Source organism: Cavia porcellus, unplaced genomic scaffold, assembly GCF_034190915.1.
Source record: "Cavia porcellus strain 051 isolate PalLab524CR breed Dunkin Hartley unplaced genomic scaffold, mCavPor4.1 scaffold_4, whole genome shotgun sequence".
NCBI lineage: Eukaryota > Metazoa > Chordata > Mammalia > Rodentia > Caviidae > Cavia > Cavia porcellus.
The window spans coordinates 58868730-58940818 of record NW_026947487.1 but is presented as its reverse complement, the minus strand read 5'-3'; the positions used below and the strand labels follow the sequence as shown (position 1 = coordinate 58940818).

Sequence of the window (72089 nt, the reverse complement as noted above, 5' to 3'; positions counted from 1 at the left end):
CACAATCTAAAATATTCACTTTGTAAACACAGACTGTATACACATTGCTGAGAAAGAACAGTAATATCAGTATTAGCCAGTATAAACATCTTTGTTTTGAATTTTAGACATTAATGAGCAACTTGCTAAATTATTTTACAATGCTTTGGACTAACTTGATTGACTTGAATAAAGAGTGGATTTTGCAGGTCTTTTCTTGTGTCAAAAGCATTAAGCATTTATCCATTAAGTATTTAAAATGAATTTAAAATGAATTTCTTGTAGACACTACGTATCTTTTAAATTAGCCTTTTTTTGTTGTTGTTGTTACTAAGAATCAAACTCACAACCTCACGCTTGCCAGGCAGGTGCTGTGCTGCTGAGCTATAGCCTCAGCCCCTGGATAGTATTTTTAATCAATTATGTCCACTCCTATTTTTAATTAGTACATTTAATTAGTACATCATTTGCATGTAAGGTAATTATTGATATATGGCTTAAGTATATTCCAAATATGTTTATAAGAGTCCTTTCAAGATATTAATGGGAAAGGAGTTGGAAGAAATGATTTTTTTGACTGATCAAATAACAACTTCAGGTTCAGTTACAAGTCACACTGTAACATCTACCAACAGAACAACCTTCACCTAGCCACGATCATGACATTGCATTCTGACATTACACGTAATATTATGTTCATGCATACATTACATGACATTACATTATATAATTAGGTGCTTCAAGAAATTTAAATGTGGGGATTCCAAGCAAAGATGGTGGATAGATAACAGCTGGCTACAGAGGCTCCCTGAGACAGTCAACTTAGAATTCAACATAATACAGCATGGGAAGCCCCAAACAGAGGGAGATGAATTCTCTCATCCCAAGAAGAAATTACAGTGAGAAGAACCACCCAAACATATAATCCCTGTGCTATTATTAGAACAGTTAAAGGTTCAGTGTTCCTGCAGCAGCAGGCAACTTGCCAATCATCTGAGGTCCAACCGTGACTTGCTGAGGTCCCACCACACCTTACCAAGCCATCTGAGGTCCCACCGCTTTGACTCACTAGAGGTGCAGTTACATTGAGTTCAGAGTCAGTGAGCCAAACAGCTGAGTTGGCAGGGTGCCTACGTCGACCTGTGGTGAGTGACAGGAGTGGAACCATTCCACAGAAAGGGGGGGCTCCAGTGAACGACATTCTGGGACCCGGGCAGGACTGGCAAGTACAAGGGGCAGCAGTGACTTTAGTCAGTTGTTCCCTTCCTCCACAGGATTGGTGGAGTGCGGTAGGCCTGGGTCACATGACCTGGCTGAGACCCAATAGGTTATCCGAAATTAAGTCCCTACAGCAGTGGTGCACACTAACCACACTTACCAGTGAAGCCTCAGAAGTTTGACTGACTCGGAGGGAGGTGGCACAAAGTAATTCAGTGCAGGCCACAGCAGCTTGACTGACCCAGAGGGGAGGTGGCATAAAGTAATACAGGGCAGGCCACAGCAGCTTGACTGATCTGGAGGGGAGGGGCCAGCATATGCTGTCCCTGTCTGCAACTCATTAGCACACGGCAGTGGGAAAGGACATCTAGCCAACATGCTTCAGAAGAATTGTAACCAACAAAGAAAGAAACTGGGGCCTCCTGGAAGAAGCAAAAAAGATGGGAAGAGGAAGCAATAACAAAAAGTCCCCAGGTCACAACTCTGAGAACACTGACCCAGGACAGGCAAGTACAAAGAGAATGAGAACAGCAAACATGCAATACCAGACACGGCGCCAGTGGACATAAAGAGATAGATTCGGGACCTCATAGATGAGTTCAAAAGTGAAATATTTAGCCAAGTAAAGCAAGATATAAGAAGATTAATAAAAGAGATACTAAGCACCCCTCAAGCAGACACAGAAGAAAGGAGGAACTCAAAGGAGAGAACCGTTTGATGAAAAATATAAAAAAAAATAGAATACATGAAGTAGATTCAAAGAGATTACCAGGAAATTAAAAACTCTATGGAAAGATGGCATATCAGCTTGAAAGAAACTAAGGACAGATTATCCAAATTAGAGGACAATTTTGCAAAGTGGGATTATGAAATGGAAAACTTTTTTAAAATAACAAGGAAACAAGCAGTAACAAAAAGGCTAGAAACGACATGAGGATCTATAACTTGAGAATAAAGAATGTGAATGAAGAAGCAGGGGTACAAACAAAGGAACTACAAAGACTATTCGCAGAAATAATTATGGAAAACTTCCAAAACATAGGAAAAGGAAATGATATTCTGATATATGAGGCATACAGAACTCCAGCCACCTACAACCAAAACAGAACCACACACAGGCATATAATAATCAAGATCCTAGAAACTCAATATAAGAACAGAATATTAAAAGCTGTTAGAGACAAGAAACAGATCACCTATAAAGGAAGGCCCATCAGAATAACAGCCAACTTCTCAACACAAACCATCAAGTCAAGAAGAGCCTAGAGCGAAATATTCCAAGCCTTGAAAGAAAATAACCTTGAGTCCAGATTAGAAATTAATGGAGAAACAAAATGCTTCCAAGACAAAGAGGAACTTGGGAAACTGATGACCATCAATCCAACTCTACAGAGAATACTGCAGGGCATTCTAGAGAGAGAGAGAAAAGTACTAGGATTCCAGGAACAATGGCAGAGAGGCCTCAATGAATGGAGCAAAAAACCGAATGAAAAAGATAAGCAGACAACTGATGGCAAAAAAAGAGCATACAGACATGAGGCAGAGAAGATTTTATTCCAAACTGATATAATTGATAGTATCAAGTCTGAGAGTATAGGCAACTACAATGAAGATGACAAGACTCTACGACACAAATTCTGGTTTGATAACTGCTGGATTTTGAAGTTCTATACTATATACAAATTTGTGTTTTTATTAATACTGTTATGTACTGATATATTCAATTATACTATGTCTGATGATATAGCCAATTCTTTTGGAGATACCAAGAGACAACACAGAAACCATGGTAGAACTCTTTGTACAACGGTCTTATATGTTTTTTTTCATTTCATGTGTTTATAGGAATGTTTTGTTTTGTCTTGCTTTGTTTTGTTTCTCCCTCTAATATAGAAAGGATAGAAATACATGTTAAGATTCATACATGTGTAGAATCTATAAACAGTTTATGAGAACTGATCTTATGACACATGATGAAATGAGCAGATACTCTGAAGAAAAAGACACTAAAATACCCAGTACTGATCTTGGAGTGTCATAATGTGAAACCCAGCAATAGTATGATTTTTTGTTCAGAGTGATATTAGCCTGCTTAGGTTTATTCAGTGTCAACATAATTGAAGATATGGATAACTGCATGTATGTTTAAGTGTATAGGATTGATAACCATATTTCTAAGTTTTTTTGGACAGTTGAACAAAACTGGTTGCAATCTCACTGTTTGAATCCCCACTTTATATGCTCCACTTTAGTATCTTGAATAACTATTTGTAAGAAAACAATCTGTAATCAACTAGTGATTTCTTACTGTTTATTTTTTCTTTGAAATTATGTATTATTTCTACCCAGTTTTGTTTTGTTTAGTGTTTCTTTAAATTTACAAAAAAAGATACTACAGTACCCAGTGCTGATCCTGGACTGTCATGATATGAAATCCAGAGATACTATTATTCTTTGTTCAGAATGATTTTAACCTGCTTTAGTTTGTTTAATCTAAACATAATGAAGATATGAATAACAACCATAGGAATTGACAACCATGCTAAGTTTTTGTTGAACAGAACTGTTTGCAGTCTCACTGTTTGAATTCCCACTTTACATGTTCCATTTTTGTATCTTGAACAACTATTTGTAAAACAACAGTATGTAAACATAAACTAGTGATTTCTTACTGTTTTTTTTCTCTGAATGTATATATTATTTCTACCTTTTTCCTGTTTTGTTTAGTCTTTCTTTAAATAAAATTTTAATAAAAGAAATTTAAATGTGGAGTGCAGGTGTATCTCATTGGTAGCCCTTCTGGCTAGCATGCTCAAGGTCTTGGGTTTGATTTCCAGCAATGAAAAACAAACAAATTTAAAGTATACTAAAGAGGCATACCACTTTTTTATAGGAAAGATTTTTAAATATATTGTTTACTTTTATGAATATTGCCTTTATAAATTGTAAACTAAAATTTTATGTTAGCCTTCCTAAGAAAGTTTCATATTTCCAGAGAAATATAGATATTTTTTAATGCACAAAATGATTTAAGAAGTAGTACTGTTTCACTTTCTATTTTGGCCTCCAGGAAGTGTAACATCAATTTATTAACCTTAAAATTATAACCTTATAATTGATTTTCCATCCTTACCCTTTATGTTACTGTGGTTTTTTTACTTCACTTCCTGTGTTATAAATGTCATAAAACCGTTATTGTCATTTACAGCAATCAATAATATTTTACATATACTCAAATATGTACCATCTTGAGAATATTTGTTCTTTCTTACAATTCCACTTTTTTAATGGGAAACATTTCCATTCAGTCTAAGTAATTTGTTTCTTCTTTCACCTGCTGATAAACATATGAATTGTGTCTAGATTCTGGGTATTATAAATAAATCTGCCATGAATATTTGTGATCTCTCTTAAAACATGTATTGTTTTTCCTTTGGGTAAAGACATGACAGTGGAATTGCTGGATTTTATAATCAGTAACTCCATTCAATATATAAGAAACTATTAACATGTTTTCTATGTTGTTAAACAATTTTACATTCTCTTTGGCATATGAGAATTTCACTTGTACTGCATCTACACCACAAGCACTTTAGAGTGCTTGTCTTTTAAATTTTAGGCATTCTAATTAGTAGTGGTTTTGATTTTCTTTTTTATTACCTTAAAATGAAAAAAGAACAAAAACAATACAGAATTTCAGAACAATATAATAGGAAATTAACAATGGTTAATATATTGTGCATCTTCAAGGTAGTTGCTTAGATTACAAGATATAAGCATAAAACTGATAAAAAACTAAAAGCACAAACCATTCTTTTTGTTGAATAGAGATTAGTAGTATAATTATCTTGTATATGTGTGTGTGTATATATATATATATTCTTTCTCTTCTGCTTTCCTTCATCTAATTCATTTTTCCTTTTCAGCAGTTTCTTCCTCTTTCACTTTCACAATATCTATTGCACATTTTGGATCCTATTTACCCTTCCAGCTTTTTACACTAGAGAGAAAATACATTTAGTATTTTCTTAATAAATAAAAAATAGCTTAGTAAACAAATAAAACAGCTTCTCACTGTCTACTGGTCATGTGCATGTATAACTTTCTGATACGTATGTTAAAATACTTTTGCCCACTTTTTTGGTTTGTGAATTAGAAGAACTTTTTATGCATTCTGGACCCAAGTTCTTTCTCAGATATATCATGACTACTTTTTATCAGTTTATGGATTTTCATTTCACTTTTATAATAGAATCTTTTGGGGATAGGGATGTAGCTCAGTTGTGCAGCATCTGCCTGGCAAGCTCAGGGCCTTGAGTTTGATTCCCAGTACCAAAAAAGAAAAGAAAATAGTAAAAAAAAAATAATAATAATAGTATCTTTTGGAAGGAAGTTTCCATTCAATTCTGAATGATATAAAGTGATAAGGTGGCAAGTATTATTTTCCTGTCCACATGTTAAAAATATCATTCTAGAGAAGCCAACTAGCCAGCCTTTCTAGTGAGCTGTGTAAGCTGTAGGGGTTCCAGGAAGAGAAAAGTCAGATGGCAGCTCCCGCGAGCCTACCAGCATGTGGGCTGAGAATCAAACTTCCCTCCCCCATTAAGCAACCAGCGGGTTCACAAGACAGGCTGAATTGATATAAACTAAGGTACACAAAGCAACTAAATGTTTGTATTGTTTAGCTGATTTTACAGGCCTGGGGCCAGAAGTCTGATCATCTCTTGGGAGGATGATAGTATGCCATATAGCAAATATGTCTCTTGTTTTTGAAATTCAATATTGTTCTCACTGGTTTTTTGTTGTTGTTGTTCTGATTAATTTTTTTGCTTTATTCAATATTCTGTTTTGATTGGTTTTATTCTGTTTTAGTTTTGGTTTGATTTTGCTATACCTGATGGAATGGACAACTATTATGAAGATAACAAGATATACTATGCTAATTACTGTTTTTTTTCCCGATATCCTGCTTTGAAGTCTATACCAATTCTGCTGCTTTGATTTGATTGGCTTTGTTCTGTTTTGGTTTGTTGAATTTTACTATCTTTAAATTAAAAAAAAATTTAAACGTCATTCTATTGTCTTTTGACTTCCATAGCTTTGGTGGACATGTCAGTCATAATTCAAGTTGCCCCAGCAGGATATATGTTCTTTTATTCTGCCTACCTGTAAGAGTTTTCTTTGGACCATTGTTTAGTTTCAGTGGATTGACTACAATGTCTTAAGGAGCTATTTTCATTGTAGCTATCCTTTTGAGGGTTTGTGAGCTTTTGTGGGTTGATTTTTTTTTTACAGAAATGTTTATTGATACATTGCAAGAGAGCAGTGAGTGCACTCCAAGAGCAGAATGCACCATAGAGGAGGAAAGAGGGACCTTTATATGTGATTTTAACATGAAGAGGGAGTATCAGTTCATGGTTGTCTGGCCATTTCAGTTTAGGGGCAACCAAGTGTTTGAAAACTGAGTAGTATATTTTGTTTGGCAGAGATTAGTGTCATTGGTATTGCTAGAAGCAAATAAATTAAATAAAATTAACAAATATGTATAGATTAATGTTAGTAATCAAGGGGATAAAAATAAAATATATATGTTTTTACCTGAAAGGGACTTTGATGTTACTGTAGAATGGGGAAGAAAATCATATTTTATTATAGGACAAACAGTTGGTTCATTGACAAGAAGTTGCATCATAGTTCTTGTATGTGGTTTATAAGAAAAAAAGTTAATGTCCTAGTACAGACTTATTGCTCAGCTGTAATGTGACCTTTAAAGAAACAATAGTAAAATAATGATGATTTTCCCCCCTGATAATTCAACAAAATAAATTCATTGACCTGGGACCCTGTGGTCAATCTCTAACTGCTTTCAGCTGAGAAGGGATAAAGTGGAGCCTGGGTTCTCAGGGACCAGAAACCAGTGGGAAATTCAGGACACAGTAAAACCCCTGCTAGAGCACAGTAAAACCCCTGCTAGATGGACAAGGGAAACTAGTGACATAGAAATGTCCAAAGCAACAATAACAACATGAGCCAGCAGGTGGTAAGTTAGGTGAACCAGATTTATGTTTGGAGACAAAAACAATATGGAATAGAAGTAGGGTTGTAGTGACTCCTTTTCTTTTCTCTTTTTCTTTTCTTTTTTCCCTATTTTTTGTTTTTTCTTTCTTTTGTTCCTTCTTTATTTTTTTTCTTTTTTAAATGGCTGAGAACTCCAGCCACAGAAAATTAATTCATTTCCCAAATCCAGAGACAAAGACCAGACCCAAACTCAGCATAAATTTATCTGCAATCTTAGCTAGCATGCATATTTTGGGATCTCATCTGGAGCTACCACAAAACTGTAGACACTAGAGGAATCTAATTACTTTTACTTTTCTCTGTCTGATGAGTTTTCCTCTTGTTAGTCTGCTGGGTTAATGCATTTTGCTCTGCTGTTTATTTTTTGTTGTTGTTGTTGTTGTTATTTGCTTGTTTTTGTTTTATTTTCTCTTTTTCTCTCTATTCTCTTTTTGCCCCATTTGTTTTTATTTCAATATGTATGTGGCTTTTTCCATGGGTGTGATATTTTTGTTTCCTGAGTTTTCTATTCTCTTTTTTCCTCTTTTTTTCTTCTTCTCATTCTGTTTCACAATTTAGATATCTAAATTTTCCCTTTGTATTATTCAACTTATCTTCTTCCTCTGTTCCATCAACTGTCTTATTTGATTTTAATGGGACTTGCATGTGAGTAAACACTCTCTCTCCCTTTCTGGTTCACTTCAATACTCCTAGGCTTTCTCTTCCAACCCCTCCCTCTTGCATCCTACAATTATGCAAAACTTGGATGTTCATCCTTTGCCCACCAAATTTGCTTCTACTACATATAAGGCCATCCACCACTCCATTCTACCTCCTACCCCTCTGAAGCCCCTGAAAAAGTATAAACTCTACTAAATGGATAAACATTTTATACAACTTCCTGGCATGATTTGGGTTATATTATATTACTATAGAACTTACTCCTGTGTTTAAATGTATCAGGCTAATAATTACCGCAGTTTGTCCGTAGCCAAGCTGTGCCTGAGTCTATTGTTATTGCTAACTGTACTATTTTAACCAGGATGCCATACTGTTGTAATCAGTTTTTTCTCCCATGTACGACAACACTGAGATTAAAACGGGCCATAACTACACCACCATACTCTAGTATGGGCCTTCAGTCAAAAAGATAGCATCTCTGCATTCTTAATATATAGGAAAAGTAGAGAGTTGGGATAGACAGACAGACCAAGAACCACCTATATCTAGAAGACAGCCTTGAGGAACAAACATCACCTAGGAAAGCAGACAACACCAGGAAAAAATCTATCTAGCATAACTAATCTACCAGCATCAAGGCAGAAAACAAAATAAAATAAAATAGAAAATGGCAAAAAGAAGAAACAAAATGCAACCCCAAACATCCAACTCACCCAGATCTAGTCCACAGCACAGAGACAAGAAATCAGAAGTCAACCACTGGAACTCTTGAAAATGATAGCAGCAGAAATGAAAAGACAAGTGGAAGAGGCCAGAAAAAAAATATCAAAGGTACAATAATAAATGACAATCAAAATGAAAGAAATTAAAACAGACACAGATTTTTTTTAAAAATAGAGGATGTTAGGAAAATGGTGGAAACCATGAGTGCTCAACATAAAACAAGAAATGGAATCAATGAAACAGATCAAAACAGAAATCCAGGACATTTTAAAACCCCATTGAAATTATTTATAAATGACAGATTAAATGAAGGTGAAAATAGAATATCAGCCCTAGGTGACAGGAATGTGCTGGGACCCAGGAAAAAAGCGTCTTAAAAATAGTAAGGGACCATGAAAAATAAATCCAGCAGTTACAAGATGAAGTCAAAAAGAACAACATAAAATTAATTAGAGTCAGGGAGAAAGCTGGAGATAGCACAAATGCAACTTTTAAAAAACTCTTCACAGAAATAATGGCAGAAAACTTCCAAACATGCATAAAAAATTTGACATAAATGAAGCATATAGAACTCCAATTAGCCATGATCAAAATAAATCTGCACCAAAGCATGTAACAATCAAGCTTCCAAAAAATCAACACAACAAAATATTAAGAGCAGCTAGAGAAAAGAAACATCACCTATAAAGGAAAGCCCTTCAGGATCACAGCAGACTTCTCAACACAAAACCTCAAATCAAGAAGAGCCTGCTGTGAGGTATTTCAAGTTCTAAAGCAAACAGTCTTCAACCTAGATTGATGTACCCTGAAAAACTATCTTTCAAATTCAACAGAGAATTAAGAAACTTTCACGACAAAGAACAACTGAAGAAATTTATAACCAACAAACCAGCACTACAGAATGCTCAGAAGGACATATTAGAAAGAGACAATGAACACCACAAACACACAAGCACCAACAGAAGGAAACTGTCAAGCAAAACAATCAATTAGAGGAGAAAGACAGGGAATCAACAATAGGAAAATGACATGAAAAATATAAGCCAATACACATCAGTTATACCTATTGCTGTAAATTATCTCAACTCACCAATCAAAAGAAATAGGTTAACAGAATGCCTCATTTTCTCTCATTACTGGGACAAAGGACCTGACACTCAAAATGAAGGAAAGAAAGGTTTATTTAGCTTACAGTTTCTGGAGATTTCAATCTATAATCAACTAGATATAAGGCACTAGGGCAAAACTTGAAGGTAGCAGCCAGAGCATAAAAGGAGGAAGAATAAGCCTATTTTTGTGCCTTATACTGTACACAGGCTACATACATCCCTGCCTTCAGGGCAGGTGTGGCAATCAGAAAATCTTCTTGCCCTCCTTTGCGCAAGATGAGGATGTTTACAAAATAAGAACCCTAGATCCCTGATGAATCTCTCCATTAAATTTCTAAAATACTCAAATTGGCACAATGTATCAACCATAATACAGGATGAACCATGAAACAAGATTTATCAGTATACTGCATTCCAGAAATATATTTAACCCAAAAAGAGATTCAAAAACTTAAAAGAGTGGAAAAAAATTCTCTATACCACAGGAACACAATAAAACGCAAAAGTCTATTCTATTTGCAGGTAGTATAAACTTAAAACCAAAACTCATCAAAAGAGAAAGGTCATTATATGTTAGTTAAGGGAAAACTCCACACTAATGACCCATTATCTCAAATAGATAGGTTGAGTAGACAAAAAAATCAACAGAGAAATATCAGAATTAAACCAAGCCTGTGAACAAATGGACTTGGTAGAAGTCTACAGAGTGTTCCACCCCAAAACATCAGAACACATTCTTCTCAGCTGCACGCAGGATATTCTCCAAAAGAGACCATGTACTAGTCAACGAAACATGTTTAAAGTAAATATAGAGGAACTAATATCATTCCTTACACACTACCTGATCATAGTGCAATGAAACTGGAAAAGAACAACAGAAGAGATCAAAAATCTAAGCAACATATGAAAATTAAACAACACACTTTTGAGCAACTAATAAGTCACAGAGGAAATTGAACATGAAATTACATAGTATATATAATTAAGCGACAATGCCAATACAATATACCAAAATGTATGGCACTCAATCAAAGTAGTCCTAAAGGTGAAATTTAAAGCAATGAACTCTCACATTAGGAAAACAGAAAGCTTAAATAAACAAGCTAATGATGAACCTCAAATTTCTAGAAAAAGAAGAACATATAAAAACCCAAAGCTCATATGAGAGAGGAAATTATAAATATGACAAGAAATTAATGCAATTGAGACTAAAGAAATATTACAAAGTGTCAACAAATCAAAAAGTTCTTTAAAAGAATTAATTAAATTGATAAACCATTAGCCAACCCCATCAAAAAGAGAAAAGCAAGAATACAAATTTGAGCAATTAGAAATGAAAAAACAAATCAGACCAGAAATGCAGGTCAATACCTACTATGAGAACCTATATTCTTGTAAAACGGAAAACACAGAAGAAATGGACAGATTCCTAGACACAAGCCAACTTCCAAAACTAAATCAAGAAGATATACAAATTCTAAATAACTCAATATCAGCAAATGAAATTGAAAATGCAGTTAAAAATTTACCACCAAAGAAAAGCCCAGGCCCTGATGGATTCATGGTTGAAGTCTACAAGAAATTTAGAGAAGAACTAATTCCACTAATGCTGAAAATCTTCAATGAAATTGAAAAGGAAGAAACACTTGCAAAATCGTTTCTGGAAACAAGAATTATCCTAATTCCAAAACCAGAGTAAAACCCAACCAAAAAACAAAACTACAGGCCAATCCCCCTAATTCTCAAAAAGATACTGGCAAAAATTCTCAATAAGATACTGGCAAACAGAATGCAGCAAATCATCTAGATTATATACCATGAGCAGGCTGGATTCATACCAGGGATGCAGGGATGGTTCAACATATGCAAATCGATATATGTAATACACCATATTAACAGAACCAAAGACAAAAATCACATGATCATTTCAATAGATGCAGAGAAAAGCATTTGACAAAGTTCAACAGCCATTCATGATAAATATGTGTGTGTGTGTGTGTGTGTATACAGAAAATTGTGATAGATGGTCTCTATCTCAATTTGATAAAACTCATCTATGACAAACCAACAGCTAACATCATACTAAATGGTCAAAAGCTGAATGCTTTCATTCTAAAATCAGAAACAGGACAAGGATATCCACTGTCTCCTGTCCTATTAATTATAATTCTGCAAACATTAGCCAGAACAATTAGATAAAAGAAAGAAATAAAAGGAATAAGGATAGAAAAGTAAGAGGTTACACTCTACATAGAAGACCCCAAAAGCTCCAAAAAAAACTTCAAGATGTAATAACCAAATTCAATAATGTATCTGGATACAACATCACTCAAAACTCAGTATCATTCCTGTGCATAAGGAACAAGCTCACAGACAGAGAAATTAGGGAAAAAACACCCATTATAATAGCTTCCAAAAATATGAAATATTTGAGAATCAATCTAACAAAAGAAGTAAAAGATTCTTACACTGAGATCTATAGTACTGTGAAAAAGGAGATCAAAGAAGATATCAGAAAATACAAAGATGTATCTTATTCATGGATAGGAAGAACTAACATACTGAAAATGGCCCTACCCCCCCCCCCAGCTGTATACAGCTTTAATGCAATTCCAATCAAAATACCTCACAGAACTAGAGAATCATTTCTAAAATTCATCTGGAACCAGAAGAGACCTAGAATAGCAAACCATTTTGGACAACAAAGTCAAGGCAGGGGGCATCACAATCCCTGACCTGAAATTATACTACAAAGTTACTACAATAAGATCATCATGGTATTGGCATAAAATAAACAGTCATGAGGCTCAGTGGAACTGAATAGAAGATGTAGAAACAGCTACATACCCATTAAACCACCTTATCTTTAACAAAGGAGCCAAACATTTTCATTGCAATAAAGGTAGCCTCTTTAAGGCACCCAGGATGGGCAGAGAGAACCAGCAGAAGACCCACCTCTGCCTACGGGGCACTGCTGCCAGAAGGCCTTTTCCTCTGCATGGCCAGCACAGGCAGAGCAAACCAGGAGAAGACCCACCTCTGTCTGCTGGGAGCCACACTAGAAGGCCCTTTCCTCCACATGACCAGCATGGGCTGAAGGAGACAGATTCACCTCTGCCCACTGTGCACCATCACCACCACCTACAGGTACCTATTGTGGGCAGAGAGAACCAGTAGATCCACCTTCACCTTTAGGGAGCTGCCACCAGAAGGCTTCTTCTTGCAGGCACCAACAGGAGCAGGGACACACACCCACATAAGCCCTGTGCATCTGTAGGCCACCATTTGAGGCCTTTGGTTCCCTCAGAAGCCATTATCCACTAGACAAATACACCCTTGTGTGTCCACCATCATTGTGGGAGTCCCAGTGTAGACACACAGACTGAGAGAAGCAGCCCCACCTACATGCACACCTGATCATCAGTGAAGCCACAGTGTAGCTGCATAGTTCTAGAGAAGCCTGTGCCACATCCAATAACTCCCTATAAATCTGGAATTAGAGGAACCCAGGTGCCTGTCCCAGCCTCCTACACTGCCTAAGGGTAGCCAACATGGGAAGTGCCTGGGACCCCACAGCTAGCTTGTTGGGAGGAACCAGGAGATTGTCAAGATGAAAGAACAAAAGGCAAACTCAGACCTCTAACCCACACACAGTAAGTCTGGGAGACATGGTCATGGAAGAAAACAAAAGTCACACACCTGAAATCTCTAAAAGGATAGCAACTGAAGTAAAGAAACAACTTTGTGAGATTGTAAAAGCAGTCAAGTCAGAAATAATGTCTCTAATTAATGAGTGAAAACTTTATAAGGCTCCAAGGCTACCTAATGGGGAATCATGATTACCACATATTTTTATATATTTGAATCATTACTTACATTAGGGAAACTATTCGGTATTCACACATGCGAGATTGATTTATTTCACTTATGAGTATGGTCTCAAGCTGCGCCCATTTGTTGATAAATATCTCAATGTGATCCTTCTTTATAGCTGAATAATACTCCATTGTATAGAAATACCACAACTTTTTTATCCATTCCTCAGTTGATGGACACTTGGGTTGTTTCCAATATCTGGCGATTACAAATTGTGCTGCTATAAACATAGGTGCACATATATCACTGTGGTATGATGCTTTCAGTTCTTCTGGGAATATGCCTAGAAGTGGAATAGCTGGAATAAATGGGATTTCCAGTCCCAACTTTTTGAGAAATCCCCAGACAGATCTCCACAAAGGCTGTACCAGTCTACACTCCCACCAGCAGTGCAGGAGAGTTCCTTTTCCCCACAGCCTCTCTAGCTGATATGAAAATATTTGAAGCTAGAGTATATGAAGTTTTATCCAAATATTTCAAGGAAAAAGACACTATGGTAACTACTATTAAGTCAGGTTATATGGTGGTGAAGTACTAGGTTGTTGAAACAGTCATGCTGTGACCTCTATTGTTATATTGTTATGTCCTGTTTTATCTCAATCTCCCCCTTATTCTTTTAAAAAAATTATTTAGTCATTTCTTATGTTTGTCTTAATTAAAGAAAAAATTCAAAAAATTAGGATATATAAGTAGTAACTCTTTTTGATTTCCTATTAACTTGTTTTGAAGTCCTGTAGTACTCCCATGATCTTGTTTTGACTGATTAGACTCTGTTCCATTCTATATGATAGTATCAAGTTTGAAGACATAGGCAACTACTTTGAAGACAATAAGATTCACTAAGATATCCATTCTGGTTTGACTATTGTCTTCTTTGGAAGTCCTGTAATGTTTACAATGCCTAAGTTTTACTGGTCTTGTTCTCTACTGTTTTGTCCAACTTTATAATATCTAATGAGATAGACAATTCTTTTTAAGGAAACAAGGGACAACGTTGATAACCATTGTTGATAAACTTGTACTCTGTTCTACACCATGTGCTATGTCTATCCTTGGTATTGACTGACAGCTTTGTTTTGCCATATTTGACTGTATTCTTTCCCCCCCAAAAAAAGTAATAAGCACTAAGGAGTAATAAAATCCAAAATGTGTAAAAAAAAAAAAAAAAAAGAAAAGAAATAATGTCTCAAGTAAAAGAAGAAATCACAAACATACTGAAAAAAGTGTTCATCCGTTCTAAAGAAGACATAGACAATAAAGAGAAGCATAGGAAAATGATGGAAAACTTGAATGAATGTAGAAAGCAATTACAATGCATGAAACAGATTCAAAGAGAGATGCAGGAAATAAAAAATTCAATCAAAGGCTGGCAAAACTGCTTGAAAGAGACTGAAGATAGATTTTCAAACCTTGAAGACAGGTTTGCAGCTAGTGATCACAAAAGGAAAGATCTCTTAAAAATAACATGCAGTCAGGAAATAACAACTCGTGATTGCAAGATGATGCAAAAAGGCATAATTTAAGAGTGATAGGTATCAATGAAGAAACAAGTCAATACTTAATAATTAATTAAATTAATTATTTAACTAATTAGTTTGATTAATTATTTAAATAATTAAATTAAATTAATAGGATATTCACAGAAGTAATAGAAAAACCTTCCCAAACATGGGAAATGGATCTGCTATGCAGATAAGTGAGGCATATAGGATTCCCAACTAGCCATAATCAAAGTAAATCTACACCCAGACATATAATAGTCAAGATCCCAGAAATTCAGCCCAAGAACAGAATATGAAAAGCTGTTAGAAAAAAGAGACAGGTCACCCATAAAGGAAAAGCAATCAGAATCACAGCAGATTTGTCAACACAAACCATGAAGTCAAGAAGAGTTTGGAGTGAAATGTTTCAAACCCTAAAAGAAAACAACTTCCAAACAGGATTGATCTATGCAGCAAAAGTATCTTTCAAAATTGTTGTAAGAGGTTCAGGAGGTTCCATGGGCCTGACTGGACGGTGCCTAGTGACCTTCTTTCAACCCAGGAAGCTGAAACAGCATGAGGTGAGTTCCAGTGCATGTGGGCTGCTGGGGGAAAGCTTTAGACCACTGCTCCCAGCGGTTAGGTAACCACCCAGCTTCCTGGAACACTGGAGGTTTCACAGGAGGTCCTGTGGGCCTGACTGGGCCGTGCTCAGCAACCTCCATTCAGTCCCAGGAGCCGAGGGTGCAGGAGGTGATTTCCAATGCAGAAGCTTTTGACCATCACTCAAAACCCAGAAATATAGGAAAGTGACAAGATGAAAGACTAAAATGCAATCTCAAACCTCCATCCCATACCAAGAAAGCCTAAGAGCCATGTACATAGAAGAAAATATAAGCCATACACCTAAAATGATATCAACTGAAATAAAGAAACAACTCTGGGAAGCTATAAAAGAACTCAAATCAGGAATGATCTCCCAGGTTAAAAAAAAAAAAGAAATGATAAAAGTAAAAAAGAAATGCTGGACACATCTAAAGAGACACAGTTAAAAAATTAGAGGAACAATGTAAAAAGATGGAAATCTTGAATGAACAATATAAGAAACAAACAATGCATGAAGCAGATTCAAAGAGATACACAGGAAATCAAAAATTCCATTGAAAGTTGGCCAAATTGCCTCAACGAAAGTGAAGACAGAATTTTAGACCTCAAAGACAAGATGGCAGCTAGTGAACAGGAAAGGAAAGATCTTTTAAAAATAACAAGGAATCAGGAAACAATTCAACAGTTGCAAGATGATGCAAAGAAAAACAACATACGATTGATAGGGACAAATGAAAAAGATGGGGACAACACAAATGGTATTGAGGCTATTTACGGAAGTAATAGATAAAAATTTCCCAAACATGAGAATGGAAACTGCCATTAAGATTAGTGAAGCATATGGAACTCCCAATAGCCATAACCAAAATAAAACTACACCCAGACATATAATAATCACCATCCCAGAAATCCAACATAAGAGCAGAATATTAAAAGCTGTTAGAGGGAAAAGACAGATCACCTATAAAGAAAAACCTATCAGAATCACAGCAGACTTCTCAACACAAACAATGAAGTCAAGAAGAGCATGGCGTGAAGTATTTCAGATCCTAAAGGAAAATGACTTCCAATCCAGACTGATGTATCTTGCAAAACTGTCCTTCAAAATGGATGGAGAAATAAGATACTTTCATGACAAAGAACAGCTGAAGAACTTCATGATCACCAAGCCAACCCTGCAAAGAACACTGAAAGACAGTTTAGATACACTTAGGAAAAAAACACTAAGCAACGTAGACAATTAAACAGAGTGGAAAGATAAAGTAAGGAAAGGAAAAGAGGAAGTTAAATTATCATTATTTGAAGATGACATGATACTCTACATATAAGATCCCCAAAACTCCATTGAAAGACTCCTAGATACAATAAATTCAGTAAGGTAGCTGGATACAGAGTGAGTACTCAAAAACAATAGCATTCCTATACACATAAACAAAATCATTGAGAGAGAGATAAGAGAAGCCACACCCTTCACAATAGCATCCAAAGAAATGAAATTCTTAGGAATTAATCTAACAAAGTAAAAGATCCATTCAGGGAAAATTATAATACCCTGAAAAAGAAATCAAAGAGAACCTCAGAAAATGTAAAGACATCCCTTGTTCATGGTTAGGAAGAACAAACATTGTGAAAATGGCCATTCTCCCAAAATTGTTATACAGATTCAATGCAATCCAAATCAAAATACTGCTAACATACCTCATAGATCTAGAGAAATCACTCTTAAAATTCATCTGGAACCAGAGGAGACCTAGAATAGCAAAGGCAATTCTATGCAACAAAGGCAAGGCAGGAGGCCTCACAATCCCTGATTTGAGGTTATACAACAAAGCTACTGTCATAATGTCAACATAGTACTATAACAAAAACAGACCTGAAGATCAATGGAATCGATTAGAAGATACAACTACAACTATAAACACAGTCAGCTACCTTATCTTTGATAAAGGGGCCAAACATGTTCACTGGAAGAAAGATAGTCTCTTTAATAAATAGTACTGAAAAAATTGGCTCTCTATATGCCAAAAACTAAAACTAGACCCATGCCTATCACCATATACTAAACTAAAGTCTAAATGGATCAAAGATCTAAATATTAAAACAGAAACACTGGATCTGTTGGAATACAAAGACGGTAACAATCTTGAAGACACAGTGGTAGGTAGAGAATTCATGAATAAGAATCCAACTGCACGGGAAATACTTCCCAGAATCAATAACTGGAATCATGTCTTATTAAAGAGTTTCTGCATGTCAAAAGAAATCTCCAGCATAGTGAAAAGAAAACCCACAAATTGGGGGAAAAAATCTTAATGAAATGTCCCTCAGATGAAAGACTTCTGTCTAGAACATATAAAGAATTTTTAAAAAACAAATACCTGAAATTCAAAGACCCAATCCAAAATTAGGCATCTCAGATGAATACACAGTTCTCAGATGAAGAAATACAAATGGAAAATAAATACATGAAAAAATGTTCATCATCATTAGGCATTAGAGAAATGCAAATTAAAAACACACTGAGATTCCATCTCACTCCAGAAAGAATGGCCAAGATCAAGAAAACTATCAACAGCAAATGCTGGAGAGGCTGCAGGGGAAAAGGAACTCTTTTGCACTGTTGGTGAGAGTGTAGACTGGTGTAGCCACTGTGGAGATCAGTCTGGAGACTCCTCAAAAAGTTGGGATTGGAAGTCCCATTTGACCCAGCTATTCCACTTCTAGGCATATTCCCAGAAGAACTGAAAACATCATACCACAGTGATATATGTGCACCCATGTTCATAACAACACAATTTGTAATAGCCAGATCTTGGAAACAACCTAAGTGCCCATCAACTGAGGAATGGATAAAAAAAAGTTGTGATATTTTTATATAATGGAGTACTACTCAGCTATAAAAACTGATTGCATTGAGATATTTATAAATAAATGGATGCAACTTGAGACCATACTCATAAGTGAAATGAGTCAAACTCACATGTAAATACCATATAGTCTCCTTAGTGTAAGAAATGATGAGTACATAAGATTTTATGGTAATCATGGTTTCCCATTATATTGCTTTGAAGTCATTATGTTTTCAATCATTGGTTGGAATGATTTTATTCTGTTTTGTTTGATTTTATTATGTTCACGTGATAGCATGAACAACTATTTTGAAGAAAATAAGACATTATGGTAGCCATTGCTGATTTATTATCATCTTGTTTTGAAGTCCTACCATGCTTTTGTGGTTCTGTTTTTTGGGGGGTTTTGTTTTGTTTTGTTTTGTTTTGTTTTGTTTTTTTGTCTTTTTCCTTTTTATCGGTACCAGGGATCGAACTCACGACTGCCTGCTTGCAAGGCAGGCGCTTATGCTGCTGAGCTAAATCCCCAGCCCCTGTTGTTCTGTTTTGATTGGTTCTATCCTGTTGTGTTTTATTTGATTTTATTTCATGAGATGGTATAAACAAATTTTTTGAGGAAAATGAGATATTAGAGTAGCCATTGTTCATTTCCTGTTGTTTGGTTTTGAAGCCCTGTAATGCTTTCATTCTTTTGAATGGTTTTATAGTATTTTGTCATGTTTGATATTAATGTATGTAAAAGTATGCTCAACTATGTCAAAGAAAAGAGACATTATGGTAGCTACTGTTGATGACCGGTTGTCTTGTTGTGAAGTGCTATGTTGCTTGCATTACTCTGTTCTGCTTGCTTTATTCTGTTCTCTTTTGTTTTATTCTCTTTAAAATTAAAAAAAAAATTTAAAGGTAACCGCTTTAATAAATGGTGCTAGCTTTCTACATGCCAAAGACTAAAACTAGACCCATGTCTATCAGCGTGCATCTGTTCTCCCCTGGAAGGTCCCTTGCTGGGCAGTTACTACATTACATATTAGAGTTAAAACAATGAAAGCAACTACACCTATCCACATTCCCAAAAATGTTACCACTTTCCTAAAACTCACTGTCTTACAGACCACAAGACATCCAAGGTCAGCTCAAGGCAACCGCTCACAGGGGAAAATGCATGCAATAGACAGAGGCTTGCAAAGAGATCTCCATTCTCAGAAGTGGGAAGTTTCACCAAGTCCCCTTCATGAGAGTTCATTTCAATATCAAAGGACCTGCATGCTCAGGAGAGTCCTCTCCCTGAATTATACGCTCATTTACAACTACTGTAGAAACCACTCTTGCAGGAGACATTTTTGAGTGAAATGATTTTGCAACAGGCACTACTGATTCTGCAGCAGATTCTGCAGTGACTACGTTAAACCTAATGTCAACTGATAACCAGAGAAGTGAGACACAGTGGGAGTACCCCAACATGGGTACCTACTCACCTCTGCCCAAGACTTCGATTCCCATTACTGTCATCCCAGGCCAGCAGTTTGAAACTTAGCTGAAACAAAGCTCATTTCTGATGTTCCTTTACTTTTAAAATGTGTTGTTATGAGACCTGGGTGAAACTGCCCTGTGACAAGCTTGTCACTAGCACAAGCCTTTATGAAGCTTCTCAGTGAGCAGCAAGAAGTTAAATTGTCCCAGGCCCAAGGGATGCAGACCAGTAAAAAGTGGTATCTACATAACAACAACATAGAAGCCACGAAGAGTTGAGGGAGCTGAGCACAACCACCCACATGAGAGTGGAGCATGGTGCAGCCACGCAGAAAGACTAGAGCCTCCTCGTCTCTATCTTCTTGTCTTGAACACACAACCTTGGCAAAGACAGTTATCCCCACTTTGCTCCTTTAGGAAACAAAGAAAACTAACCCACAAGACAAAGTATAGAATAAACTACAAAGTAATAAGATGCGTAACATGTTGGATTACATATATTTTTAAACTTAAAGCTACTTAGCTGAAAGAATTAGATATGGAATACTAAACTTGCATTATTCCTGTCTCTGTTATTCAACAGAAATTTCTTTCTTTCTTTTCTTTCCTTTCCTTTCCTTTCCTTTCCTTTCCTTTCCTTTCCTTTTCTTTTCTTTTCTTTCTTTCTCTTTCTATTTCCTTATTTCTTTGTTTATTTTTCACTATTCACAAAAGAAGAAATTTCAGAATATAGGTATAAGAAAAAACTCACCTTAGCTATATCTGCAATGGTGGTAGTGATGGCCGTCATAACCACTCTGGGTCATGGAGGTTAAGGCCAATGATTAATTCAGGCTTTAGTGCCCACAAGCTGAAAATCTAAGCCCCCTTCTCCTCCTACTTGACATTCCTTTTCAGTCACTAATACTGAGCTGTGCTCTGTGTATTTGGAATTTTTAAAGGGACCCCGCTTCCAGATGTCTGAGGAATGAGAACCTAGGGAGCACATCACTGAACTATCTTGAGAATCTAAGTGTAATGCCCAGACCTGACACAATAGCAAACTTCAATCCAGAACTGTGTCCGTAATTTTATGCCCTCACCAATCTCATATAATCGTTATTCTCAAGGACTTGTCTCTCCTCTGGAGAAAAAGGACAAAGCCAAGAGTCATAAATGCCATTTTGTGGATACCCTTAGGTACTCACAACCACTTCCCTCCACAGTGTTTGAGACACTGTCAACTTAGTCAGTTAAAACACTGCTACTGGGTCCTTTCTCTGGCTGCTCATTATGCTGTATACATTAGCCCATTCTGGGAGCTTTATTCTGTTTACTTTCGCTTGATTATGTAATGGCTATCACTTTTCTCCACAGGCTAAAATATTAAAAGAATAACTTAATAAGTAACAATATTAACTCTCTCCTTCCAGCTTAACCACCTAACTTGCCCATCTGACATTTCTCATTATCATGGCAGCCTTCTGTCCCAAGCAAAGCAGCCCTGTCCACCCTCATCTAAACTTCCCTTACTTCCCCCTGCCTACATAAGTGTCATGATTCTGTTGAAAGCCAACTCAAGTCACCTTTCTTTATGAAGCCTTCCCTAAATTCTCCAGTTTTTCCTGGCCTTTTCCATCTGAGACATCTGTCTCCATTTAGCAAAGGCAGAGTAAAACATTTCTCTCCACCAAACAAATGATGCAGTGGTAAATATCTTACAAGACATCATTCCAAAACAAGGCCTTCAAGGTGAAAGTGTAAAGGAGCAGAGCAGATCAGTGTAAGGACCAGACAATTGCTCGGTGGATCAGACTCGAGCAGAACCCAGATGAATATGGAAGTACATCTGCAGAAAAATGCCTACTCAAACATGGTCAATAGTAAAAGCATAGAGAAGGGAGCAAGGTGCCAGCACAAGCCATGCCCATCCTAAAATCGTGCAAAAGTAGAGCTGGACTCCTTGGCAGCAGATGTGGAGTCAGTTCAGCCAATGAGGCTGTCCCTGGCCAAGGAAGTTGGGTAAGTCTGGTCTCTTTTTTTATTAAGCACTGGATTGAGCTGATCTCTATTTATTGTAATTGAATTCTCACCAAGTAACCTCCTGATTGTGCCTAAGTGTACCTTAGAGGCCTCTTTAGAAAGCAGTAATTCCCCATTGGAGTAGTTCTGATCTTACTGGGAAGATAAGACTTAAGATAAATGGAAGAAAGGAGTACGGATTTGGAGATTAATGGTCGTGGTGGGACATACTCATGATTATGTTTTCTGCCAAAATAGATTTATTGTCACAAAAGAGCTTTAGAAGAAGATAAAGAAGGATCCTCAAGGAAAGTAAGAGTCTGAAAATCTTTAAATGGGAATCTTAGAACCAGAGCTAGAGGAGAACTTACAACTCCTCATCTTACCACAAAAACCTGCCTAACATGGGAGATACTTTCTTCCCTAGGGTCTCATCTGGGCCAGAAAAGCAGAGATAAGTGGGAACAGTGGGGAGGCACCTTCTGTCACCGTTCTTCATACAAAAAGGAGGGCAGAGGTTTGGATAAAGCTGCAAGGAAAGCAGACACTCCTTCCCCCTTATATTCCAGATACATGTGAGATTGAGTGCAAAGGGAGGCGTGATGTGAAAGGCTCTGGACAGAATAAAATGCTTCTATTGAATGTGGTTATGCAATTCTTTTGCTGTACAATGTCACAAACCATTAACTATCTTGTGCTGTGTGTTCCTACAAAATGCATCTTTAGACCTGGGGTAGGAGATAGAAAAGGAGAACAGGTAAATTTGCCCTTCTTTAAGGACAAGTGGAGTTTGCTGGGGCCAGAGAATTGGAAGAGCTTATCCTGGTCTCACTGCAGCACCACTTCTCATTAATAGCAGTCAGAAGACAGCGGTGTTGGCTGGAAGGCTGAGAGGCTGTGTTGGCCTAAACAGCACAGACCCTGCATGTATAGGGCCACAGGACTGGTGGAACCCATCCATGTACTATTTTTGGCCACAGACTATGCTTCTAGATAATGACCCTGTATTGCTGGACATTCTTCTTGAGGGTTTTGAAGAGATGGCAAATTCTGGGGCATGGTTCATGCAGAAAAACAGCCTTCCAGAAATCTCACTTCTCAAAATCCATTTCTGCTATTTTCTCATAATCTGTTAATGCATTAGCATTCTTAACTCTTACTGTGACTAGAAATTCTGAGACTCCTTTCTAGAACTCTCTAAAAACTGTGACATACTGATATATCATTCTTTAAAGAGGCAGCACTTGCCCTCTCATAGATGTCTCCAGAAGAAGCTGTCATTGAGTCTCACTAAGTACTGTGTCTGCAACAGCTTCCCAGCAGGTCCTACACCAGCAACATAGTTGCTCAGTTTCTATAATCACTAGAATTTTTAGGAAATATATTTATGGCATTTGAATAAGAGTTGTAAGTTTCATTGTAATCTTTGTAGTCATAGTATCTATTTCCTTGTTTCTTTAAGGACTCTGCTTCCCTCTCTACTTCTTCATGCAACAGTGGCACCTCGGGCACCATTATTACCACACTGCACTCTGCCTGGGTTAACTTCTTTCATACATTTTTGGAAATTCCTACTCAATAAAAATGTGCTTGCTGTGTTTTATCTCAATAGCACCAAGCACCTGTCTGTCAAGCACAAGGTCATAAGTTTGATCCCTGGCCTCCCCGCCAAAAAGTCCTTATTGTTTCTGCTTGATTTTCTCTCTCCTTTCCTGAGCTTCTAATGATTTACATGTTACAACATTTAACAATGGTCTATGTCATACCACAACCCTCTTCTGCTCTGTCTCTCTCTCTCTCTGTCTCTCTCTCTCTGTCTCTCTGTTTTGCTGTCTTTCTGTTTTGCTGTCTCTCTGTCTCTGTCTTCTCTCTCTCTCTCTCTCTCTCTCTCTCTCTCTCTCTCTCTCTCTCTCTCTCTCTCTCTCTCTCTCTGTGTGTGTGTCTAGATGATTTTCCTTACTCTACTTTCAGGTTTACTGATCACTTTTACTACTGTTTTTCATCTGACATTAAATCTGTTTATTAAATTCCTAATTTCAGATATTATGTTGTTTCTAGTGTCCATTTGGTTTTTATTTAGACATTTTGGCTCTCAAACTGCTGAAGAACCACACACACAAAATAATTTCTGGGAAGGCGAAGCCACATTTTTTTGACTACAACATGGAGGGCATCTGTGGAATGGACGAACCTGTTTCCAGGGAGGTGTTATTTGTCACAGTGCTCTTCATCTCCCAGAAAAGTCTTATGGCAGTGATCCAGATATTGTGATGGCTTGGGCTATAAGACCAACCCAGCACACTGAAGTCTCTTACATCAGTTGACTCACAGTTTCTGAAACTCACCAAAGTGGATGATCAAATCTATGATCAAATCTATGCTGAATTCTGGGAGTATTTTTAAAAACACAAGATAAATGTGTTGGACTCAGAAGACTCAAATCAGAATCAAAGTGGAGCCCATTCTGCTTGAAGTTTAATGAGATTATAGAAGATTACAACTATGGTACACTTGGCTGCAACTGGATTGTTCTCATTATTACACAGGATTACAAATACTATCTTTGCCCCCAAGATACAAGTTTTTGTCATTAAAATTGCTCCAAGACAAGAAGGCTATAACAAAACAGTTTATATCAGTATTTGTGACAAGGAAGGAGAGAAAGGAGACAATGGAGGAGAGGATGGAGGAAAGAAAGGAGCTGACCGTGGTGGGGAAGAAGAGAAAGAGAAAGACAAAGCCTATAGTAGAGAAGAAAAATAAGGAGTCACTAGAGAAAGAGAAAAAGAAATCTGGCAAAAGAGGAGAAACACAGAATCTGACACATCAAACAAGCTGTGAAGCATCTCTGTGAAGTAGATAGGGAATAGCATTCTGCAGACTAAGACTCCAGCGAGGCTTGGGATACCACAGTGCTACCTTTGGTTCATTGTATGTCATGTCAGTTGAAGGACACTAGAAAAATGTCTGTCTAGCATAATAATTAGGAGCTACTCAGATCATTTCCTTGTATGAACTGATTTAAAGACTACTAATAAGGCCTTAGTTAATTGCTTGCTAATATGCTATTCCTTGACTCTCAGCTGCTGACCAAGTAAGAAGTTTTGTACATAAATTACTCTTGGTTCTTAAAAGAAGAATAAAAGAAATTTTCATTCTTAATTGAAATTCGCTATCTTTCCACCCAGTTTTTCTTTACCTGTCTTGCTTTTCTTTAACACATGTCTATGATCATTATTTTAAAATATGGGTTTGCTAATTGCAACACAGTGCTAACTTAGTTTATGAGTGCTTTTACATATGGCTTGCAAGCTATTTGGAAAAGTTTTGTTTTTGTGTGTGAATTCTGCATCATGTGACAAGCCAAGTTCTCTGCATGAATACAAATCCAGCTTTATGGAACAAATTAAGTTTGTAAACTGAGATACTCCTGCACTTGGATCATCTGTGGATCTATTTCTATTGTGTATTTTTTCTCTTGATTGGGAATCTCATGTTCCTATTCCTTCTCATCTGTCAAATTTATATTCAGTTCTAGATACTCATGTGAAGGAATTTAGAGACTGCAGTTAATACCTTCCCTCTCCATTACCAGAGTGTGGGTGAGGTATGGACAACTTTGATTCAATCAAAAATTAAGACTGGTATGACTGATTTAGTCCATCTCTGATTTCAATTATTTTGAAGGTGGAAACTTCTCTCCTATTATCATTGGCATCTTTCGTTCCAAGAGTTCCTACTGCTAGGCACATAAGACTATCAGTTATTTCATCAGGTTGTCCTACTGTGCTAGTTCCCAACAAAAGTCTTAGGGAAGAAATTTGATGGACAGAGAAAACATTCTTGAAACCAGCACACTTTGGTTAACTATGCTATCTTAACATAATTTATGCATACTAACTTCCCCCTAGTTCTTATTTTCAATTGTATCTATGTTCCCCAAAGACTTGATTTCTTTCTATTTTATTTCTTATGTTCATTTAAGTTGCTTCAAATGATTGCCAACTAAGACAGGATATAAACATACAAAAAAATGAGGTTGATCTAATGTTATTACTTTTATTATCTTTTTAAAGTACTCTTTGTATTATATCAATCTTTTAAAATTATTCTTTAATGGGATCCAAAAAGTATAATAAATATTATAAAAGTGAAAGGGAAGGAAAGTGCTCTAAAGAACATAACGGTATGTATAGTTTGTAAGATTACTAAATGTCTATTAGATCATTGAGCAGAAAAGATTGCACTGTCAATGTCTGAGTGTGTAGCTACTTTTTAAGCTTTGATTTTGTAACTTTAACAACTACTGTTAAGAAGAGGACAGTATGTAATGTATCAACTAGTGATTTTATGATGTTAATTTTTTTCTTGAATTCTGTATTCTACTTTTTTTCTTTTTTCTACTAGGTTTTTAAATTTTCTTTTCTTTCTTTAAGTAAAATATTTTTAAAAATTAAAAAATAAAAGTATTCTCTAAGGTCTTTAGTCTTCTTTAAACATCTCAGTTAATGCTAAATTTTTCAGTCAACCTTAGATTTTTCAGTATTATTATGAGGGCCCCCAGAGTGCGACAAGGACCAAACACAATTTATTCATAAAGTCTACAGTGAATGGGCAGTAGTTGGCTACTGAACTGAATTCATTTTTCTGAGCAAGTTCCTTAATGAGAAAAATGAAGGAAATAAAATGAGACATTTAAAAACTAATAGAAATCTTGACTAAAATAACTACTGACAAAGGGCAATTAAAGAACCCTTTTAAATTTTTTAATAGAAATAAATGAGAATATTCAAATGATAGGCACCAAAAGGAAAGAACATTTGTTAAGATTAACTATGGCTTTGCTCCCAATTATTTTCCCCAAATCAGGAACAAAATTTTCAGTTTTTAAAAGTTATTATAAATAATGATCCAAATGTTTATCAACAAATAAAAGTGAATTGGTATTTCTTCTTTTGCTTTGCGAGTTAAGCATTCTGTTATCATCATACATAGTACCACATTCCATGCAGAAGCGCATGCTGATGTGTTTAATGTTTCACTATATAGAGAAATGATGAAAAGTCCTCTAAACCGAAAAGACTTACAAAAGAGAGAAAAGATACTAATTGGCCCAGCCCACACCTCCAAAATCCTCTTTGAAACCATATTTTATGTTGTAGACGTTTCCCAGGACTTATACAGTCTGATAAAACTATCCCAAAATCCAGTGGGACTCTTTTAAAGACAAGTCGAGCTTGTCATATTTTTAAACTATACCCAAGTGTTCTCTAGCCAAGTGAAATTTTTGTCAGATTTTCATATCAAAGTAGGAAAAACTGGGATAGTAGGGGGAAGGTGGAATATACGGCACAAGAATTTCAAAGATCTTCGTAAGATTCCTAATGTTCCATGACTTCTTTGCCTATTAGAATTTAATTACAGTAACAAATGTGCTTCCTTTATCAGTAAATACTTAAGCACTCATCTGCATATATTAATAAGGGCTTCTAATGTTCAACCTCTGATCTAAGGTCAAATGCAGCCCTGAGCAGCTAATGACGTTGCTCTGCAAGATCATAAACTTTTAACATTAACATGTGATTTTTAGCAATATCGTCTTATGATTCTATTGTTCAGGGCTCCAGAGTGAACTATGCAGGCAACAATGGAACATAGTAGAGGACACAGCGCAGTGTTAAGTTCACAGGGATCAGGCAAATCAAACCCACATGGATCGCATGCACATGGCTTTATCACGTGGCAAGTAAAGTACAGTGAATATTACTAATAATATTTTACCCTACCTGCATGTGTGTGTGCCTGGAAAGATGGGCATGTAGTGTCATTGAACAGGCATGTAAATTTTCTTGTTGGATTATTAAACTTAGATTTCTTGTGTTATATCATAAACTCATTCAATAAGGTAAAATGTAAAAACTAGAGGAAGTTTTATTGCTTATATAATTAATTATATGTTTTATATGTGGCCCGAGACAGCTCCTCTTCACTCAGTATGGCCAGGCAAACCAAGTGGTTGGCCACCTGTATTCCATACACTTTCATTTAGATGCTTTATAAAAATCAGGGTTGTATTTCAGGTAAGTCTCCTTGCCACATTAAAGCAGTGTCACTGTTGAACACTGGTCCTGTACAATCAGGCCATCTTCTTGCAGTCAGATGTACAGGAGTGTGCAGGAGACATGTGGGCCAAGCTCGTAGGAGGGCTGAGCATTAGTGACTTACACCTACAGACCCAATGTTGGATTATTCCAGTCTGTCAGAAAGGTTCTAGTAACACTGCACATCAGAGGTGGCTGTGGCTCTGAACTTTTCTACAATATGACGGTGTCTCAGAAAGCCCAGTGATCCCAAAACCAGATACTTTTCTTCTTCCCTGCAATAAATTCTTTGGGAGGAGCAGAATTTTCCAGACCAAAAGATGTCCCGCATTAACTGCTCCAAGGACTGCCTGATGACTTTATGTTTATCTGACTATAGAAAGCCTTCAAAAGAAGACTTTCACACTTCTAGATAAAATAGTGCATGAAATAGTTGTTTATAAAAGAATCCCAAGTGCTCCTTCCTGGCAGGCATAACTACCCTTGGTAACAAAAGGGAAGAAATTTGCCTTTACAGTTCCCACTCCTCAAAGTGAATTATATTAACCTAACAAGGCTTCCGTCTATAGAGTTCTGCCTTAGCTCACTTCCCTTCCCAGTCTCTACATTCTCCTCGGGCAGTTCCATCTGGTTCCATCTGCTGGCAATGTGTATGGATACCCCTGAATCTGGCTCTCTAGCAGAAATCAAAGGCCTCAGCCTTCACACATGAGATGTAAACATCTCAAACTCACCGAATGAGCTCTTTGGTTCTATCAACTCATTACAACTCACACAGTCACACATGCTTCCCTTTCTGTATTCCTTATCAGTCCATGGTGCCATGGTCTCCTCATGGCCTGAGCCAAAAACGTGGGCATCATATTTCCTTCTTTGTTTCTATACATTTCTTAAATATCTCTGAAGAGACTTTCTCATTATCAGCCCATTGTCACTGCACTTTCTTACATTACTGTTGTCTCTTTCTTAGATAACTCCAATGACCTTTTAACCAGTTAGAAATCATTATATTGTCTTTCTTTAAACAGTCTTTATTCTGCAGTCAGAATGACCATTCCACAAAGAAAGCTGACTTTTCAACCACCAGGTCCCAACAATCTTTATGATACTTGTTCTGGTTTCCATAAGGATAATGTACGTCAGGATTTGTAACAAGTCTTCTGCAGAGTATTTCATCTTGATCCTTGCTTCTTCTCTCCTTTTTCTCCTCTCCGCATCCCTCATCTCCGTTCCTCTTGCTCCTATCCCCTCTCCTCTTTCCTCTTCTCTCATCTTTTCTCTCCTCCTCCTCTTCCATCTTCTTTTTCTCTTTCCCTCTCACCCTGCTCTCTCCCTCCTGTTCCTCCTTCTGTGTCCACCTCCTGACCTTCCTAACCACACTGTAATCTTCTCTCCTTTGCATGCATCACTTTTCTCATCCCTTTTGACAAAATCTTACTCATCAACATTGAGCCCCACTAAAAAAACCATTCATCCCCCCTAGGAATTTCATCTTAACGCCTGTAAACATCATGTTCCCTGGGAATCTGTCCTTGCTTTTATAAATTAGTGTGCTATTTCTATAGGCATTTATTTCCCCAAAGTACTTGCCCCCTTTTATTAATTATGCCAATAAATGTTTGTGAATTATGTACCAAACACTAGAAAAAAACAAGAAAAGATAAACTACAGTATCTTATATGGAAAATATAATCTAATGGGGACAGTAAATATCATGCAATCACTGAAATATTATTATTGACAGATATTTCATTGTTATGTGCACAAGAATGGAAGCTTTTCTAAAGTCAATAGCACATCTTCTGGATTTGTTTTCTGAGGCTTTTGTAGCAAGACTGTAGCCACAATCTTGAAGACTTAAAATAACCACAATGTATTCTTTCAGTTCTGGAGCCCAGGAACCCAGCAGGGCCACATTATTTCTGAAGCTCATAAGGGATAATCCTTGCCTCTTCCAGTCCATTGCTACAATATTGTTTATCTCATGGCCACTCCCATCTCTGCCTCTGGTCAGCCAGAAGATCAGCTTTCTCTTCTGTCTGTGGACCCATTAGGGAAGTTCCTCCTTTCAAAATCCAACATCCAATAGTATTGATGCTTTCATAGTGATTTTCACAGGCTCCAAGAGTAGGTCAAGGACTTTTTTTTCAGGGCCACCACTCCGGCCATTACACCTGTTTTCTTCACCATGCTTTCACATCTGGCTCTCAATTCATATTCATTGAATAAAATGTGAGTATAACCATCTTCCTAAGCCAATGCTGACCCAGAAGCCTGGTTTGTGGATGCTTTTCTTCCCTACATTGAAACTCTCCTGGCTTCTTCTGTATTTTACTCATGGCCAAGCTGATAGTTCCATCCAATTAAAAAACACAAATACAAGCCATAACAAAAGTGCTCCATGAGAAACATTGGCCAGTGCTATGGTCTGGATATGGTTTATCCCTAAGTTCATTTGCTGGAAGCTTGGCCCCAGGCTTTCAAGGTAACAGTGTTGAAAGGTGGTAGGATATTTAAGCAGTAGAACATAGTGAGTTACATTCCATTATGATCTGCCTGATTACTGCTGAACTGAATTAGTCCAAGAGTGGGTTAGATCCAGCAAGAACAAGGTTGTCCCCTCCTCAGTGTCTTGCTTCCTGTCACATGTGTGTTCTTGTGCACCCACTGTTCTCCCCCACCCCGTCTCTCTCGCTCTCACTCTCGCTCTATGTTATCTGCCAAGTTCATCAGATGCCCAGTCCCACACTCTCAGGATTTTCCAGCCATCAGATGAATCAAACCTCTTTTCTTTATTTATTCATCACCCAGCATTGGGTATTTTTTAAAGCAACACTAAGACACCCGGTAATAAAGTGTCCTCTGAAATGTGTCATCTGACCACATCCATGACTTTCACTAAGGGACTTTTCAAATTCTGGGCAGTGGTACTAACCTACCCTAGGTATACCTGTTAGGAGGCACGCTGTGAATTTTTTAAATTATAAATTGAACTGATATATATGTGTATATATATATATATCATCATGCACCAGCATTTCTAAACTATGCTAATGATAAATACTCTTAAAAAAAATCTTAGTCTAAGATAATTGCTGCATTAAATAATCACTAAATAATTGCTGCATTATCACTGGGCTTAACTATATATATATATATATATATATATATATATATATATATGTATATGTATATATGTATATTTCAAATTAGCACATTTTTATTTCTAATACACTTTGCATTTGACATGCAGGATAATTCAGACAACTCCAGTTGTACAATGGGACCCACAAGGACTGTGCTCAGGCCCTGTGCTGAGGGACAGTTTTGCAAAGGTTCAGAGTCACTTTCATTGACTTTTCTACATGGTCAGTATCTCTAACTCTTGTGATACTTTTCTGCATTTATGTGGTACATTTTACATAAATAATGATAGCGAATATGATGTTGAAAAATTGGAGCTACTTAAATTCTCTCTTCTGTAACCAACCAGAGTTTTCACTTAAGTACAAAATAATGAAAGAGTACCAATGACTAAAGTTAACTTTTTTGCTCAGTAAAAGAAAAATTTAGTTCATATATAAAATATTTTCCTGAATTGGAAAGTATCTTTTAACATTAGTCTTTTAAAGTCATTTTGTTTGTTTTGAAGCTAAAAGAACTTACTATTTTTGATTATTACCCCTTTACTATTGAAAATAGTGTTCTTATATGTAGAATGGAAATATTAATAATTCTCTACTTCATGTTTTTACAGACTGCAGATATACCACTAAATATAAGCTGTATAGATATAATAAATTGAAAATTTTTGGCTACTCGCTGTGTACCTGACATGCTTTGCATGCATTAGATTATCAAATTTGCATATATAATTTTATGAAGTAGAAATTTTATTATTACTTTGTTCCCATCTTATAGATAAGAACGGGGAATCACAAAGATGCTATGGAAGAAGATGTGATGAGAGTTATTGAACGTCTCTGAATTTGTTTCCCAAATGTAATATAGAAAAGACAGTAGCTACTCCACAGGACTGTTGTGAGGATTAAAGGATTAAATAAGATCATGTGTATAAAGCTCTGGACATGTAACTAGAGCTCAGTGAAGCGCAGCTTGTGATGATTTTTTGAGATGTGACTGAGCAGTACTGTGGGTAAAGACAGCTGCTCTCTAAGATCAACAAGGTGTTATATGGCAGAAAAGGGTGCCCTGCCTGACTTCGGAGTGCCTGCTTTTCCCACTGCCATGCTACCTCCCTCCATTTGTTCTAATTTGTTCTAAGAAAGAGAGAGAGAGAGAGAGAGAGAGAGAGAGAGACAGAGACAGAGACAGAGACAGAGACAGAGACAGAGAAGGAGGGAGGGAGAGGAAGAGGGAGAAGGAGAGGGAGAGGGAGAGGGAGGGGGAGAAGGAGAGGGAAAGGGAAAGATCCTATAGTGCTAAAAAGACTTTCCAGACTGGCCAATAGCAGTCTCTGGCTGAGGATCAGTGTCTGCCTACTAAGCCACATTTTTCCTTCCACACAGTCACCAGAGCCAACATAAAGGGAATCATCTTCTCATGAACACAGGGATCTTGCAGGATTCAAGGCTTGAAGCTATTAGGCAATGTCAGAAAAAGTCTAAACTAGAGAAGCTCAGGAGTTAGTACCACAAAAGAGTACTGAGGCTTAGGTATCTAGCTTTAGGGTGCAACAGGAATGCAAAAAGCATTTTTTAATTCATCAGAGAAAAGGTAACACAAAGTCCACCATCCTAAAACAAAGGATAGCACTGAAAGAGGGAGCCAGGGTCATTACTCTGGCTGTCATGGCTGGAACAAGGCAGCCCAAGCAGGACTCGATCTCTTCTCTTTTTATCTACTAAATTTAGTCATCGGAGACCTCCTTAAGTGACCTCAGTACCACATCTTGCACATCAGCTGCACAAGCCCACCAGAAAGAGCACCTCTCTAAAGGCAGCACCATCGAGCCCCAAGGCTACCGTTTAACATCCCAGCTCATCCACCCCAAAACCATCAGAGGGGGGAGCATGAAAATCCTCCTTTTCCGAATCTGAATTATGTGCCTGTCACTAGTGCAAAGGGTTTAGTGAGCCACCAGAAACTGCGTGAATTGAGAAAAGATCTTCTGTTGCTTCTGGAAGAAACAAAAAAGAAAACTGTACAAATTACAAGCAAAACAAAACCTTGATTTATTGCCAAATGTAGTGATCTTTTCTCAGTCACACCTCTGACATGAACCTCTGCTGACCATCTTGTTGATCCCTGTTGATCTCAGGATCATAGCAACCATCAGAAAACAATCCAGATGTCTGCTCAAGGGCATATTTCAGTCCACCTTCCAGGCCACAGGAGAGTCCAAAGTCCTTGGCCTCTCCTGCTACACAGGATGACAGAAGCCATTCATGTAGTGACACATTTACTGTGGTTACTGCTACTAAATTCTCTACAGCTGTGGTGCCTCCTCCTCCTCTTCTAGGGAAGGATTCAGGAATGCAAGCCACAGACAGCAATATTATTACAGGAATAGAATTAATTATTCTCTCGCTATTTTCCAAGGCACTCAAAAATTTCAGTTTCTAATTATTAGTCATTTTGAAAGAAAGCTTCCAAAGCCATCACCACAAGTCAAAGAAGATCACATAACTCCTTAGCCATCTTATCCAAATCGTCTTTACGCGAACCTTTCATGATCATGGTCTCATATTGCGCAGCATTTTTATTTGCGTGTCATCTTGAAACTATTCCAAGGTTCATAACTACAAGTGCCTACTGGAGAAAGCAGGTGATGTAATGAGTACATCAAGCTGGAGTGAGAGAATAGGGTGTGGTAGACACGTTGGGGAACTGGAAAGCACGTGTCTCACATAGAAAGAAGCAGTCGCTCCCCGGCTCTATTTGGTTGCTACTATGAGGGAATGTGGGACCTGTATATACAAATCATCTCATATTTTTTAACAGAAGTCTGAACTCTTGACTTTAAAATGAAACAACCCAAATTCTAAATGCTGGAAATAAAAATACATCTAGTTGTAATTTCACATATTTACTTATTTATCAGAAATACCTCATACACATCAAACATCATATATCCGCCAGTCACATTTACCATTTAGCAACCTTTGGCCTTTCTGCCTGGCTCCTCACCAAGAGTTTACACTCCTGAAAATGTAAGAGAACTAAGTATTTTTCTTCAAAGCTTAAAGCAATTTTCCCAGGATGGAGCTCGTGGCAAGCAGTCAATAAAAAAGAGAAATAAAGCGAGGCTTGCTGACAAATGTTAGAAAGACAGCAAACGCTGCAACAGCAATTGCAACAGACACTGCATCAATTTGGATTTGTTTTCAAGGATGTCAAATGACCTCACCAAGACTTTTCCTTAACCAAAGTTTATGATTCAAGTAAAAGCTGCCTTTCCAAGCCTGATGAGTTATTTTAAATAAAAGTCACCCTAACAGGTCCTGCTGCCTGGAGGATGTGGCAGGACGGGGGCTCTGATTAAAAACTCTCATCCCCTAAAGCTACTCATGACTCCCACCACATTTTTCTCCCTATCTTGTCTCTTTATCCATAGAATCTGTAGTATAGAGGTCCCGGTTTACCTGAGGGAATAAATTCCAGATCCTACAGTAGATGCCTGAGATTGCACAAAATACCCAATCCCATTTATACCATATATACCATGTTTTTTCCTTCATGTACAGACCTATGATAAAAATTTACAAATCAGCAAGATATGGTGCCACATACCTGTAATCCCAGCATTCAGGAGGTTGAGACAAAAGGATTCCTGCAAGTCTGGATCCTTCTTGAGTTACCAAGTGAGTTCAAGGCTAATCTGAACTGCATAGTCTCAAAAAGACAAACAAGGGGGTTTAGCTCAGCAGCCTAAGTGCCTGCTTGGCAAACACGAGGTAGTGAGCTTGATCCCTGGCACCAAAGAAAAAAAAAAGACAACAAAAGTGCCAATCAAGCAGAGCAAAAGAGTTAACATTAGTGATTAATAATAAAACAAATCAGTTACAACTAATAAAATAGATTTCACTGTGCAACTCAGGTTGGCCTTGAACTCACTTTGTAGCTCAGATTGGTCCCAAATTTGTAGTGATCCTCAGATCTCAGCATCCCAAGCATTGGAATTATAGGTTTGCACCACCATGCCTGGATTTTTAAATTTTTTAAATTTCATTTTATTTTATTTTATTGTACTGGAAATAGAACTCAGAACCTTGCACTTGCCATGCAGGCACTTGTGCTGCTGTGATATATTCTTATCCCGAAGGTTTTTTTTTTTTTTTTCTTTCTTTCTTTTCTTTTTTCTTTTGTTTACTTCTGGGATTTTTCATGTTCTATTTCCAGTCCACTGTTGACCTGAAATAACTGAAACTCCAGAAAATGAAACTGGACAAAGCAGAGTGATCATACACACCAGAGAAATTTGTGTGTGATTTTCGGAGGTCTCTGAAGTGGTTCTGCCACTGAGCTTCTCAACTGCTGTACAAGAAAACTTCCTGTAGTATGTCAGAAGGACCTTTAAGAAGGAGTCCTCAGCAGACCACAGATAAGGTAGACCACATGCCCTTGGTCTCAGTTCACCTCAGAAGAATATTGTGATAATTTCTTAAGTGACAAAGGTTTTAAATATGTAGTAATCAAGCATTATTTGAGAATCACTCAGATGGGAGTGGTACATAAAATCAATATTTGATTGAGTACAGGTCATTGATGGGCAGACTAAGACAAACTTCCATCTACTTGCTGTCCCACGCCTACCCTCAGCTTAAGAATTAGCTTGGACCAACTCTACAGTGCTTGAGGGTGGCCAGTCTAGCGAAAACAAACTTCCAGCTGAGAGAAAGTCATTGACTCCCTCTTCCACTTTTCCAGAGGATCCTTCTGGTTCTACACATTGAATTTCATGCAGCTTTGTGTCTCTGGTTTCGAGACCAGCAAAACAGGCAAAAGGAGCTGGGGGCTGAGGAAGGCCACTCAAAGGAAAAATAGTATGAAGAAGTCCATGGATAAGGAAGGATGAAAGAAAGTAGCATATCCCAAGGAGAAGGTGAAAGAGTTCATTCTTAGTCTATAATAGTAACCAAGATAAGTTAATTACTTCTCCTAAATGAATTCACTCTTTTCTTATTTATTGCCTATTGTACACGCTGTGTTTTACTTGTTATATCATTTGATTATCAAAACACCATAGATTTTTTATTAATGAGAAGTTGCCTTGGAGGAGGATAGATGATAATAATGAAATTGTTGAGTTGGAAAAGTCTTAATACCTTTGGTCATGATTTTATAAATGGAAACTGGAGCCCAGAAAGAATAAGTAATATGCCTGTCTCCAATGCTGATTATTTGCAAACTCTTAGATTTCAGACTTCCAAATCTGTACCCTCCATTCTTTCTAAGTGGCTACGAAGGTAGCTACGAAGCTATCCAACAAATTTCCTTACTTGTCTTTGTGCCTCAGACCTACATTCTACAAGTTAGCTTTCCCATCTTCTCAACTCCATTGTCTGATAGACAAAAGGACCACCAGTAGGGTCCAAGGAAGGGTTGTTAAGAGGTCTTTGAAGTCTTAAGTAAATTATGAAAAGAAAGACAAGGTAAATCACCTACATGCCTTAAACAGGAATTTTCCAGAGCTGCCCCTCCCCCCCCCTCCGCCTTGTTCAGTTTCATTCTAATGCTAACAAAGTTCTGCCAAGTATGGACACTCAGCAGAACAAGATTAGTGAATAGACCAGGATTACTTATAATTGATCTATTCATTGTTCCTGTGCAGATGGTTATTCTAAGTATGTGTAAAAACAATTTGCTCTCTTAGATAGGTTAAATATTCCCTACCCTCAATCCTATTTACACTATTAATTTGTTTAGCAAACCCCTTTTTCCATTTCTAGTAGAAAGGTAAACTCTAACCCAGCCAGTGGGTCTGAATTATTCATACTTTCTAAATTAGCAGGTCCAGATTAATGAGGTTTTACTCAACTTTTTAATCTTCAACTACCTTCCCTTGGGCATTGAGTCACTTCTCTCTCTCTCTCTCTCTTTGTCTCTCTCTCTCTCTCTCTCTCTCTCTCTCTCTCTCTCTCTCCTTACTAGCATAAGCTATATCCTTCAGGTGACACCACATTAAAAGCACATCTAGTTACTGTCTTTCAGAGGCTTCTCTAAAGGCACAATCAGTTTCACATTTTTTGTTATCCCATCCTTAGTTCAAACTATTTTCAGTAACTGTTTTTCAAAAGTTAACAACCAGTAACTTCCTTCTGTCCCACATATAATATTTTTTATTTTACTTTTTTTTTTTTTGGTACCTGGGATCGAACTCATGACTGCACACTTGCAAGACAGGCACTTATGCCACTGAACTAAAACCCCAGCTGTCCCACATATAATATTTTTTTAAAGAGCTGGGTACCATGGAATCATAAACTGGGGGAACAGAAATAGAGAAAGGCCTAGAGGACTCATCCGAAGGATTCTTTGGTGGTCATATGGAGTGACATTTAGAACTTCAGCTACATAGGATGATACAGAGTGCTGGCTACTTCATGATGGTACCCTACTCTTTGGTGTTAAATAGAGATATGCATTTTAAATGCTGTTTTCTATGCACGATTTGTGAATGACAATGCCTTCTCTCCAAAGCAGAACTGCAGGAAAGGATCTCTTCCCCATCCCCTCACTTTGCCAACATCATCTTTATGATGTGAAAATAACTATTTTGAGATTGGTGCAATCTGTGAAAACTAAAAGCAAAGAAACGATGTGTGCTTATCCAAGGTAAGTGTGTGAGCATCAGGAACATAAGAACATGGACATTGCTGAGGATTAGCTGAAAGCCAGTTGCCGTATGCATGCTCATTTCCTCTTTTACTGCTTAATTCCCCCATGATGCCATCTGATCAGCTCTCGAATGTCCCCTGTGTCTTCGCCTTAACAATCGAGCCTGGTAGGCCATTCTACACATTTGTGATTCTCCGCATGAAAAAAATGCTTCCTGACATCTGTTCTGAATTTGTTTCTCTTTAATTTCCATTTATGCTCCCTTATCCTAACATCTGTGTCATTCTGAAAACAGTAACTCAGACTGACGTTATCTGTGCCATTTACAATTTTATATTCCCCAGCTAGAAGTTCCTCTTAACCATGTCGTGGATGTGGAATTCTGGTTGATGTTCAATCCAGCCAGTGGGGCTCAGCTGTGATTTCCAAGGGTTCAGCAGCTGTGTCAGTACCCAATACTTTCTCAATATCTTTTTCAAAAGACAAGCCAGGGGTCAAACCTGGATAAACACAGTGTTGCTGCTAGGAATCTTTCTGCTGAAGCCTCTCTCCTCACCCTTCTTTGCAGAGGTACACTTTACTCTTAGTATCCTAGGGCTTATCCACCTACTTTTCCAAGTCATTTTCCACAAAGATCCAGAGCCTAGGATGAGTCATACCCTCAAGAAATATTTCATTGATTGGATAAACAAAAGAAGGTAGGTTGGTGGGAAGAAAGAATAGAAGGAAGGTTGATTATTTCCTTGAAATCAAATAAAGACAGAATCGAAAATCCAAAACCAATTCTAAAATTCATGTGCTTATTAGAATTATTATTGTGAGGCTCGAAAATTCCACCACTGTCCTACAGTCCCCATCATTTACTCTCTCTCTCTCCAGTGGGCTTGGAAGGTTTACGAAGTGCCCAGCTCACTTGCATAAATTCTAATCACTGATATATGAGGCCACTTTCTAGACACTGGCACATTTTGGTTTATTGTTCCCACTTGTACACTCTACTCTTCATCTCTCCCTATAAACTTTTTAAAGTATTCTGAGATCCCAAAATTTAAAGGACCTTCAAATTAAAAAATAATAATAATTCAGTCACTCAATCAAGATATTTTTTCACAACTAGTATGTGTCAGATGGGCACAGTATTACATTCTCAGGATGTAAGGAAAGGAAACAGACTTGTTTTCCACTCTGATAAGATTTAACATCTAGTGAGACAGGCAGAAAAGACCAAAACAGGGAAACAAATCACATTAACCTCTAACTGTAGATTGTGGTCAATGCTATGAAAGAGAGAAGCAAGAATCTATGACAGACAATGAGGGGACAGCCATTTTTAAATTGAATGATCAAAGAACAATCACAATATATAACTTCCCTGTAAATATGGAGCAAAAGTAGCCATAGATATCATGAATGACAAGTTGGTCAAAGACCCAGGAGAAGTTAGGAGGCAACCTCAAACATCATGGCAGACACAGATATACCTGTTCCTGATTACACAGTGGAAAAGCAAGTCAGGGTCCTGACTCTTGCCTATTTTCAACTATGAAATAATTTATAAAGCATTACTGTTAAAGCTCAAAGAAGGGAGAATTTAGTGAAGGTTGGAGATGCCTGGAGAGGCCTTAAAAAAGAGAAAGGTTTCAGGCAAGGCCAGAGTAACAATAAAAAGGCTGTCTTTCTTCCCCACCATCTTTTACTTTGACAGTGTCTCTATATCTTATACTTTCTGAATCTAGAATGACAAATTTACATTTCTGAAAATATAAATTTGGCAATAGCACATCAGTGCTTAAACTTATCACCACCCCAATATCCTCAAGATGATGCCTAATTGTTGCTTACAGGAACCCTTGGGATCCAGCCCCTGAACACTTACTTAGTTTAACTCTTGGAAGACTCCACAACCTCTCCTTCATCTCTAAATGTGTGTTCTTGTGCACCAATTCCCTTTCCTCCTGTGATGTGTTATTTGAAGACTCTGTTCTTTATACCTAGACCAAAATCTTCCATTCAACTATCTGCAGCTCATCCTTTAGAAACAAGTTATAAAATGTATTGCTCTGGGGATCCTCCTCTGAGCTTCCTCCTGGGTCTGGGTTGGGGACTTTTGCCATATCCTCAAACAGTTACAGTTCCTGTAATCATGCTATAACTATGTTTAACTATCTATCCCAGATCAAATGTTCCATGAAAGCAGAACTCAGGTAAGTCTCATTACCCACAGCTCCCAAGGAATAACACAAGTTTCTAATAAATAAATAATGATGTCCCTCATTGCCAAATAGACAGTATCTCTAGCCAGTGGACCAGATTTTCTCCAGAAAAAAATATAATCTTGACATTCTCTTGTCCAGTTCCAAGCATTATCATTAAAATCATCTCTATTTGGAGGTAAGCATGCTTCCTCAACATAAATATGTGATCCTCTGCATGGAAAAAGAAAAAATGACCCAAACTAGAGAAGTCCCAAAAAATGGACCTGCTATTAGCATCCAGGAAGAAGTTAAAGGAAGACAGGGAAGTGGAGGGAGCAGCAAGGGATATTTCTGCATTTCTTTCAGTGACACCAGTCTTGACATCAGAATGTTCTAGAAAAGCACAGCTGCCTCTCTTCCCAAAATTATGATGAGCTCACTGTGTCAGGATTCCATTTCTCTCTCTCATTTATGGAGCATGAGCTTAGATAAAGAATCCACGCTTTTAGAGGAAACCATTATATGTCCAAAAAACCTTTTTTTAGATTTGGTATATGGATCCTTTTTTATAACTAAGCTCCAGTCTATGAGTAATAGGTAAATTTTCTTTCATGGGTATATCATACTAAAGCTTATTCAGATGTGATAACATTTTTGCTGCTGTATCTTGGCAACGTGATTTATTCTGCAAATGCTCAGTGCTACCATCTCACAAAGCTGTACCATCTGGGTTGAATTAATAGGCTACCCAGAGAAATAAATGAGAATGGTCTCCCATAATTAACATGTAGGTAAAGTATATTTAACAGATTATTATAATTAATATGTCAGTTACTGATTTCATGCTAAATAGAATTGTGAACACAAGATATTAAGATTAGTTACCCTCTCTATGTGTGCCTCAAAAAAAATGCAATGGGGAAAGAAATAAGGGCATGGAGTTCAGTATCAATAAAATTGACCTTAACATTAAGAATGTCAGATACCAAAACTCTAAGCAAACAGTGACAATGTCAGGCATTATAAGCTGGGAGCAGCAAATTACTGGTTTCATAAATTCAGAGTATGTTCCAGAGATGTCCAGAATATCCCAGATGTGACCCGCAAAAGCACAAGAATGTACTTAATTTATACGCAGCTGAAGGCGCTTATCTAAAGGAAAGGGGTGAGGGGAAGAGAAGGAGGAATAAATACCAAGAAGGAAACCAGACTTTCGCCTAATGCCAGCCTCAGTTCCCTGCTGTTCAGCACTGTATGCAAAATGGTGAGAGAGGAAACCAACAAAGGAGCCCCTGAGGTGTGGGAATTCCCAGGGTGAAGGCATCCACACTGTATCCTCAAGGGAAGCAGGGAGGGTATCTTGTCACCTGGCTGCATAACGATGGGCAGGGCATGGGTACAAGACAGAGGAGTCTGGGGAGACTAGAGAAGATGCCTCCCTCTTTTTAAACTTATCTTTCATCAAAAAATCCATTTCTTTCAAAGCTTGTGGGAAACATAGCACTTCATCTTGCCAGAGTCCCCTGGAAACAATGAGCTGTTCTGTCAACTCCCATAGCCAAGAAAGCCAATCCTTTGCATCCAGGGTCACCCAGTTTCCCTGAGACAGATGCGTATGTGCTTCAGGCGACAGCAGGCCAACAATAAGATGTTTTAAATGTGTTTGTGAATGCCTCCATTTATGTGATTATAAAAAAGATAGAGATTTGTTTTCATCTCCCTCAGTTTTCTTAGTCATCAAGAGGAAGTTTTTTTCTGGAAGGTTCAGTTGGTTCGCCACCTTGGCTACCATCTAAGGATCAGAAACTCTCTGGGAATTTCCTTACTCTCTGACTAACTTTAAGCCCCAAGACAGGTATGAAAATAATTCTGGTTTCAGCAGGTATGTCCAAGTTGTCTGTCTCTCTGAGGGAAACAGTAGAGCCTTCAAAAGAAGCATTCCTGAGAATGCTTCTACTGGAAGTGAGCCATAGCTCCATCTCTACTCGGCAGAGGGCAGTGGGGAGCAGCTCATTCAACGTCTGTGTCCAGGACTCCCTAATTGAAGAGTAAATGGGTCCAGAAATCATCCAAACTGAGCTTTCTTCCAGGAGTCCCTGAGACACAGAGTGCCAGCACATTTCCAAAACAATCAGGCCACCAGAGAAATGACAGATAGAGGCAAACAATATATCTCCCAAGAATGTATTGTGTTTAGCCTTTGGGGACAGGATGACAAGAAGCTCCTCTATTGTCTTTTTTCTCCATAGCACAAAGGCAGGCAGGAGTACTGTGTTAAACCAGGAGATGAAGGTGGTTGTTAGGAAGATAAACCTTCAGGTTACCTCCAAACAAAAGTGGAAAAGACAGGCATGGTGACACAGTCCTCTAATCCCAGCACTCTGGGAGACTGAGTTAGGAGGAACACAGATTCAAGCCAGTCCGGGTAACTGAGCAGTTTAGCAAGAACTTGTTCAAAAGAATAAATAAATAAAAGGGCTGAGGTTGAAGCTCAGCCCTCCGTCCTCACTCCCCAAAAAGGAAAAAGTCCAACAGGATTTGTTGAAATGGTTCAGGGACAGCTTGGGGAAACTGTAAAACAAGCTCTTAATCTCAGGTTCTGACATAAAGGCAACGAATTCACCAGCTCCCTGTTTCTTTACAGGGCTTCATAGTGCTCTTCTCACCTCTATCAGCTTCATTCCCTCTTTCTCTGTAGTGTGACCTTCTCTGCTCCTCCTGCCCTTGTGCCTGGACATCATTTCTCCTTTTTAGTGCTTCCCAATGAGGCTACCCCAAAGAGCGCCCCTTTACCGCCCCTAGTCCTCCTGTTACAAAACCAACACGGGTTCAATCCTAGACCAGTCAGCTGTGCAGAGAAAAATGGAGCCACTTGATGCTCTCAGCAGGAGTGGAAGAGACAATTTTATGGTGGAGGAAAATTTTGATCAACATCATTAGATTTAACTTTTCTGTTTTTAATACCATGTTGACTTACCATTGCAATATTACCCTTGCAACAGTTTGCTTTTTGTAAGCAAAATTTGTTGTTGCTGTTCCTTGGGTTGATTAACTCTGGTCTTTAAAGCACCATTTCAAACATACCTCTTATTTAATGTATTTCAAAAATATGAGCTAAAACTGCATAGAGGAAGATCCTATACTAACTGTAACGGGGTTAGGCTCACCATGAGTAAGGGTACCCTTGTATTTACAGTGAATAATAGTATCTCTAACTCCAGTCACAATGTATGGCTTCTATTCGCTGACCTTAAAATAGATATTAAAGGAATGAGCCAATTAGTGATGTTTTAAAAGGCTGTAAAGTAAGTATCACCAGCATCACCATCTCAGATAACCATTCTTATGGCTTTCCTCTCTCACTTGTAACAGACAGTGATTGGCTGTAGGCTTTGCTGAGGGCACTACTAGTCACTGCCTGGCTGGGCAGCAGCTCCCAACCCCCAGCTGAGGTCTGCAGGTGTGCAGCATGTGCTCAGAGGGGAGATGTGCTCAGCTTGGGAAGCTGGCTCAGAGTCTGCCACAGTAAACACAAGCTTTGGACTGCTCAAGGGAAGACAGGACTCAGATGAGCTCTTGAATATAAAGGAGACTCCAGTGGGAGTGTGACAACCAGAGCAACTACAAGGCACATCGTCCCCTGCACAAATGATCTTAAGCACAGGAAGAAGAGCCAAAGCCAGCAAGCTCTAGGATATTTCCCTGGAATCCCTTCAATAATAAAGTGCTCTCTCATGCATTTACTCTAGCATAAAGATGCAGTTCTTCTGGAATCTATTTTATCAAAATATTTTGAATATTTTGATCAGTTAGGGAACAACAAAGCAAAATATATACATCCATATTTGTGGGTTAAATGTAGCCATCTAAAGCACTGTAACCTATATGTACCATTGATATGAAAAGGCACAAGATGTGTGAATCTCAACTTATTAATGTTTAAAATATAAATTGGTCAGGCACGGCAATGCACATCTTTATTCCCAGCACTCAAGAGACTGAAACAGAAGGATTTTAAGTTTGAGGGCAGCCGGGGTACATAGTGACTCCAGACAAGGCTGGTGTGGAGCCTGTCCCCAAAATTAATAAACTGTACAAGGAATATGGCTATAGTTAGTAATACTGTATTTCATGGACAAATGTAGATTAAATCTTAAGAGTCCTCATCAGAAGTGGAGGGAGAGAGTGAGCGTGGTGAGAAGGCAGGCAGGTGGACGGGTGGGCAGGAAGGAGGGAGGGAGGGAAGGAGGGAAGGAGACAGGTGTTGAGCCTATCAATTAGCATATATATATTTATAATATAGATAATGGTCCATCTTTAGTATGTACAATTTTTATTTGATAATTGTACCTCAGTAAAGCTGGAAAAAACAAAATTAACTCCTTTCATTTTTTATGAGAAGACTGTACATTCATGGAAAAAATACACACCCAACTTTAAAACCAATTATCTCTGGAGAGAAAAGACCATAGCAGGAGACTCTGAGGGCAACTTTCTTACTGTCCTTGCTCACTACTTTCTATTTGTATGTTGAGTTTTTTTTTTTAAATAAAAAAGAGGCTTTATTACTATTGGTGAGTGTATGTTGAGTTTTTATAAGCATGTTTTCCTTTGGTATTTCTCCCAAATTTAAAAATAATGAAAGTGGAAAAATAATGACACACTAACACATTCCTCTTATAAAAAAATATGAGTCTAAAATACTAAGTAATTTACTATAGATCATGTCTAATTTGGGATTAGAGCCATATAATATCATGTTCTCCAAAGGAAGAAGTACACTAACGCTGAATCATGATGAATTTAACTTAAACTATTATAGACTGAGAATCACAATGACCTAATAGTAATTTATAAAATCAGCAAAATAATTTAGAACATGACCTCTCACATTGTCTAGTCTTGAATGTAGATTTTTGTTCACCTGCAAGCTATATAACTTTCCCTCTTGCTAAGTATTCATTGGAAAGTTGGGATAGTAATAACATCTACCCCAGAGAGTCAGTGCAAAAATATAATTAAATACTACTTGATAAATACATGTCTGGAATATAGCATGTCTTCAAAAATCTCAATCAACAAACTAGGTGGTATGATCAAAAACTACAGTGGACATTTACACTTTTTAAAAATTTGTATTACAGTAAAATACTTATTACAATTAATCCTCTTCAAAATACTCCCCATCACTTTGAACAAACTTATCCCATCATTCTTGCCACTTTCTCAAGCAGTTCTGGAAGTCGTCTTTCCTGACTGGCTAGAGTTGCACTGCCTTACCTTCCTCAGTTCCTGAACTAATTCAAAACACTTAACTTTCATGATCATTTTGACTAATGTCACATCCAGCAAATAAGGTAGATGAAGACACTGCAGTGTATTTACGAGCCTGTCTTTCCATTGGATGACACCTTCAATAGCATCCACCATATTTTTGTGAGAAGGCACTCAAACAGCGGACTTGCAGTACTGCTTCAGAAAGTGGTAAGAATGATTAAATAACTGTGTTCAAAATGAGGAGGGAGTGTTTTGATGCAATGCGTGTTTTGCTGTAATAATTCTTTTAATTTAAATATTCACCATATACTTTAATAATACCTTGTGTATCATTTACAAGAGTTCTTGTGAACTACAAAAGATAAATAATCTGTCCACAATCTTAACATATGATTTGGAATACTGTAGCATCCATGGTGGGTTCCTGTGAACTGCAACCCACTCAAAATGACGAGAAAAAAATTTATATCCAAAATGACACAGAAAACTTTGTAGGAATGAGCACATGTGATCTTCTCTAGAGGAATGGAGTAAAAACTTATCAAACCTTTAAAGATACTCCCAAAGACGACTACTTTGGAGAGACGAAGATTCTAATCAATCTCCTACCAAGATGGTGCAGATCCCACCTGAAGCTTCTGGCAGTTGTTGACCAGCAACCATACTCGGGTTTTCAGGGTCATTCTCTGCCCTTCCTGGGCATCCTGTGGCCATACTTTTTCACTGGAGTAGAATCTGTTCTTTGCTGCCCTACCATTAAACCTCACTAAGTTAGAAGAAATTGAGTGCAACAAGTTAGTAAACCCATAAATACCTTTTGTCACTAAATTGACCACTTTGGCTGAAGGAACCAGCAGAACCCCTGAATGAGTCAGGACAATTTCAATTTTAAGTGACAGAAAGTCAACTCACTCTTGATGAGAATGAATAGAATTTATTCATGTAAACAAGTCTAGGGATGCAGCTCATTTCGAACAGAACTACATCCAGGTGCTCTGATCATGTCATCAGGAATCTGTCTCCATCTCTCATCTCTGCTTCATTCTGATTTGGCTTCCATCTCAGGTGATCAGGTGGCAACAGTGAAGATTGGCAGGGGAAAAAAAGAGCTCCCTTTTCCCCAATTGCTCCAGCGAAGGTCCAAAACACAGTCCAATTAGCCTACCTCAGTCATTGACTCACCTCTGTACCAATTGACATGACCAAATAAAAAGATGGATGGGTCTTACTGGTTGCCACTACCTCCACCACCAGAGCAGGGGAATAGAATTACACACACAGAACCATTACAGATTAAGAATGGAGGCAAGATGGTTTCTCAGAGAAAACTGGGCTACAGTTACCAAAGAAGTATGAATAGATGTTGGCCTGGATAGACACTAGTCATTTCAATGACACAGCCTCTGGGTTGTTTTATCCAAGGCACAATAGCAAGCATTTTCCAATTAAAATATCATGGCCCCATCCTGATTCTGCAGCACCATTCCACAAGTCAGGCAAAAGACTTCTAAGTGGAGGGATGACGATAGCCTTCTCCAACAGATAAGCCGTGCAGACATGGCTTCTCCTGCCTAACATTTTCTCAGTAGTCTCCTCTGTGGTTTTCAGGGCTTGTATTAGCCTGTCAGAAGGAAGGATTAACATGTATTTTGATTTCTGGTGAAAACACGTTGTTTCAGAAATAAAATTGGCATGGCAGGCATCTTGGTTGATTTAATCTCTGACACAGGAAGCTTATTTATAGCATCACAGCCTTCTGAATGTTTAAAAACTCAAGCATTATAAGCCTGCTGTGTTTTTCCTGCAAAGTATGGAACGGCACTAAATGAATAATGCCACCTGGCCTGACAGCATGGGCAGGATCCAGAATCAAACACAGCTTTCATCTGCTCCTGGTGTGTGTGAGCTTCCCTCTGCTGGGGGCTCAATCCATCCTGCAGGAGGGTCCCTGGGTCCCCCAAACACACCCTATGGATGGGGTTCCTGCAAAGACAGAGTTCCTCTCCCACCCTCTGCAGTCTGCTCTCCCACTCTTCAGTCCTTGCCTAGATGACTGACATTACTAGTCTCTGTATGCTGCATCCTCCCCAAAATAATCCTCCCATTCACATCCGTTTATTCCACCAGCACCATGTCAACAGTATTTTTGAAAGATGATTTTAAAACATTTTCCAGATCCAGCCTCAAATAATACATTCCCTTTTCCCAACAATAAAATCTCATTAAAAGTAGATATTGATGACAATGTTGTGGACTAATTTAGGCTTTTCAGTCAGCCTTCCTGTCACGATAAAAACTGATTGTACCTAAGGTAAAATGCCATTTATTCTAAGTGTATATAAGACAGCCAGGCATGGCAGCCCTTTGGGAAGAGGGTTTCAAATGACTACTGCAAAATAAACATTTTATATGAATTTACAGGCAAGTGGACTGCTTCAACACTATTAGCAGAAAGCAGGATGAAAGAGGATTTTTTTTTAATCTCAATGTCAGAAATTATGACTTAGACAGAGGGAAAAAAACAGTATGTACTTCAGATCAAGCTAACATCACCTCTTTCTAGAATGGCTACAGAGAAATTTTCATGCCAGGACTTTCTTCTAAGAAATACAGAACACAAAACTGCTAGGAATTTAACTCACCTAATCACAAGCCTGATTTTTAAAAAATCCCCATCAGAGGAAAAAGGTTCTCAAAGACAGGCTAGGGACCTTGTCCATCACTAATGTTGAGAATTATGACAATGACCAAAGCTCTACAACAAAAATGAGGACAGGTGACCCGAGAACCCACAGAGTTATTGGAGTAAATACTGCAATGAGAACCAACACAAAGAATGTAGCACCATGATAACAGAACTCAGAATATCTTGATCCTGGAGTTAAAGTCAGATTTCCAAAGGTATCAACTGTGTAACCATGAAGCAAATCATTCTAAGTCTCACTTTCCCAATCTGTTTAACGGACAATAATACTATTACCTACCTCATATGGCTGTTATGAAAGTTACATGAGATCAGTAATGTTAAATAAGGTTTTCCTATATCATTGATACTGAAAAAGACAAAACCAGCAATGGATGTCAAATCGCCCATGGGAGATGCTAAGAAATTGTAAAATCAATTTTTTAAAAATCTTAATCCATCAATAACTTTGAGGTAAAGTGAAGTTTGACTGAGAAAATAATCAGTGAGGACTAGAAAACAACTTCACATGTTCCCTGACATAAGCGCGACTGCTACGAAAGCTCAACCTCTACCCACCCCACCACACCCCCGCAAGTTCACCTGGACTATTAGCTCTTAACCAGACCCAACTCCCTTCTGTGCTTTCTGTTCCCAAAGCCACAGTGTTCTGTGGACACAGTCTGTCTTCAGCTAACTTCTTCCCTGACTTGTTCTTCAAAGTGACCAAGACTTTCTTCTTGGCCACGTCCCTCCAAGAGCCTAATTTTACAAAAATCCCACTAACTCAGTGTTATGGATTAAGAACTGGTGGTCAATTTAACGCTGGGCTGGATTACAGCAGCATGGCACTGAGCGAAGATGCTCCACCTGAGGAAAGTTGCCAGCATAAATAGGTGGAAAAGGAGCGGGAGGTTGTTAAGGCGTTGAGGCTTTAATGCGTTATTGCATTGAGGCATTGTGGGTTCTCCTATGAGATGCTGTTTGAACTGTTGGTTCTCCTGGAGAAGCTCTGGTCCTCACATCGAGCATTGCTTCCTGGCTCCAGAGGGTGCTGCTTGGTCTCCAGGATGAACTCGTCACACTGGCTTCCTGGCATGTACCTGACTGATTGTCGTCAAAGGAGCTCAGGGCCTCTGTGTCGCTGAGGATGGCTGTGGTGCCTTTCAGGACAGCACTGGTCTTTGTTGTGAGTGTGACTTCTTGGCTCCATCATAGAACCCTCATCCCCTCAGCACAGCTCCTTCACCCTGCTAGCATGGACTTTCTGGCTTCCACCAATGACCTTTGTGCCTTTCCAGCATGGATCCATGAAAGAGGCTGGCGTGAGTCCTTGTGGGCTCTGGATCTCCAGTTAGACTCATGGGAGGCATTGTCATGAGCTTTGGGTTTTCATCTAGACTCATGTGGGACATTGCTGTGGGATTTAGACCCTCGACTAAATATTCTATGTCTTTGATGTTGCAGATAGATTTCCTGCATTTTATTGTGTTAACTCCTAGTGACCATTATAAAAGTAATACTATAAACTCCATGTCCTGATTCTAATTATTCTCTGTATACAACCCCTGACTACAACCGTCAGGTTAGTCAGAATCCCTTCACAAGCATAGCACATACCTTATCAGATTCCTCACCCTGCAACCCCACACCCTGGGTGATACCTGAACACCCCAGCCCAGGGATGGTGAACCTTTTAGAGCTTTCAGTGTTACAAACAGCCTGCTACAGCACGTATGCCACAGATTCACAACCACGGCCCTATGCTGTCTTCAGCAAGGATCCTGTTACTTGGTTGAGCCAGATTCTCTCTGCTGCTTTGAATTTTCCTTTTATTTCTATCCACTGACATTCATCCTACCATTGTTCTTATACTACAAGTTCTCACTTTTCTTTTTTGTGATTTTTCTTCCCTATGAAATCCCATTGGAGTAACCCTCCTCAAATAAAGTCTTTTTCACTGTCTTTAGAAAGTACCATGAAACTTTTTTTCTTTTACACCCACCTCCTCCAAATCTTGGTAGTCCTGAAATGTCCCAGGTTGTGTTCCCCACACACAGATGCTGAAATGGAATTTGGCATGCAGAAAATTTAGTAGAGATCAGCATTTGTGCAAGAGCTGGCGACAAGGTTGAATGAGGCAGAGGAAGATATGGTAGTTGCATTTGGGAGACGTGATCCTCCTTCTGTACTCTTAAACCAATAGCTGAAGCTGGTCTATGGACAGCACCACCAGCAGAGAGGCACCAAGTCTTTCCCTGGAAGGGAGTATGAATGGTCCAGTTCCAATTCTCCCGCCTCCCCGAGGGGGTGGCTTTGCTCTTCTGTCTCACACTATGCATGCTTGAAGCTCAAGGCACCATGACTGTCATCAGGCTCTCCTTAAGACTTATTTAAGGATGCACAGACCACATTAAACCAGTGTCCTGCTCCCTGCTTTTAACTCCGCTCACAGTTTCCCTCCTTACTCTCTTTCCTGGACCATTCTTAATGACTTTAACACCTGCTGGGTATGACTTCAACATCCATTACCTTGGATTCTCATTTGCTGCATCTCCTTATTTCCAAAGTGTGTTTCTATGCCTCAGCCACCCTGCCATGTGCATCTCATCCTGTTCTCCTTTTTGTAACTTATGCTATTACAATATTGTCATTACCTGTTGATCCATCTGTTTCTTACCTGAGCTTCCTTTGCCTTCCTGAGTGGGAACTCCTCATGAACAGCATCTTTTCCATTTGGTTCATTGTTTCATCCTCACTAGAATGTGCTCAGCATCTACTAGAAGCTCTCAATGGGCATCTGATGCGCGAACAAATGACTGAGTGAATGACACGGAGGTGTTCTTCTTGAGGTAATTAAAAACTAGGGTGAAACTTAAAAGTGAATTACCTTCCCTGGGTGATTCAATGTCCACTAAAGCTCTAGCTTCCTAAAGCCCTGTTGTATACCCACACTCAGTGTGTTGGGGAATCCTAATCTATTTAACTCTTGCTGATCTCTTGGATGCAGACTAGGACAGAGACTAGGACAGGGACTTGTCTGAGGTCTTAGGAAAGGGGCTCCAGGTTGGGCCTAGGAAATCTCTAGGTCTCTCCATTCATCCTTTCACAGTCCATTGTCAGGTGCCTGGTGTGGTCTTGACAATAAGATCATGGTGATGTCACTATGGCATGTGGAGAGAGCTGCTCTCTGAAGAGCTGGCCCCCAATTCTGGATGTTTTGCTTGCAAACTGAGTGGCTTTGGGCAGCTGTCCATTTTCAAACATGGAATGATAATCCTCTGTCTATTATGCCTGGAGAATAAGGCACAATGTGAAGCATGCATGCACGTTCAGTGGTGGTAGTGTTAGCTATCAGAAAGAAAGCTACTGCTTTCTTTCAAGGGTGGTAGAGTTAGCCAAGGGAGCAGAGCAGCAAATCAGCTCTCAATTCCAGGCACATGATCATCCCACCTTCTCTTCTTTCCTCCCTCCTTTCATCCTGTACTTCACAATGCTCCCTCCTGAACTCACCCATCTCTCTGGCTTAATGCTGTTACAGTCATCTTTACTATACAGGGGTCCATTCCAAGATCCCTGATGGATCACACAGAGTTTTGGCCATTAAACCACAAAGCAAAGATTAGGATTCAAGTCTTGACTCTTTTGTTCATTGGTTCACACTCAAGCAAACTTTTTTTCTCTGCTTCTTGAGTTCTTCCTTCATAAGATGAGGGTGATGATTACCCCTGTGACACAGTAATTTTCCATCCGAAGATGACTTTGCAGTTGATCAAACTTCAATTTATGTCCTTACTGAGCACCTTCTGATAATCTCAGGAAGTGTACTTCCCTTTCCTGCACCTCAGTTTCCTGGTCTGTGAGATGGGGACAATGATAAGTCTTTCTTATGTGGTTGTAATGATTAATGGAGCTATTTAACATTTCCCTAAAAATTTTTCTATGTGAGACATGATTCTAAGAGCTTTATGACTATAAAGGCATTTATAGATGAGAAAGCTGAGGTTTATTCAGCTAGCGAACAAAAACCTGGACCCACTTTAACCTATGTAGCCTCCCATGATCTTTACAAAGCACTTAGCATGGTGCTGTGTGCATATTAAGCACTTAGCAAACATTAGGTGTTATGATGCCTTTCTCAGAGTTTCCGTGATGATAAATGAAAGACACCCCTTAGAATACTTGAGAGTTGTAGAAGCAATGTAAACAGAAGAAATGCAAATAGTATTACTATATGCAGGACACCTGAAATGACAGTTACCCAGCTCTGTCTCCTCCATCAAGGGGTAGGAGACCAAATCCAGCTGGCATCTGCTTTTGTACACAAAGTTTTATTGGCACGTAGCCATACACAATTGTTCATGGGCTGTCCATAACTAATTGTAGGCTACAGTGGCAGGGTGAGAAGTTCTAACAAAGCTGTATGATGCACAAAGATTAAAGTATATACTATTAGCTCTTTATAGAAAATGTTTGCTGAACCCTGTCTTCAATTATTTATTCTAAATAGAGCTCCTCTATAATCAGAAGACTCACTCAATCCATTCCGTAAAAAAAAAAGGAAAAGAAAATTTAACAATGGGATCAGAATAATGCACCAGCAAAGACAGCAAACTCCTCTTGACTGCTCTTGGCAGGAGTGAAGTATCTAATATGCATAATCTTCCTTCATCTTCGTAACCAGCCTGAACAATAAGATAGTTCCCATTTTACAGATGAAGAGATTGAGATTTTGAAATGTTAAGTGACTTGCTGATAGCCCCACAGCTAGAAGAGGGTGCAGCCAGTATTCAAGCCAAGATTCAAAGCTCCTGCTCCTAACCCTTTGTTTCAGCAGCCTCCAGGTTATGCAACCAGGTTTTTTCTCTTCCTTGCCAAGCAGCGCATAGAAGTCAAGTCAGTTCTCTGGTTCAGAGTGACTAATAGATATCTATGTTGACTGAAAATCACCACCTATTATCTTGTGGCCTCTCTTTCCCCTATTTCTTACTTTCTTCCCAAGGAGAAAGGGCAGGCCTGAAAACACACACACACACACACACACACACACACACACACACACACACACCTCAATGTTTCATGCCAAGCACAGTTGAATTAAAGCAGTGGAACAGATAGGAAATCAATATGTAGATAGTTTTTTTTCAAGTTTGCACTTCAAAGTCACTTTGGTCAACTGTCAAAATGTCAAGGGTGGGTTTTCTCCCCTGCCTCTGTCTCCACTTCCTCACAGGTCACAGTGTATATTCTGTTTTCATTGGCACTGCTACTGAAAAGCGAGAATCCATCGTTTCATTAGCTCTTTGAAAAATGAGGTGGGACTGCGTTGGCGGGGTGACAAGGTCACCAAGAGTCATTTATCATTTTCGATGAGGCATAATGAACTCCTCGAAGTTGGACTCTAATTTAATTGTCTTCTACTTAATTGAGAAGAAGGAAGCAGTTCCAAGGGACTAACTGAGGTGTTTTTATTGAAACCTAGACAGTTCTTATTTGTACTCTGTAGGTGACAGAAAAACTGCTTCTGTGCTCTCTGTTTCTCTCTGTCTCTCTGTCTCTGTCTGTATTTCTCTCTCTATCTCTCTGTCTCTCTGTCTCTGTCTCTGTCTCTTTCTCTCTCTCTCTCTCTTTCTCTCTCTCTTTCTCTCTCTTTCTGTGGTGCCTACTGGAGTATGATTTCCTTCTACACAGTGATTCATCACCTTTTAGTCAATGACACCAGCATCCACCTAGTTCCTCAGACACAGAATAAAAAAGTCAGCCTTGAGTGCCCACACAGGGTGCCTCATCAGCAATCCCATCAACACCACATTAACTCCACTAAAACTTGACCCTCCCTCACCACTCACAGTTCAAGCCACCACATTACTTACTGGACGCTTTCAAGCTCACCAGTGCTCTCCTTCTTCCCTCTGCCCAAAATTTCTTGCCCATCCAATTGCCCAAGTTCAGAACATCAAGATGAGATAACATCACTTAAATCTGCTATATATTGAAGCATAATACTTTTCTCCAAAATCCAGCAGCTTAAGATAAAGAACATACACAGTTATTGTCTAACACGGTGACTGAGAATCAGGAATTCAAGAAATGGAAGTCTTTTTTTGTTTTTTGTGTTTTGTTTTTGTTTTGAGATAGTCTCACCATGCAATTCAGGCTGGCCTCAAATGCACTATATAGCCCAGGCTGGCCTTGAACTCATGGAGGATTGGAAAATTGAGAGCACCTTAGCCAGGTGGTTCTGATTCTGACATAAGATGTTGGCTTAGCTGCAGTCATCAGTAGGCTTCCCTGAGGTTGGAGGGTCCACAGCCAAGGTGGTTGATGCTCCTGGCTACCGGCAGTAGGTCTCAGTTCTTTGACAAATCATTCTCCTAACACTGCTTGAGTGTCCTCATGGTATGGGAGCCAGCCTCCTCTGAGTAAACGAACCAAGAGAGACCAAGGCAAAATCCCCGTATCTGTTAGAGTCCCCAAAGACATGTTTTGCCCTTTCTGAAAGAGCTTATTAGTGGGCAGGTAAGTCTTACTATACATAGACGAGTGTGGGGCCCATGGAGTGAGCATGGAGCAAGGATCATTGGGGGCCACCTGGAACACCAGCTCCCAGATGACTCCTTTACTTAAAACCCTTCATTGACTTCTTACTAAAGTTAGAATGAAATCTCAATTTCTTTCAAAGATTTTCCAAGTCCTTTGACATCTTGATTCTGTGTGTCTCCCCATGACCATCTACATTCCAGCTACTCTGGCTTCCTTTCTGTACCTCAAGCCCATTTCTGTCTCTGGCCTTTTTCACATGTACCTCCCTCTGTCTGGAATGTTCTTCTTCCAGGCTTCCATGGGAATGATTCCCCTGCCCTGAGCCTACAGACAAATGCAACTTCCAGAAAAGCCTGCTCACCAACCCTTCCTAAATGTCACCTTGTACCTCCTCATCTGCACAGTGCAAGTTCAATAAGAATACTAATAGAGGGTGATAGAATGCAATGGCAAATAATAACTATATGTCATATTTGACTTAAAGCTTATCATAATTTAATTGGAATGTACTTTGGTATGTAGAACCCAGATGCCTGGCAGCCTCCCCTGCACAATCCACCTGTCACTGTGCTCACAGATCCTATGCAAAGTCTTCCATAAGCTGTGTTTCTTGGAATTCTCAACACAGACATCTCTATGAAGTAGGATGTCTTATCTGCCCTTCACAGATGAGGAAATAGATGCTTTCCTGGGACTCTGTACCAATTAAATAACATTAGCGAGAATTCAAACCCTGCTTTAAACACCATACCTATACTCGTAACATCGCATAACATCTCTAACGTTTAGAAAGGCACAGTGTCTAGCCTACAGTTACTCACTACATTCCTCAAAATAATTTTGTATTAATGTAAGAGTTTTCTTAACAAATAGCGTTTATTGCACAGTCACTAAGCACCCAGCACAGTATAGTATAGCTGTGGTTGATAAATGTGGGGATTCCACAAAACAGGGCATGAGTCCAGATATGGTGATCTATGGGCTTGAGAGGCAAAATAAGTAGGAGCAGTTTCTCGATACTTAGTGGAGGAAGACCATGACTGCAGTGGGTAGATAAATTTAAGAGGGCATTTAAGGACAGAGGGGAAATTGGGCTTGATTTAAGCCTCAAAGAATTAGCCAGATTTAAAATAGCCGAAGGGAGGGAGGTATTATAAGTAGAAGGAAATGCTCATGCAAAAATGAAACAAAAAAATGTTAAAAAAAAAAAAAAAAAAAAAGGAGTGAGATGACCAGTTTGAATGAAACTGAGGTCAAATGCATAAAATTAAATGATATCAAAAGTACTGAAAAAACTAAGGTGATGCATGGAGATAATTAAGTGGCCAACATGGCAGGTGTCAATAAGTGTTTGCTTACTGGCAGAATGAGACATGATGAGAACTGGTCTGTCCCATGGAAATAACCCTGACTTGTCCATCCTATCTGCCAGCTCTCAAATGACCAAAATGTAAAAAAGGATGAAACTCAATACTTTATGAATAGTCAAATCAATCTTGTATTTTGAATCCTATAAACTAGGTATTCAGGTACTTCTAAATTTTCCCCTTTTAAACAGACATGATATTGAATGTCTGTAATTCCAAATACTTGGAAGTCTAAGGCAGAAGTAAGGCAAGTTTGAGGTGAGCCTGGGCAATTTAGCAAGACTTTCTCTCAAAACAAAAAATTTTAATGGGCTAAGGCTGTAGTTAAATGGTATAACAAAGGCTCTGGGTTCAGTCCCAGCAACACAAAACTTCCTTCCTTCCTTCCTTCCTTCTTCCTTCCTTCCTTCCTTCCTTCCTTCCTTCCTTCCTTCCTTCCTTCTTCCTTTCTTCCTTCCTTCCTTCCTTCCTTCTTCCTTCCTTCCTTTCTTCCTTCCTTCCTTCTTCCTTTCTTCCTTCCTTCCTTCCTTCCTTTCTTCCTAGAGCACTTCAAGAGAATTGAATGCCACCTACATGTTCATCAGAACTATGAACCGAGTTTGGCAGAGTTTTGCCAGTGAGCCAGCCACCCCTGCCTTCTAAGCCTGATTCAGCCACTTAATGACTGAATGATCTGATGAAGGCAGATACTTTCTAAATTCATCTGTAAAATATGAGTAATAATATCAGATCTACAGGGTGATCATGAGAGCTTGTTTAGATAGCAGCCATATTGTTAAGACACTAACATATTAGCTATCTTTTCTTAACCCCTTTCCTTTCTTTTTAGTTTCCTACCAGGATGGTAAAGCAGATGTTTCCTACTGGGATAGTAAGGAAACGAGGAAATGAACATGCAACAGGGCAACTTTGTCGTGCAATACAGTGGTCAGCTATTGTTTTGGCTGCCTGGAAGAGCAACTGTCCACCTGCCCTGGGCTCTGTACCCTACCTGTACTCTGATAGTAGCACAGATCCCACCTTCTTAGTAGAATTACAGTAGGATGAAGTTATCATAAACCAGGGTGGGCCAATGACTGGGCCCTTTGTACCCGAAACAGGCACCTAACATGAACCAGGCCAACTGAATCTCTTATGGTGGGGTTTTTGAACATGAAAGCATAGAAAGTGAGTTTCATTTCCTATCCCTGATGGCCCCGATCTATGGAAGAAGTAGTTCTGCAGTGCAGAAAATGTGAAGTCTCACATCTGGGAAGAGGCAGACTGAGAGGGGCCAGCTGAGAAACATTTTAGTCTGATTCCACCTGTGCCAGTGAACCAGCCACCCCTGCCTTCCTTAATCTCAGAGTCCATCACATCCAAGTCTTCTACTTCGCTTGAACAAACATGAGTTGGGTCTCTGTCACTTGCAACCAAAAGAGCCCAATGCTGGAGTGAAGAGTGAAATGAGCTTGTCAGGTTTAAAGAACAACAAAAAGACCAACTTCACTGGAGTAACAGGTTTATTTTAAGGAACAGTGAAATCTATGGTGAATTAGGAAGCAGGCAGTGGAGAGTGTCAGGTATGGACACAATGTGATAAAACTGTCACTTAGGATTGGTGGCAGGGGATAGGGACAGCAGCTAGGATGAATACCAGCAGGGAGAGGCTGGGGGCAGGAACACTGCGTTAGAGGCTTTTGGAGAGCAGAGTAGGTCCCGGTGTACCAACTCTCAGGAAGCGGCGAAAAATCAGGGAGCTTCACCTTGTTGGCACACGAATACCAAAGGCTGCCTCCACCTTTACAATTTCACTTGACAATGGCCTCATTAGGGAAAAGCTCTATCGACAGTCGCATCAATAACTAGATGTGTAATTAACTTAGCTTCTAGCCCCCCAGGGGTGGCAGAGGGGCAGGCTGAGAATATAAGAGCTCAATATCAGAGTCAAAGCTTTTACAAATGCATCTTCCTCCAGTGGGTGCCACCCAGACAGCATGGCTAAATGAGGTTTAATTTGACAATCCCAACAATCCATTGTTAATGATGTGGCATTGTTGTAATTTGCACTGGGTAAGCGCAATTTTTTGGCTGTTTGCTTTCCCCTAGGTTTTCTCCTCTGGGTTCCTGGACCCCTGTGTGCTTTGGCGGGCAAGTCCCCTTTTCCACACCACAAATACCACTTCTGTTATTAGGATACAACAGTTAAATAATGTGAAATTGCCCTGATGCCAGTGAAATAAAAGTGAGTTTTACAAAACCGAGTTCCTTCCCTGAACATAATAACAGTAAATTTCTAGGGTCCTATCGTGTAATATCCATTAGATTTATTATGTTGCAATTCCCAGTCCCACTAGTTCTGCCTGAGGGTGAGTATATTACATTTCATCACAGTTTCATTTTCTCCTACAGATGAGAAATGGGAATGCGATTGCTGTTATGTAGCATGCATGTGTTAAATCTGATCTCTAATAAAATCAAACACATCACAACTCAAAGCATTTTAGCACAGTGTCGGCAAAATGAAACACCATCTGTCATCATGTAGAGATTGCCTTATTATAACACAAAATCAAACTGCTCAGTGTGAACATTGTTACTTAATAAATGGGTAAATGAAAACTGATAATTATGATCTTATTTATTTTAAATGATTACTTAAAGCCACCAAAAGCGCAACATAATTTGTTAATTAGACGCTCTGGACCCCATAACAGCATATAGAGCAAACACCCCTCAGTAAAAATGGTAAATAGACTTGGAGAGAAACAAAAGGGAAGGGATTGAGAGGAACTTTCAAGAACTGTACAGACAGGGAAGGAACTGGAGCTTGGGAAATCATGGTCAGTTCTGATTAGGTGACTGCAGCTTCGACACAAAAATCACCTAGTATTTTCACTTGGAAAAAATGGTAAATAGTCTCCAGTATGCTAAAAGGTAAAGTGTCACATCGATGGCCCCAACGAGAGCCAGTGGCCCTGTATTGGCCCCCAAGAGGCACATTTGAAGCAGTGATGTTGTTTTCAGCTATTAGGGACAAAAGCATCTAACTTGATTTTAATCTTTCATTTGAGTGGAACACTATTAATCAAGGGTAAGTCATTTTTTTTTGAAATGGACATTACACGAGGTAGAAAATACATGATTTGAGAGAGGAAAATGAAACACTGAAGAGAAAATAAAAGCAGTGACTGTTGTGAATCCACCATAATATGATGAAGGGCTTTGCTCTTTCCTACTGAAAAGAAAACAAAAGACAGAAAGAAAATAGAAACATCTAAATGACTCTTTGTGATTGTCGATATGCGGCAATGTGTGTCTGGCCTAATATTTTTACTTATAATCCTGATTATCTAATGAAATTGGCCTAATGAAACTGTATCTGTTAGTGGTTTTTGGCACAATAAAGAAGCAGAAAGTAAAAGTGGCCTTTAGTCTAAGGACGTAGAGAGGAGCCCCTTAACCTGGAGCGGTCTGGGTTTTTCCTCTTCTCTGGATATGGGGTATGGGATACATGAAACCTTTGGCTGGGGGTGGTGCTTAGGGCGGGCATTGATAACACGCTAGGAGCTGATTGGAATTTTCTTCATTCTCACTGGGAAAGGAAAAAGGAAATTGTAATAGGGGAAGAAGGACATGACCGTAGGATAAACATGCCTGATTTGATCTTCCACTGCCAAATGTCCTGTGATTTATTCTAGGGCAAAACTTTTTCAGCATCCATCCTGGGATCCTACAAGACATGTCAGGAGTGTGCAACTGTAGAGCCATGACCTGTCCTGCTAAGCAGCTTGCCGTAGTATACTACTCAAGGATTGATGACTCTAGGCCCTTCCTTTGGTTGAACAGATAGTTTTTCAAATATTATTTGTCCCCCAGAAATTGGTAGAATAGTTTACAGATTTCTCCTAGGCTCCCCCTAGACTTGACCTAGAATCTAGATTCTAGAACATTAAATGATGGAATTAAATTGAGTCTGAATAATCATCAATCAAGATGGCACACTGCCATCTTGCCAGGCTCCTCTTCAATGTTTCAAGGGATGGCTTTAGGGAGCATGTGCCCTAAATTCCATCTCAAATGATTTAGTTATCTAACTTCAAGTACATTTTCTTACACAGTGGTTTCAGCTCTAATATTCAACTCCATTAAGCAAACATTTCTGGAACTCCTTCTGTATTTAGAATAATGAGGTGATTTAATAGATAAGAAGTTTATGTTTGCATGTAATTTGTAACCCAATTATGGAGAGAACACTTTAACAAGAAATACAATGTGTGATAATTAAGGTAAAATTACGGTAAAACTCCTTGTGACAATTTAAAGGTGGAAAATAGCATATCCATTTGAGATTGAGAGCAAGGAACATTAAGAAAGTGGCATCTGGGATAGCCTTTAAAGGTCTTCAAGACATAAACATGATGATACAGGAGAGATAGGATACCTAAAACCATAACTCTGCAGTATAAAAAAGAATTTGGCTGGATTCCTTCCTTAGAGTCCTTAAGACTCTTGGAATTTTCTTGGGAAAAGGAATGTCTTAGTTATACAAAGAAGTGACCCTGATGCACCCCCTTCTGGATATGGGCTGGTCCCCAGAAAGATTAACTGCACAATTAGAGGACTGGAACTTTGAACCAGCTTAGACCTCCAGAGAAGAGAAGGAGCTAGAGACTTAGGTCAATCATGTGACCAGTGACTTAGTCAAGGTGACTATATCATGAAATTCCAAAAAACACTCTTGACACCAGGTGAAATGGACCTCTGGTAAGTAGTGCATGGATGTACCAGAAGAATGAGGCACCTTGATTCCAAGAGAGTGAGAGAATGGAAGCTGTACGCTTCCTCCAAAGACTCCTCTCTGTGTGCCTTTTAATAAAATGATACTCATAGATATTAATTTCCTAAGTTGTGTGAGCCATTCTAGGAAATTATTAAATAGGAAGAGAAGTGTTACAGGAACCCTTGAATTTAAGCTAGTCAATCAGAAAGTGGTGGCTTTGGACCTCACTTGCAGTTGGCTTTGCTCTTAACTTGTGGAAATTATCTTTTGTGGGGCTGGCATAATCAGGTGATCTGTTAAGAGGAAGACTCTTCTTGGTAAGAGAGCTGGAGACATCTGAAGGATTCAGCAATTCTGAAGATCAAGGGGACCATGTGGCAGGGCATGCAAGTCACTAAGAACGACCTCCGCTGACATACACCATGGAAATGCAGTCTCCATCTTGCATCCTCAAGAAAGTAAATACAGTCACCCTGTGTGAACTTGGAACTGGACCTTGAGCTCAAAATGAGAGTTTGGTTGCCACCTTAATTTTAGGTTTGTGAAACTCGGAACTGAGAACTAAACAATGCCCGGCTCCAACTGCCACGCTACACAACCATGAGCTTATAAATAGATTTTGCTTTAAAGCCACCGATTTTTGGATAAGTATAGCAAGTAAAAGAAGAACTCATGATCAATATGTCATGAACACACTGTCATTCCTTGTGGTCATATTGTTTTGTCTCCCCAGCTTGCCTGATAACCTAAAAACATCCCTATTTATCACCTCCATCAGTCCAGTCATTATGCTTGTCATGGGAGCAGACATTTTAGACATGTGATCTCCTCTGGACACACTGATTGGACCATGAGTGAGGCTTAAAAAGGACCAGTCAGAGCCCCTTTCTTCAACTTTTAATTTAAAATTCAGAAAATGACTAAAAAAATTAAAATGGAGAGATTAAAAACTTCTTTTATATGGGACAAGATTGTGCTGTGCATAGAAAAATGAAATCAACACAGAAAGATAAGGCAGGATAAGAAACACTAACCATAGTTGCACTCAGTTTTAGTGGTTACTTAGGAATAGACTTAATCCATTACAGGCTCCAGAGAGGCCAAAGTACTATGTCTTTTTCATAAGATTTCTTTTTTGCCTAAGCCGAAGCAAGTTGGATTTCTAACTATTTTTATGAAAAAAACTTAATTAATTCTACAGCAATGATTAAAATTTGTAGTTTCTGGATGTCTATTAGGCCAAGCCTAAAATCGGCCTGTGGCAGGGAATTGTTCTCTGAAGAAATGTTTTCATGACTACCCTACAAATAGTATGTCTGACTCTCTGTATATGAATTTACACAAAGCCTTTAATTTCATCTTGTGGACACTGTTTCTACAAGACGCCAAAGTCATTAATTTATTTGATCAACTCAGCAAAAAATCTGTTAATTAAGGTTTTTTTAAAAAAGAATTTAACCAAAGTTGGTTAGTTGAACTGGCTTTGTAGATAAGCTTAAAACATGTTGAAACAAGGATTTGCTTGTATTTAGACACGTCCAAACCTTAGGATGAAAAGTCCTAAATGTTAGTGTCCAGAAAGCAACTCTTCCTCTCTACACTCAAAACACTGAATGCAATCACATCTCCTGGATTCTCTTCAGTAAAAAAAGACATGAGCCAACCTCCAACCTCCCCCATTTCAAGTGTGCACATGACACTAGGGTCCAGTAACTAGTCCAAGACAATTTTAGAGAGTGAGGAAAAATAATGAATATTTGGAAGCAACTCGCTATTTCAGGTCTCCTACCCATGGTTTTCATGAAAATCAAATGGAAGTACAATAGTGAAAACATGAGTATGATAGTTTTACTCCTGTAGCAGTGGAGGAAAATCAAGAGTCAATTGTCATCAACAAAAAGGAAGGAAAGAGAAACTCAAGTAAATGGACATTTGGAACACAAGTAACTAGAAATATGGAAAGTTTGGCTACTTTAGGTACAGCTCATTGTGCCCAGGCATCAGCAAAGACATTAACATGTAACCTTCTCTCCTCCTCTCTGCATTCTGCTTTTCTCTAGTGGTGTTACTCTTGCTCCATCTCTCTTTATGTGTTGCTATAGCTTGAATATGGTTTAAGCATCCCCAAGTCTTCATGTATTGAAACTTAGTCCCCCTTCTAGGGGATTAAAGGGGTGAAAACAATCTTAATATGGTATTTAGAGGTGAAGCCTTGGGATAGTGATTAGGGTTAGATAATGCCATTAGAGTAGAAGGGCTGAATCTCATGATTTAATCCTGATGACTTGAAAAGAAAAAGGAAAGATACCAGTCCAATACCCACTCCACCACACACATGTGTATGCATGCACACACACATACACACACAAATCCATGCACATACACCTGAAAACACTCCTTTGTTATTGCCTCGTGTTGACCTATCCCTCCTCAAGACCCAGCCAAGAAAGTAATTGCCAGATTCAAGCCTTTAAGTCTCTACAACCGTGTGCTAAATAAATATGTTCCTCTATAACTTACCCAGTCCGTATGCAACAGAAAACAGACTAATACTCAGGGTCACACCAGAAGTTCTAGATCAGTTCCTTTAGGGCTCCAAATCAAGTAAAGATTCTCTTTCTCTCCAACTGTTTCACAAAAGTGTGTGATTTCAGTCACACAAAACAGACCTGGGTCACATGTTCAGCCGAAAGCACTGTGGCTAGAGGTGGGCTGGCAAACTGAAGTAAGCCTGAGTTTTATGAGGACTTTTGGAGCAGGCGCCGGAATCATTTTACTTGAAGAAATGAGATGGAAGAGGTGGCTCCCCAAAGAAAATCAGAGTTGTGACCAAAGTAGAAATGATGTGTAAGTAAGCAAAAATAACAGATATCCAATACCACAGCCTTGCCTGGATCAGGGCTCTCTAACTTCCTCCCCACTTGGAGCTATTTAACCCATATCTGTGACCTCAACTATCCCATTCTTGACTCTGTGCAAACTACATTTAAGCAGCCACTATCTATCATCATTCTGAAATGTAGTTTCTTGTGGCTCTTGCTGGTCATCCATCTCTGACTCATGTTAGACCTAGGACCCTGTTCTTATTCTCAAGGCCTTCTCATGTTGGCCAGCTGCCTTGAGTATCTCTTTTACCCTATGCATAGCCTGACCTGGTCTTACTTTTGAGAATTTTTGTCCTAAGGGCTAGCTTTGCACCCAGTCCCTGTCTGACCATGTGTGAACAGATAATCAATGATAATGACATATATGTTATATGTGCCTGAGTTTTAGCTACCATGCTCCACTTATCTACCCGGACTCTTCTCTCCTTCCCTGCTGAACTTGCAAAGTCCCCTAATCCAAATTACCACTAGTCCTCCACTGGCTAAAGTATTATTCACAGGAATGTCTTAGTTTTTAAAATGCTTGGAGGAAGGTGGTAAAAGCTACCACTCTCTTCTTTTTTAACAGCATCCTGATTTTCCTCCTGGGAACACTCCCTGTACCAACCCTCTGTTTTCACTTATTTTCATTCTTCACCCTCCACCTCATTTTATTCTGTTTTTCAGAAGCACTCATCTCCACAACCTGAAATTTCAAGGTCCCTACAACAATTAATTTACAAGTCGATTAAGCAAGCCAGTGAGAGGTGAGGGCAGGAGCCTGGAATGGAAAGATAGAATCCAGGGGTCTATCTCTCCCTCTCCCTCTTATACTCCCTCTATGTCTGTCTATCTCTCACAGTATTCACAGCTCTTCCAAGGCAGGCTCTGCATGGTTTCTGCTTCTGCCAAGCCCACCTGACCCCTGAGCTTAAAACATAGCCTCCTTTCCCGCTGTGGCCCTCCAACAAGCATCATGAACAACATCCTGCTGCTCTTGATCTGAGGGCAACTTAACCATCCTAAGGGTACTCTACTTTGCCAACTGATTCTACTCCATGGAACCAGTTTCCTGCATTACATTTTCTCTGTTTTAAAGACTCAAAGTGATCTCAGTATTCATGGTTGGGCCTTGACTGGTACCAGCCTGTTCCTACTCTCAGTTCATTTGCTTCCAATAGAGTTGACTCTACCTCTAGCTGCAAAGGTGAATATGTGACTTAAACTGGCTAAACAGAAAATTCCATTCCCCTGGCCATGGTGATTGGCGACTGAGTCAGGCATCTGCACGTAGCATGATCAGAGTCAATGATAAATAATATCAGACATAGAAACAAGAATTAGACTAGGGCTTGAGAAGAAGAGAGGGAGGAAAGGAGACAGGAAAGAAGTAAGGGAGAAAAAGAGAGACAGAGATTAAGACAGAGACACAGAGGGATTCTTTTTAAAAGAAAAAAAATTGTATATCATTATTTAATATTCACTGCTACTTTTTTGTACCAAGGATCAAATTCATGACCTCATACTTACAGGGAGGTGCTGTGCCACTAAGCTATATCCCAGACCTATTATTTATTAATAGGAAGCAAACATCTATGAGATACTACCCAATTTCTTAAATCTTGGTATCAAACTAGATACCACCACCCTTATTTCTTATTCCAAGGTAATGTTTACAAACTTCTTGCCCTTGACCACAGTAACTGTCAACACACTCACGTAAACAAAACACCATGAAAACAAAACACCATGAAGACATGACATCACAGAAATAAAGGTAATGATCTATATTAACCATCTCAAGTTAATAACTTAAACAGCATGCAGTGAGATGCTAAGTATCACTAGTTTCCTAAGAACTCATAGCCTCTTTGTAAGTTAACTGTGGTACCCTGGTACACCTTGCCACAAATTTGAGAACTGCAGCCTTATGCTACAGCCAAGTAGACTGCCTCACCTCCCAGCCCACCCCAGCAGTATGAGAGACCTGAACAGGGTCAAGGTCCTGCTAGATTTGGCCAGATTTGGAGTAATTACAGTGCTGTCTGAGCAGAGATCTTTGTTCATCAATGAAAACTAGCATTGCCACTCCCAATTCCAAAAGATCAGCAGAGCCAACTTTGGCCTCTTTCTAAAGACAATGGGACCATATGTCTACTGTCCCCAAAGATCACTTGGTGCTATTTATTTTGTTTCATATGTTTGCTTCTCCTTGATTTAGTCTCCATTTCATTTTGCAGTTCTGGCCTGTAATCTCATGACAAACAAAGCACTTGCATTATAAATTCCTTCAGAAACAGAAAAGAAAGCCCATTTGAAAATTGCATTTTCTTTCTTTAAAATCAAAATTGATGCTGTTTATTTTCCCTTCACCATGTCCACTGACCTGGAAGTAGAGTCCTGCATTTTTTAGCCTGGCTGTGTGAAGCTGAATAAACACCCCCACCCATCATCTATTTTTCTCACTTGCTAAAAAAAATAAAGGGCAAAGGACAGACCTCGAAGTTTTCACTAACCAGAAATCCTCCAATGCTTTAGTGAACAACCTAGCATTACTCCTCTTTAATTTTGACATACAGAAAGCAGCTACTATCTGTTATCACCATTATTTAATAATCTAAAGATCATTTTACTGTCAAAAATTGGAAAATATCCCCAAATGCTTTCTTTTTAAGTTTTTTCAATTGGAAAATCCTTTGTTGATCATTTTCTCCATTTTGCTTGACTGATTAAAAACTTGGTCACAGATTGACACAGAGTTGTGAATGTACTAGCGTACTCTCAACATCACTCCCAGCTGTGCCTTTGCAGATAGATGGTCACTGCCAGACTCTACTTTCTGAGCCTCAGGATCGTCATCTGATAAACAGGCACAGTAAAACCCACCCTTGGATCCTAGGGTTGTTTTGAACCTGAAATAAAAAAGTAAATGTCACTCATTTAAAAAAAAAAAAAAAAAAAGGAGGGGGATGTTTGATTGATTGATTGATTGATTGGGGCCCAGCACCATTTTGTTTATGTTCTACCCAGAATCAAGCCTGCAGTCATGATCTTCAACTTTTCTCCAACTCCTTGGCCTTGACAGGTTCAATTTAGACCCCGAGCATTAGTTTTACAAAGTGCTTCATGTTTATTGTATTGGATTAGCAAATTACAAGCTATCATATGAGGTTTCCTAGAACCCCTAGACAAATGGCTGCACGTGGGGAACCCTCACATATACACCATATGGGCTTCATTTATTAAAGCTTTGGACCCAGAGCTTGGGGAGAGCGAACCTCTTTACAGAGAGACTCCTGAGGATTGGTTGCTAGGAAGCTACAAAAGCTAGCATTTTTAATGAGATTTAAAGTATCATAAATTATATATTATTTTCTGCACTTAGGACATTCATAGCTCTTTGGTTTATTTTGTATTTCATTTTGCATTGGTGACATATAATCCCTTTACATACAAAATGCCTTGCATAAGAATTCCCTCAGAAATCAGAGCAAAATTACATTTCAAAATTATTTTTCTTTCTTCCTTAAAATAAAAGTTCACATTGCTTTGTCTCCTTCTGTGTGTCCAAGACAGGCAATGGCTAAAAATTTATTTGCCGCAGCTTATAAAAAAAATTAATCCCAGCCTTTCCCAATAATAATTACTCCAGTGAATACCATGAGTTGAGTCTGGAGCTGCCGTTAATAAGAATTCTCATAATTCCATTTTCTGATGAGAGTGAATGTGGGTTCTGCAGGCTTAATTCTGCAGATAATTACAGAGGCAGTATTTAAAAAGCCTGTTTAGTCACCACCCTTCCTCAACTCTCTTCAGTTTTCAACGTTAAATAAAGAGGCAGCCATTCCACAAAAGAAATTCAAAACTATTTGGTTTAACTGCCCATCTTGAAGAAGCCAAGTCATTATGCAAATGTGGTGCCCAGAATTGGCTGGTGGAGGCCGCTCCATCTCATCTGCATAAGAAAAGACAGTCGCAAAGGGCCACTGGCACATTCTGCTGGAAGTGGACACAGATAAGACAAATTAAGGCGGTGGTTTTCGATTAAGAAATTGTTTTGATCAGAGATCCTTTATGAAATGAGATTTTAACATCATGGGGAGGTGACGATCCCACTATAGAACAAGCTGCTGAGTTCCCTACTCTGGGTGCCCATCCTGTGATTCCCTACAAGTGTTTAAAGGACAGTAGGCTGCTTTGGGGAACATCACAGTGATTTCATTTAATAAGCTCTATTTCTTTCACTTTGCAGCTATCAAGTAAGCAAAAGTTTTAGGAACATTTTGTAAGTTGAAATGGCGGAAAAGCCTCAGAGCAACAACCAATACAGATTTATCAGTAGTTGTGAGCCAAACTGTTGGGTCTACAGGCTTCTTAAAACGTTGAAACCCATTTTCCCCCCTCTGCTAACGTTAGCCCATTTACCCAGTGGCTCCCACTTAAGAGCTTTGTTTCAAGTTTCCAGCAACATTTTGGCTTGAGCTTGGTTGGATTTGGTTGGGTTTGATTGGGTTGGGTTGGTCCGGAAGTACTCAAACAATATCAAAGTACATTCCCAACCCATTCTATTTTTCCTTTTGAGACAGGTATTACTAAACTGTCCAGCTGGCCTCAAATTTGTGAGGCCCCACATGGCCCCATTTTTACTTCCATTGGTTTCCTGTCTACTAGAGTCAGTCTCCCTCTCACATTGCTGCAAGCTGACCAACCGGAAACTTACACCTCACTTAGCTTCTAAGACTCATTTTTCCTGTTCTTTTCTAAAACGGAATCCCTTTTCTGGTTATATGTTCTTCATTAGGCCTCAATGAAATGGGACTGTTGGTAACCCTGTCAATTCATGAGTTTCATCCTTTAGCTTTAATTTCAAGAAAGATACAAGAAGGTGGAGGGAAGACAGAGAGAGGCAGGAGCAAGTAGCAAAATGGGAAAAGTAAAAACTCTGGAAGATTGAAAAAAAGCACTTCAGGGGCTGGGGATTTAGCTCAGTGGCATAAGCGCCTGCCTTGTAAGCAGGCAGTCGTGAGTTCGAACCCTGGTACCGAAAAAGACAAAAAAAGAAAAAAGCACTTAAAACTGGAAAAATATTTTATTTATCTCTGGCTCTGTGTGCATTTTAGTTGCAATATATTTCTTCTTGAGTGCATTTTATCCTTCTGTACTTCAGTCTTGTGATTTGTAAATGAAAAAAATTGATCCTGAGGTCCCTTCCAAGGCTCATATGTTGAGTTATCTGTGATATCTGATTCACTGTAAGGATAAAATAAGAATAAAGAATCATAAGGATAAAGGAGCAAAATAAATCTTAATCCTAATACTCAGCAATACTAAAGTTTTAAGAGTGCTTGGAGATCTTCCAAAATTTCCTTGCCAATGAATTATTTGAAAGAAATATTCCACCTAGGAGGGAGATGGTGGGAAACCTCTAATCTATTTCAGTGCCTCAGACAAGAAATAGGGGGATATAATGGTTTGTCTCTCATTGTCCCCCCAAAGCCTCAGGCAATCATAGATGGAGTTTTTTCAGAGGTGGCTGCATCTGAAGTGTGTGATGATGATACTAAGGGTGTGTGATTACCAAATTAGTCCACTTATCGGTTTGGCACCCATCCTAAAGTAGATTCTAAAAGGGACCGAAAGAAGCTGCTATTGCTGCTCAGACTTACTTCTTCAATCCTTTGTTGCTTTGTCATCTTCTACCCACCATGAACTGTTTCCCCCCTGCAATGCCCATCTGTCATGCATGCTGCCTTAGAGTCAGCCAATTATAGACTGAAATCTCTACAAACTGTAAACCACAATAAACATTTCCTCCTTTAACTTTGGTTGTTGGATATTTTGTCTCAGCAACAAGAAAAATAACTAAGACAAGAGGCTCACGGATGATTAGCCTGAAAGAAATCAAGCTTGGATGAAAACATCCAAATCTTAGGTCTGTCTAGAGAATTTTCTACCTGATTACATGGTATAGTATTAGGAACATGTGAAAATTTCCTATTTGGCCCTTAAGTCATTTGACCATTCAATGCAACTTGCCTGGGATCTTCCAGGTTTATGGCTGATGTCTCTGTGTAATCAATAATATCCCATTTGTTCTTGAGCATGTTCTAAATTGAGCAATAACTTTGTATGGTCCGGTCACCCACATCCGAACCCAGTCCTTGCCCTTCTCTCAGCCTCACAATGACTCTCCTTGTGACACAGCTTGTCTTGGACTTCTTATCTGACTTCTGTTTTCATCAGAGCAAGGACTGACCCTAAAAGCTACTAGTTAATATTCACTTGTGGAATGACTTTGACTCTCATTTTCACTTAAGGTCAAGAGGCATAAAGTGGGGCTTGATCCCTCAAATGAGACACCCAATTTTTCAGCAAGTCATAGCATAATCATGCAGAGAAAGGCCAGATCTCAGTAACAGAAACCCCTCATGACTATATGGTTTAACAATCTCTTTCTTTCTGAGTGAGAACATTGTACATGTAAAACAGTACCTGTGTCCATGAGACAACTTTCTTTTATTTACATATTTGATAATTATTCTGTATTGGCTTCCATGTTAGAGAATCATAGAGTACCTAGACATCATCTGTGTTTCTAAGAAGTTTCTAGTCAAGTTGAAGTGCAGGAGTTGGGGATGCAGGCTTTACATATCACCAACTCATTTTACCATTTTTAATGGTATTTCCAACAGCATTCCATAGAGTAGATACACAAAAGGTCTCTATGCAGTAATGCATTAGTTAATATTGCCTGTTCTTTAGCTGTGCTGAGTATCTATATCTTATCTCTCCAAACATAGGCATATATTATTACAGCATGGCAGACTGGAGAGGCATAAAACTGTAGCAGTTAAGTGGGGTCAAGAGGTAGAGTTCCTGGGTTTGAATCTTGGCCCTGCTACTAGCTAATTGCACAATTTTGGGCAGTAATCTCTGCCTGTCTGTACCTTAATTTTTGGTTCTAAAAATGAGAATGATAGCAGCTACTTTATTGTGTTAATGAAATTAATGAGCACTCCTTAGTATACATGCTGAGGAATTAAAATCAGTGTAATATATAGGGAAACCTGGATACTCACATTTCTTACAGCACAATTTACAACAGCCAAGACATGGAATCAGCCTAGATACCCATCCACAGATGAATGGATAAGTGGATGAAAATGGAGATCGTCATGTTAAGCAAAATAAACCAGACTCAGAAAGACAAGTATCACATGTCCTCTCTGTTATATGGAATCTAAAATAGTGACATTAAAGTACAAGGGAGACTGTTATTAGACAAGAGGAAGAATATAGAAGGAAAAGGAAGGGGGCTAGGGGAGGGTAATAGGGAGTGGAAAAGAGTTGTTAATTAAATCACTAAGAGATCATCAGGTTAATCATTAGGTTAACATTAACAGAGGTGAAAGTGTAGCCTCTAAGCTTCATTAAGCAAAATAGCAGATTATGAGACAGTATATATGACACTGCCAATTTTTTATTTTCAAAAATGCATTAATATAACAAGATACCATATCGTCAAGAGTGATGTTCGCTTAACTGTTTTAATTTGTCTCTGAAAGGGAGTGTTTTTCTTTTTGTTTAAGAGTATTTTTGACGCGTTATTAGAAAATATCTCCAAGCAGAGGAAATGAAGAGCTGCTGTAAGCATGTGAGGTGATGCGTACGTTAATTAGCTTGATTGTAGTAATCATTTGCAGTGTATATATATCTCAAAACATGACGCTGTACATCTTAAATATATATGATTTTGTCAATTATACTTAATTTTAAAAAGAATCACAAAAAAGAGGATTAATTAATTAATGTATGCTAAGCACTCAAAACAGTGCCAAGTGACAGTGTTGTGCTATTTGGTGATAAATGTTTAACAATCAGCTTTCTGGGGATAAAGGGAAAAAGCCCTGTTGTGGAGCATTTGCCGATTTCAGTGGCATAAGTACTTGTGCCCCCAATGAGATGTGATTGAAGGCAGAGGTGGGAATAGTTGCACATGGTCATTTCTTCAGGACAGCACACCATTGATTGATACCTAATAGGACAATGTATTTGCATTTTCTTAACTTTATACATGTGAGTTGATGCTATTAATCAATCTTTATTTTTCTAGTTTTGGTCTCCATTATATTTAAGAGGGTGGTGAAGACATAGCATCAGTTTTGTAAACAATTATACAGACAGATCAACTATACTGACCAAGTTGTCTGCACACTGAGTGAGGAGGGAGATCTCCTCCATAGCATGGTCTGTCACACATTGTGTTGTCAAGTTCCCTTAAGACCGTAGTCACAATGGCTGCTGTTAAAGTCAGCATGCTCTCAATGATATCTGCATACCCAGGTATATTGTAGCACCAACAATAACCAAGAAACAGAACCAGCGTAGCGGGTGATCATCGACACATAAATGGATATGGGAATGAACAAAATGATGTCACTGGAAG

At 38.7% G+C, this 72089-nt stretch overlaps 1 pseudogene; it reads left to right on the top strand.

Annotated features, from left to right (window-relative positions):
- Positions 1 to 24213: 24213 nt before the first annotated feature.
- Positions 24214 to 33211, top strand: LOC100729492 (protein PBDC1-like; annotated as a pseudogene).
- Positions 33212 to 72089: the final 38878 nt, after the last annotated feature.